Below are 70,287 nucleotides of genomic sequence, written 5' to 3' on the forward strand. Positions count from 1 at the left end.
CCAGCTCTGTCCCAGCCTTTGGCCAGCACTGTCCCAGCCCCTGGCCAGCACTGTCCCAGCCTTTGGCCAGCTCTGTCCCAGCCTTTGGCCAGCACTGTCCCAGCCCCTGGCCAGCTCTGTCCCTGCCCTTGGCCAGCTCTGTCCCAGCCCCTGGCCAGCACTGTCCCAGCCCTTGGCTCTGTCCCAGCCCTTGGCCAGCACTGTCCCAGCCCTTGGCCAGCTCTGTCCCAGCCCCTGGCCAGCACTGTCCCAGCCCCTGGTCAGCTCTGTCCCAGCCCCTGGCCAGCTCTGTCCTGTGGGGCTCCTGCTGTGGATTCCCGGGCTGGTGCTGCTGGGGGCCGAGAGAAACGGAGCCGAGAGTGCAGCTGCTACAATGATTTATTGTGGGTGCCGGGGGCAGGGTTCAGCTCAGGACACATGGCTCAGTACAGACACCGACGGACACAGCACTGGAGGCACTGACAGACAGCAAGGTTCAGACAGAGCCACTCTGCATTTCCAGCCTCTGAACCAGAGTACCAGCGTTTCCAGAACAATGAATCACTCAGCCTGTGTAGAAAATTAAATATAATTTATGCTTTGCTAATTGAAACCAAATACAAAATTCAATTTCCTGTGTATTCTAATGCTGACATTTGAATAGGTTTTTTTAAAAAAGTGTTATTAACCTGACTCTCATTTGGCAGGCCTCTCTCTGGCCAGATAGAAAACACCCCCCAACCAGCCCCAGCTGCAGTGGGGCATTCATGGGGGCATTTCCAAAGAAGAAAGCAAAACAACAGCACCCCAGCCCAACCCTCGTGCCCCAGGGTGCCTGGGTGTCCCTGCCCCTTGCTCTGCAGGGCTGGCAGCACCACAGCTGCCCCTGGGCACAGGGCTGGGGCTGAGGCTCCTGTCCCACCCTGCTGAGGGCTGAGCGTCCTTGCAGGGTCTCCTCTCCCACGGGCAGCCCCAGCTCCTGCTGAGCTGGCAATGGCATCTGGTATCAAAAATAAACTCTGAACATATGGCAGAAACAACGGGAGTGAGTGTAGGGGGCAGGCAGAGGGGCACAGAGTCCCAGACAGCCAGAGCCAGGAGCCAGACATGAGCCCTGGGCCAGCAGCCAGAGCTGAGCCCCTGGGCCAGGAGCCAGAGCTGAGCCCCTGGGCCAGGAGCCAGGACTGAGCCCCTGGGCCAGGAGCCAGGACTGAGCCCCTGGGCCAGGAGCCAGAGCTGAGCCCTGGGCCAGGAGCCAGAGCTGAGCCCCTGGGCCAGGAGCCAGACATGAGCCCTGGGCCAGGAGCCAGAGCTGAGCCCTGGGCCAGGAGCCAGGACTGAGCCCCTGGGCCAGGAGCCAGAGCTGAGCCCCTGGGCCAGGAGCCAGAGCTGAGCCCCTGGGCCAGGAGCCAGACATGAGCCCTGGGCCAGGAGCCAGGACTGAGCCCTTGGGCCAGGAGCCAGAGATGAGCCCCTGGGCCAGGAGCCAGAGCTGAGCCCTGGGCCAGGAGCCAGAGCTGAGCCCCTGGGCCAGGAGCCAGAGCTGAGCCCTGGGCCAGGAGCCAGAGCTGAGCCCCTGGGCCAGGAGCCAGAGCTGAGCCCTGGGCCAGGAGCCAGGACTGAGCCCCTGGGCCAGGAGCCAGAGCTGAGCCCTGGGCCAGGAGCCAGGACTGAGCCCCTGGGCCAGGAGCCAGAGCTGAGCCCCTGGGCCAGGAGCCAGGACTGAGCCCCTGGGCCAGGAGCCAGAGCTGAGCCCTGGGCCAGGAGCCAGGACTGAGCCCCTGGGCCAGGAGCCAGAGCTGAGCCCTGGGCCAGGAGCCAGGACTGAGCCCCTGGGCCAGCAGCCACAGCCAGCAGCCCCAGCTGCCAGCCCAGCACCACCCTGGGAGCAGCACTGGAGATGGGCAGAGCCCTCAGACATCCCCCTGGAGGGAACCCTGGGCCTGGAGCCCCTGCTTCTCCATCCAGCATCTTGCACCAAGTTATGCAACAACAGGTTTGGTGTAGGACCTGTGCTGACATTTTATTAACTTTGAAACACTCTAGGATCATCCTGGTATACTTCCAGTATTCCTGTAGTAATTTGGTGGGTTTGTGAGGACTGTGCAGTGGCAGGAGCTGTTTCAGATCTGCCCAGGCTGCTGAGATGCCCGAGGGACCTGGCAGTGCCCAGCAGTAAATGCTGCAGGTGGCCTCAGCTCTCCTCACCCATCCAAGGCTCCATTCCATGGCCTGTGAGCCACAGCAGGCCCTGGGGCCCCGGGCAGGCTCAGCTGGCCCCAGGCAATGCAGCAGTGATTGCACCCAGCTGGAGATGGGGAAAGCTCCTTGCCCCAGCCAGAGCCCAGCCCTGGTCCTGCAGCCCCACGGGAGGGGTCTCAGGGCTGCAGCCCAAGCTGGAGGCAGCCCAGCCCAGAGAGCTCAGCAGTGTCTGAGTGCCTGAGACATCTCCCTGTGAGGGACCCTTGCAGCAGCTCTGCATTTCACCTTGGCTGCCCCTGCCTGGGCTCCTGAGCAGGGGAGGTGGAACTGGGCAGCTGTGGGAAAGTGCTGCTCCTGTTTCTGCTGGGCCAGCAAACAGCTCCTGTGACACTGGGGGATCGAGTGAGGATATGGGTTTATTCTACAGCTCTTACAGGATTTGCAGATTTGGTCATTTCCAGCAGAAAGCCCAGGTTCTGTGCTTGGGCAGTGCTTGCCTGGAATGAACAGCTCCTTTGCAATTCTGGAGTGAGATGAAGGCTGTTCCCTGCTCTGCAGCCCAGCTGTCCCAGCCAGCAGCAGGGATTCATTTCAAGGTGCAAAGGAAAGGCAGGGCAGGGTCCCAGAGCCCTGCAGCCAGCCCTGGCTGCCACTGCTCCAAAGCAGGAGAAGCACAGCCCAGAGCTGCTGCAGGGCCACGGGCAGCTGTGCCAGGGCAGCCTGGCTGGCAGGGAGCCTGGCTCACTCCTGGGCAGCTGGAATGTTCCCTCAGCTTCCAGGGGCAGAGCTTCCAGCTCTGATCTCAGCAGAGAAGGAACAACTCTCTCCCAACAGTGGAGGTGCACCCATCACTCAGAGGAGAATTGAGGCCAGGTGGCACTTGGAAAATTCTAGTTTTAGTGCAAGAAGTAATTGAAAGGTTTGGTGCAAATGAAGTTCCTGTACGTAGTTCCTGTGCAGCATAACTGGCTTTATTCCTTCCACACACAAAGACCAGAGTGCCTGTGAGTGCACAGGGCCTGGATTGACCAGATCTGATGCTGCTGTTCGGGCAGAACTAAAGTGCAGGGCAGGAGAAATCCCATCTGTGGGCTTGTCCTGGTGCTGGGTTTTGGGAGCCCCAGCTCTCTGTGGCAGGTCTGGTGCTGCCTGCCTGGGGACACACAGTGACACCTGGACACCGAGTGCCCCAGGCCCTGCTCCCCCTGCTCCCCCTGACCCCGTGTCACCTGGGGACAGCCCGAGGTGACAGAGCAGCACAGCTCCAGACTGGACACGTGGGGCCACTTCTGCTGCAGCCCTGACAACACAAGAGCCACAACACACACAGCTGGCCCAGGAGAGTTTTGGGTCTCAAACGATGATGCACATCCCAAAAACAAAAAAGATTTTTTCCTGATTTCGTGGTTCTACTTATCGCTTTCTTCCTGCTCCCACTGGAAATCCTGGCCTGTCATTTGGTAAAACATGACATTGAAGGGTTTGTAAAACTTCCTCAGTCTGTGGATGACGTCTGGGTCTATTTTGGGGTGAGTTCGACCCTTGGACTTGCCCAGACAGCGGGGAGCACTGCTGTCCTCTGGCTTCTTTAGACAGGGAAACCCCTTGGTTTTATTAAAATAAAAATGCTTCTCTGTCACAATCCTCTTGAGGCCCAGGAAGTCCTGGACCTTGGCCATCTCCCCTGCAGGGTCTGTGATGAGCCTCTCCCCGCTGACAATCAGGATCTGGGACAGGGGGAAGTACTGCAGCCAGTTCTCCAGGTGCAGGGCGTACAGCCCGATGCGGATGGCGCTCCACGAGGCGTCGATCAGCCCCAGGGTCCGGTTCTTGAAGGCCAGCACCTCGAAGGTGGGGATCTCTGGCTTTTTGGAGAGGGTCTGGGTGTAGTCAGAGATGGCCCTGGTGACGGGGTCCCGCACCACCACGATCAGCTTGGTGTCCTTGGCCATGCTGTGGATGCGCCGCGGCGCCTCGGCTGTCACGAAGTAGCTGGGGGTCTTCTCCATGGTGATCTGCCCCTCCAGGGTCCTGGGCATCACATTCCTGCCAGAAACACAGGGGAGGTCAGAGGGGGCAGGCAGGGGGGGCACCTGTGCAGCTGTGGCTGGGACAGGCAGCAGGAGGGATGTGTCACCCCGTGTCACCTTGTGTCACCCCCTGACCCAAATCTTTCTGCCTTTGCTTTTCTGAGCCCCTGGCCACGGGCACCCGAACTGCAAAGCCAACCCTGGTGCCACACAGTGCAGCCAATTAGCCCTAGGTGCAGGCAGAGCTCAGCTAATTGGCAGGAAGCTGCACAGTACCTGCCTGCTCAGAGCCATCTGCTCGCTTGCTCAATTAAGCCCATTCACTCCCGAGCTCGGATTACACAGGACCTTTGTTATGATGACACGCTTTTAAATGTCTCCACTAATAAAACTTAATACTGAATAAGATCCCTTGCTTCTAGTACAATAATTAAATTTATTTACTATCTTGTGTGTGAGAAAGAATGACTTTTCTTTTATCTCTAATTCACATGCTCTGTCAATAATTAATTGCTGCTGGGTGTTGAGCTTCCTGTGCAAGCACTTTTATTAGCCAAAAGGAATTTGCCTACTGGATAAATTAGCACGTAGCAAGATGTTCCTGGATAGCATATTACTGTATTGTAAAATGAAACTGCAGTGAGATAGCAGTTATGTCTAAGAAAATGAAGAGGTAAATTCTTGTCCCAGCACCACCAGTTCAGGATTATCACAGCCAGCCAGAGGGTGATCACAGAACCCAGAATGAGCTGAAGGGACCCACGAGATGTCCCCTGCAGGAGCATCACAGCCTTGTTCACACCTGTGCTGCCAGGTGGCACCGGGGCTGGAGGCTGTGCCACCCCAGGGACCTGCCTGCTGTGCTGCCCACACTCACCTGCACCCACCTGGGCAGCCCCTGCCACACCTGGGCAGCCCCTGCCACAGTGCCAAGGACAGGAGAGGGTGGCTGTCCCAGAAAGGCCAAGCACAGGAGCAGGGTGGCTGTCCCAGGGAAGCCAAGGACAGGAGCAGGGTGGCTGCCCCAGAAAGGCCAAGCACAGGAGCAGGGTGGCTGCCCCAGGAAAGCCAAGGACAGGAGAGGGTGGCTGCCCAAGAAAGCCAAGGACAGGAGAGGGTGGCTGCCCCAGAAAGGCCAAGGACAGGAGTGGGGTGGCTGCCCCAGGGAAGCCAAGCACAGGAGCAGGGTGGCTGTCCCAGGGAAGCCAAGGACAGGAGAGGGTGGCTGCCCAAGAAAGCCAAGGACAGGAGAGGGTGGCTGCCCCAGAAAGGCCAAGGACAGGAGTGGGGTGGCTGCCCCAGGGAAGCCAAGCACAGGAGCAGGGTGGCTGTCCCAGGGAAGCCAAGGACAGGAGTGGGGTGGCTGCCCCAGAAAGGCCAAGGACAGGAGTGGGGTGGCTGCCCCAGGGAAGCCAAGCACAGGAGCAGGGTGGCTGTCCCAGGGAAGCCAAGCACAGGAGCAGGGTGGCTGTCCCAGGGAAGCCAAGGACAGGAGCAGGGTGGCTGCCCCAGGGAAGCCAAGGACAGGAGTAGGGTGGCTGTCCCAGGGAAGCACTCAGGGCACTGGGCAGATCCCTGGTCAGACATGGGGGATGGAGATGCCCACGGCCTTGCAGGATTATCCCTTTGTATTGCAGCTATTTTTAGTACAACCATATGGTGAGGAAATAACGTGAACAGGCCTGAACAGGCTCTGTGAGAGCACCTTGGGCAGCCACAGCACGGTGCTGCTGACTCAGACTGCTGGGCCCAGGAAGAGCCATTCTGGGATAACACAGCTGGAGCCTGGAGCAGCAGCAGGTGACAGGCACAGCCTGGTGGATGTGCTGCCAGTGTCACCTCGTGTCACTGCTAGAGACAGCTGCCCTCAGCACCCTGCCATTTGTGCATTCACTGCTGCTGCCATCCAGCCCACCAGCCTTGTTCTGCTTCTGGGGGCGGGAGGGGTCCCCTGCCAAGGCAGGAGTGAGCCTGGCTTGGTGCTGCCACAGGGCTGCCAGTGCCCTTCCTGTGGCTCAGTGTCTGTCTGAGCACCAGCAGTGTGGCTGCAGGGCCAGGCTCTGTGGGGAGCCCTCCATCCCTTGGATCAGCTCCTGCTGGAGCTGCTTCCCAATGACAAGGGAATGCAAGCCTATCTTCTGCCCAGAGCACTCTGGTGCTTCATCCATGCCTTGCATCAGCCACTTGAGTAGCAGTGACACAAAGGGAGCAAGGATTAGTCAGAACAATGCATCCTGAGGTAGTTATTCTTTAAAGAAAACCCTGAACAGATGTAGAGGAATGGGAGCACTTGGGGACTGCAGAAGCTGCAGAATTACAGACCAGCTTCCCTGGGGAACCCAGCAGCCAGATTTACCAGCCCTGTGGAAGGAAGCAGCTGTTGTGGCAGTGCACATCCCAGCACGAGCAGAGAGGAGCCTTTGGGTGCCCAGTGCTGCCCTGCAGGGCTGGAGGAGCAGAAGGTGCTGAGGCAGCGCTGCTCTGTGCCCTCCCTGCAGCCCAGGGACACCAGCTGGGAGGGGAGATGGGCAGAGAGCCACCTGCAGCAGGACAGGAGCCACCATGGTGTCCCCTCCCCGGGGCATTGGGCTTGGTTTGTACAAAGCAAACACACCTTCATGAAAGCAGCATGAGCAAACACCTTCATTGCTGCTGCCCCTTCAGAGGGTGTTAGCACAACACACAGGGGCCAAGGAACTGCAGAGCTAATAACCTGGAAGTGTTGCCACATTTAAGGACTGTGTTTAACTCCATGCACAATAAAGACAAATGGATGGAAGGGCTGGTCCTGAGGAGAGAAAATGGGGAAGCAGTGATCAGGGAAAAGAGGAGGAGAAGCTTTTGCTGAACAGTTTTAAGTGTAAAGCTGGAAGCCACAGTGTGTCCTCAAAACACCCTGGCCTTGCAGAGCCCAGAACAGCTGTGGCTCTGGGACATGCCCAGAGAAAGGCTTTATCCCAAACCCTGCTGTGCTCCCTGTGCTGCCCTGTGCAGGTGAGGAGGCTGGAGCTGCAGCCTGGGCCAGGAGCCTGCACAGGGACTGCTGCAGGCACAGAGAGCACACAGCACACAGCTCCTGCTGCTGCATAACAGGGTGTTAGAGCTGCAGCAAGGAGCCCCTGGCACAGCAGGAGTGCTGCTCAGAGCAGTTAACCTTCAGAGCTGCTGCCAGCTGAGTGCTCTGCCCTAATTGAGTGTGTGCTGATGGAATTCTAACAGTGCTGTGTGTGCAGGCATGGCCAGGCTCCTCACCCTGCTCCTGCAGAGCAGCCTGGGCTGGGCTGGACCCCCTGCAGCACACCTGGGCTTTGCTCCCCTGGAGTACACCTGGGCTGGACTCCCCTGCAGCACACCTGGGCTGGACTCCCCTGCAGCACACCTGGGCTTTGCTCCCCTGGAGTACACCTGGGCTTTGCTCCCCTGCAGCACACCTGGGCTTTGCTCCCCTGGAGTACACCTGGGCTTTGCTCCCCTGCAGCACACCTGGGCTTTGCTCACCTGGAGTACACCTGGGCTCTCCTGCACTGCTGGTGTCATTTTGGGCCAGCCTGGCTGCACAGCCATGGAGTGACTGCCCTGATGTGCTGCAATGGGACACGTCTGCTCCTGGCTCTGCTGCCCCCCTGCACCTCTTCTCTCCCCATCACTGCTCACCTGGGAAGGAGCAAGGGCAGCAGTGCAGAGCCAGGAACTCTGCTGGCACAGGCAGGAACAAACCCTGAGCTCCCTTATAGACAGGAATATCCCTGTGCTGTGGGGGCAGCATCACCGCCCTGGGCAGTGCCACAGCTGGGCTGTGCTGTGCCCCTGGGGCCAGGAGTGACCCTGCCTGTGCTACCAGCCACAGCTGGGCTGTGCCCCTGGGGCCAGGAGTGACCCTGCCTGTGCTACAGCCACAGCTGGGCTGTGCCCCTGCGGCCAGGAGTGACCCTGCCTGTGCTACAGCCACATCTGGGCTGTGCTGTGCCCTTGGGGCCAGGAGTGACCCTGCCTGTGCCACCAGCCACATCTGGGCTGTGCTGTGCCCCTGGGGCCAGGAGTGACCCTGCCTGTGCTACAGCCACATCTGGGCTGTGCTGTGCCCTTGGGGCCAGGAGTGACCCTGCCTGTGCCACCAGCCACATCTGGGCTGTGCTGTGCCCCTGGGGCCAGGAGTGACCCCATCCTGCAGGCACACGATCCGTGTACATCACTGAGCACTCCTGGCTCTGCTCTTTCTCTCCTGTGCTGTTCCCCAGTGCTGTGCCCGAGGATGAGGAGGGCTGGGCTGCTCTGTGCCCCCACCCTGAGCTCTGTGCCCTGTGCCACCGCGGGCAGCACAGCTGGAGCAGGGGCCAGCTCTAAGCCCTCATTGGGAAAATGTGCTGCAGTAATTGCTCTTAACTGCAGGCTTCAAACAAGCTCTTTATTTTCAAAGGATACATTTTATAAATTCGCGAATTTGCATGTTGCCAAAATCCCCTTGTGGTTTATTTAAATCCAGATTATCTTGTTTATTCCTTCAGTCACAGCTGTCATTTATCTCTGTGTAGGCAGCTTGTTCACGATGTTGCAGGTTTCCTGCAATCCCACTCAAAAGGAGTCTTTGTTAACTGTATTTTCATGTTCTCAAGAAGAGAAAAAAGTTCGTAGCAACTCCCAGGGCTTGGGGAATCGCAGAGGAGGACAAGGATTTGCACGGCTGCCATGGAAGGAGGAAATGGCCAGGTGCTGCAAGTGTCACCTGCCCCCAGAGCTCCTCTCTGCTGCTCCTCGGGGTGGAGCAAACAGCTGCTTTTGTCTTCTGAAAAGACAAACATGAATCCCTTTCCTTTTTATTATTAACACATTCTGGTATAATTGCTTGAGCTGTCAGCTGTGACCTGCCAGTAATTCAGCAGGCGTGGGACTTTGAAGGGGAGAGCGGCATTGCATCTGAGCCTGCAGTGAGCATTAAAAGCAGAACCCATTTGCTATAAGCCCCCGAGTCAAATCTCTTGTTGAATTTGTTCAAACATAAATTTACAGCTGAATTTACATAGGTTTAACGTTTTATAATCTTTTCGGTCTGTGAATCTATATTCAAGAGTGAGTGCATTAGCTCAGAAATATTGTGCTTAACGCTGAAAATAATTTTAATCTCTCCAAAGTCCAATCCTTTGCACATCACTAAACCTCAGAAGCCAATCCCTTCTAATAAGAGACACAAAACTTGCATCTGTCGCTGCCTAATAGATTCACACTGCTCTAATTCAAACAGCTCACATATGTCTGTTAAAAACCACTAAAGGCAAATGAGAAAGCCCTTCCAGAAAAGTGCCAGCTCAGACTGGGGCCAAAGGAACAGCAGCCATCCCCAGGAGACTCGCTGGAAGGGTTCAGTGTTAGGAACCTGGTGGCTGGGGGGAGGGGGTGAGCCACCCTGGGACTCGTGTTCTGTTTCTGCAGGGCTGGGAACCCCAAACGAGCGGCTGCCTGCACCGCAGGTTTCCCTCTCCGAGACAAGGAACTTCCCTTTCCCCAGTTCCCAAAGCCTGGGCTGCCAGGCCAGGTCCTTGCTCTGTGCAGCTGGAGCGGGATCCCAGGGCGGCAGGAGCGGGGACAGGCTCGGGAGCGCGTCAGGGCGTCCGTCTGTCCATGTGTCTGTCTGTCCTTCCATCGCTCAGCAGGGCCAGCCCTCCTGCCGGGAGCCGTCCGTCTGTCTGTGTGTCCGTCTGTCCATGTGTCCGTCCGTCCACCTGTCCTTCCATCAGTCAGCAGGGCCAGCCCTTCTGCCGGGGCTGCCTGGAGCCGTGTGTCTCTGTGTGTGTCCGTCTGTCCATGTGTCTGTCTGTCCTTCCATCGGTCAGCAGGGCCAGCCCTCCTGCCGGGGCTGCCCGGAGCCGTGTGTCTGTCTGTGTGTCCGTCTGTCCATGTGTCCGTCCGTCCATCTGTCCATCCGTGTGTTCGTCTGTTTATCCATGTATCCATCCATCCATCCATCCATCCATCCATCATCCATCCATCATCCATCTGTCCATCCATCCATCCATCCCTCCATCCATCCCTCCATCCATCCCTCCATCCATCACCCATCCATCCCTCCATCCATCCATTCATCCATCCATCCATCATCCATCCATCATCCATCCATCCATCCATCCATCCATCCATCACCCATCCATCCCTCCATCCATCCATCATCCATTCATCATCCATCCCTCCATCCATCCCTCATCCATCCATCCATCCATCCTCCATCCATCCATCCCTCCATCCCTCCATCCGCCCGCCCTGCCGGCGGATGCGGCGCTGCCGTTGCCATGCCGACGCAGGTGATGCCGCCGTTCCCCAGCTGGGAGCTGATCCGATCGCCGAGCGGGGCTCGGAGCTGCCATGGCAACCGCGATGCGGGATCGGGGCGGGAGCCAAGGCCTCGGAGCGGCGGGGCCACTGCGGCCACCCCGGTGGCCACCGCCCCGCCCGGGGGCACGGCTCGGGGCCGCGGCTGAACCTGGTGCCCCCCGCAGCACCTCCTGTCCGGGGCACAGCTCCTGTCCCCGTCCCTGTCCCCTGTCCCGGGCACAGCTCCTGTCCCCTGTCCCGGGCACAGCTCCTGTCCCCTGTCCCCTGTCCCTGTCCCGGGCACAGCTCCTGTCCCTGTCCCTGTCCCGGGCACAGCTTCTGTCCCTGTCCCCTGTCCTGCCCTGCCAGGGCTGGCTGCTGCTCCCGCAGCACCTCCTGTCCGGGGCACAGCTCCTGTCCCTGTCCCTGTCCCGAGCACAGCTCCTGTCCCTGTCCCCTGTCCCTGTCCCGAGCACAGCTCCTGTCCCTGTCCCTGTCCCCTGTCCCGAGCACAGCTCCTGTCCCCTGTCCCTGTCCCGGGCACAGCTCCTGTCCCTGTCCCTATCCCTGTCCCCTGTCCTGGGCACAGCTCCTGTCCCTGTCCCTGTCCCGGGCACAGCTCCTGTCCCTGTCCCCTGTCCCGAGCACAGCTCCTGTCCCCTGTCCCGGGCACAGCTCCTGTCCCTGTCCCCTGTCCTGGGCACAGCTCCTGTCCCTGTCCCTGTCCCCTGTCCCGAGCACAGCTCCTGTCCCCTGTCCCCTGTCCCGGGCACAGCTCCTGTCCCCTGTCCCGGGCACAGCTCCTGTCCCTGTCCCTGTCCCGAGCACAGCTCCTGTCCCCTGTCCCGAGCACAGCTCCTGTCCCCTGTCCCCTGTCCTGCCAGGGCTGGCGCTGCTCCCGCCGCAATCCAGGGCTCGGCCCCGCAGCCCGGGGGCTCAGGGACACTTCTCGCCACCCCCAGCCCAGGAAATGCCTTCGGAGCACCGTCTGTTTCTAATGTGATTTCTCACAATATCGCCCGGCCCAGAGCCCAACACGCACAATGAAAGGGCTTCTGTGTCTCCACAAAATGCAAAATCTTTAATGGCTCATTGGCATGTGCTTAGGTTTGCCTGGATAAGAAGTTACTCCTGAGAAGCCGCTATTGATTCTGTCAAGGATTCAAAGGTTTTATAGGCACTGCTCAAGATCTCTCTAGCGCTGGGGCTGCCTGATGGCTCTCACTGCCGCCAGAACTGCCCCAGCCCCCGGGCAGCATCTCGGGCTTTGCCAGGGTCGGCCACGCCGATGCCCAGGAGTGTGGCCCCCTCCAGAGAGCTGGGCAAGCTCCTCGGAACTCGCCCCAAGGGGAAGCAGCCCCTCTGTGCCTCCCCGGGGTCCTTGAGGAGATGGGGCAGACACGGGGCCAGGGAAAGGGACGGGGGCACTTTGGAGTCTCCTCTCCTCCCACCACTATGCAACAAAACCAGTGGGCAGGTGGCTGAGTAGCAGACAAAAATATAAATATGCTCTGATTTCACTGGGACCATCTGGCTCAGGCATGATAGGTGGGTAGGGATGCTATAATCATGGAGCAGAGTACTAAGCTGATCCATTAAAGTCTTTTAGCAGAAGCAACTATGGAACCTCTATTAATCTGGCAATGCTCTGTGAACAGACATCACAAGGTTAGATCCATCCAGCTGCAATTAAAAGCAGCCCTCAGTGATCAGGCTGGCAGGGAGAGCTGTGAGCACTGTGCTCCCCAAGGCCCTCGTCAGTACAGACTGTTGATACTTGCACAATGTAATCTGAAATTATCATCCTAATGCTGAATCTTGCTTTCTTCTGTTCTTTGCTCAAGAGGATCTCCTCAGGGACGTGGCTGCTGCCCTGTGCTGAAATCCCTTGTGCTGGTGCACAGCTCACACAAACTGGACAGCTCAGTCAGTGCTGAGGGGCTCCTGATGGGGAAGTGCCTGAGCTGCTTCCAGCAGCTCCTGCTGGGGACCCCTGGCCCTCCCCAGCTGTGGGATGGACTGGGACATCCTGGATCCTCCAGCTGGGGAGCTCCTGGCAAGGCTGGGAGCACAGGGCACACCTGGGGCAGGGCAGGGCACACCTGGGGCAGGGCAGGGCACACCTGTGTCAGCCCAGGGCACACCTGGGGCAGTGCAGGGCACACCTGGGGCAGCCCAGGGCACACCTGTGTCAGCCCAGGGCACACCTGTGCAGTGCAGGGCACACCTGTGCAGGGCAGGGCACACCTGTGGCAGTGCAGGGCACACCTGGGGCAGTGCAGGGCACACCTGTGCAGTGCAGGGCACACCTGTGTCAGCCCAGGGCACACCTGGGGCAGGGCAGGGCACACCTGTGTCAGCCCAGGGCACACCTGTGCAGTGCAGGGCACACCTGGGGCAGCCCAGAGCACACCTGTGGCAGCCCAGAGCACACCTGTGGTGGCCCAGGGCACACCTGTGGTGGCCCAGGGCACACCTGTGGCAGCACACACCTGCCCAGCTGGCACAAACAGCCCTCAGCAGCACTTGGCTTTGGCTGTGCAAAGGAACCTCAGCTCTGTGGATGGAGATGTGCACTCCCTGGAGAATTGTTTGACCAGGGATAAATTTGGCCCAGTCTCTCCAATTTTAGTGCAAGATTTATTGTTGGTCAGCAGTCAGCCATGGCACAGGTTGTAAAAAAGGCTGGAAATGTGTATTTCTAACCTCTCTGCTGTCAAAATTATTTTGACAAAATCTCACTACCATTCTCTACAGAAGCACCATGATCCCATTCACTGGGAATCTCTCAGTGTCACCGACCAGATTTAATTACTGTGTTAGTCACAGTTACAGCAGAGCCCTGGAATGAGGATGGCAGGGCTGCAGGGGCGAGTTCTGCCTCCGCTTACCGAGGATGTTCGAGTCCAGCTCGCCTGGCTCCCAGTCCAGATTTCCCTCCAACACAGGAGTTCAAGTCCTCTCGGGGCCAGTTCACTCATTTCCACTGTTTTCTGCCTGCCCCACGCCAGTGCTCAGCTCTGGGGCAGAGCTACACAAAACGCCAATGCACATGCAATGTGTGCAGACAGAAACCTCTGAAACGTGGGGAAACCCAGTGCACATCACACCCCTTCCCTTCCCTTCCCTTCCCTTCCCTTCCCTTCCCTTCCCTTCCCTTCCCTTCCCTTCCCTTCCCTTCCCTTCCCTTCCCTTCCCTTCCCTTCCCTTCCCTTCCCTTCCCTTCCCTTCCCTTCCCTTCCCTTCCCTTCCCTTCCCTTCCCGGGGGCTCAGCCCCAGCACGCAGCAGGACGAGCCCCCAGCCCCACCGAGCTCCTCCTGCCCCAGGCAGAGCAGCAGGAGCCCCGGACCCTGTGCAGGTGCTCCCACCCAGCCCTGCCCTGGCTGTTGCTAAGTGATGTCTGTGGAAGGTTCCAGACTGTCAATAAGAGATGCTGCTGGCACTGCAGGCTCTGGTTCCTGGAACTGCCAGTCGGATGTGGGAGAGCTCTGTGCAGCTCACACCCAACACTGATCAGGGTCAAACCCCTCCAGCTTCCCAAAGATGGGATGGGCCCTTCCCAAAGAAGGCCTGGGAAGTAAAATATTAAAATAGATGGTTTGGAGCTGCACATCCCGAGGAGCCCTCGTTCATCTTCGGGAACATTTAATTCTACCAGGAAAGCACCCTGGCAGTAATGGCTGCCTAAGTGAGAGCACCACAGCTGTATCATACTAAAAGCTTTTCAGGGAAAAGAGTAAATAAATTCCATTCTTCAGCTGTATCTGGGTCTTATCCTAAGCAGTGCCAGAGTAATAGGTAAGCCATCAACAGCTAAAAGGCTGGGAATTGTTATGGAGCAGCGACACTGAACGGGCTGAGAACTGCAGCAATCCCTCTGGGAGGGGGACTGTGCCCTCCAGCACAGGGACGGCACAGGGAGGCTGGGCAGGAAACCACGGCAGCCCCGGAGCCCCAGCACAGAAAGGGGGTGCCCTGGAGGTGACCCCGTGCTCCCCTCACCTGCAGACACCTGCAGACAGACACCTGCAGACACCTGCTGCCACAGGTGGGGCTGTGCAAGCCCGGGGGCTGCAGCAGCAGCTGCAGGGCACTGGGGAGGGACGGGCTCTCCGCAGCTCCCGGGGCAGCCAGGCCAGCTCCACACCCCTCCAGAGAGCCAGGGAGGCACGATCCTCCCAGCTGCAGCCCCTGAGGGCCAAGGCACAAACTGCCCTGTGCAGCTGCAGTGCACAGAGTCTGCAGCAGCAGAGCCCAGGGCTTCCTGCAGGGCCAAGGCACAGCAGTGCCAGCCCCTCTCTGCTCCCCCCACGCCTGGCAGGTCCTGCAGGGCCAAGGCACAGCAGTGCCAGCCCCTCTCTGCTCCTCTCAGTGCATGGCAGGTCCTGCAGGGCAGCAATGCACAGCAGTGCCAGCCCCTCTCTGCCCTCCCCATGCCTGGCAGGTCCTGCAGGGCCAAGGCACAGCAGTGCCAGCCCCTCTCTGCTCCTCTCAGTGCATGGCAGGTCCTGCAGGGCAGCAATGCACAGCAGTGCCAGCCCCTCTCTGCCCTCCCCATGCCTGGCAGGTCCTGCAGGGCAGCAATGCACAGCAGTGCCAGCCCCTCTCTGCTCTCCCCACGCCTGTGGGACCCACGGCAGCCCCAGCACAGGCAGGTCCTGCAGGGCCAAGGCACCTCCCAGAGCAGCTGCAGGGACCCCCCAGATCCCAGACCCGGCCATTCCACCCCAGGGCTGCCCCTCTGCCCTGCAGGGACTGGTGCCAGCCAGGCTGCCAGGGCACAGATATTTATTATTGCTTCTGCTGATTATGTTGGGGTTTAAGTTCATTTATTATGTATGCAAGAATGGTAATACACTGGCATCTGAATGTCTTTTAGGCATACAATATCCTTATTATTCAAAGTGGTTTTCCTCTGTAATTGAATGGTTTACCTTATTATTACACTATGTTAATGAGCCAGCATTTCCATTTTTCTATAGGATGCTTAATTGTAAGCAAAGTGCAATCAGAATCAGAGATGCCACCTGTAATTGACACACCATAATAACAGCCAGAACTGCAGGAACCAAGTACCAAAATAAAGAAGAGTGGGAAAAGCTGCCCTGAACCCCCAGGAAGCTGCTCTGGGCTGGGACAGAGCTCACCCAGGCAGGAGCCTCTCCCAAACTCTGACAGCTGGGCATTAACAGAGACAGAGTGCTATTGATATCAGTTTGTACATTAAACTGATATCAGCTATTGATATCAGTTTGTACATTTAATCAGGTTTTTGCAGTTTGCAGCGAGGTGGGAACTATATCCCTGTCCAAGGCATTTGGTTCAAAGCAGCTGAGACAGAGAATAATCAGGATTTATGATCCTCATTCTGACTCGGATCACACAGCCAGTGCAGACAAACAGGGTTTCCTGCCAGAGCCCAGAGCCAGCCCTGAGCCCTCACATGGGATTTAATGTCACCCCAGCCCAGTCAGTAACACAGCACTCAGCAGAACAAAAGGGAACTCGCCCTGCTGTGCCTCCCAGCACAGCCCAAGCAGGAGCAGCCTGGGCACCTCCAGCCTCCCTCAGCCACAGCAAACCTGCTGGGCTGCCACAGGTGACACACCTGCCTCAAGAGCCAGGCCAGAGCAAAGGGAGCCAGGCCAGAGCAAAGGGAGCCAGGGCCAGAGCAAAGGGAGCCAGGGACTGCCCAGGGACTGCCAGGGACTGCCAGGGACTGCCCAGGGACTGCCCAGGGATGGCTCAGCAGGGCCAGGGATGGCTCAGCAGGGCCAGGGACTGCCCAGGGCAGGGATGGCTCAGCAGGGCCAGGGACTGCCCAGGGCAGGGATGGCTCAGCAGGGCCATGCACATCCTGCAGGCAGCTCCACTGTCAGGGAGCCAGAGCTCTCCAAGAGCCCAGCTGGGAAGTGAATGTTTAGATAAAAATTCAATGATCCAAAACCAGCTCTAATAAAAGCAGCCAGGTGATGGGAGCAGAGCAGTGGTGAGGCAATTTTCAAGGCATTTTGAAGGCAGCCATGCTGTGTGCCACTGCTGGTCCTGGGGTGCCCTGCTGGGCTCCTGCCAGCACAGGAGGGATGTGAGCCCAGGCCAGGCACCACAACTGCACAGGAGGGTCCTGGCACATCCACAGGGCCCAGCAGGCTGGGAGCTCCCTCCCTGGGCAGGACAGCCCCAGTGTGCCAGCCATGAACCCCAAACCTCAGCCATGAGCCCCAAACCTTAGCCAGGAGCCCCAAATCTGAGCCATGAGCCCCAAACCTTAGCCATGAGCCCCAAATCACAGCCATGAGCCCCAAATCTGAGCCATGAACCCCAAACCTCAGCCAGGAGCCCCAAACCTCAGCCAGGAGCCGCAAATCTGAGCCATGAACCCCAAAGCACAGCCATGAACCCCAAATCTCAGCCACGAGCCCCAGCTCCCAGCCCCTCACTGGTCCTTGGCAGCACAGCCCAGCCCTGCCAGGCTTTGCTCAGCCCCCTTCCCCACCCACCAGGCAGGCTTAGCCTGGGCTCTCTGCTAATTCACACACCTGGTGCAACATCCCAGTGAGGCAAAACCAGCCCACTGCCACTCCAGTCAATAGAGTAAACAGTTCCTGGTTTGGATAAACAGAATTACTGGTGTTGAAGAGCTCTGGGCAGCACTGCACAGTCTGATTAGTGTAAATGCTAAACACAAACCAATTAACACTCTCTAAGTCTGCTTATCTATGTCACTTAGTGCTAAAATAAAGGCTAACACTAAATACACATATTGATCTAGCCATTAAATCTAACATCACTCAAAACAGTTCATTATATCACTGAGAAACAAATAAAGTCACCTGAATTTTCTGTATGATGAGCAATGAGCCAATTGCTGCATCCAGCACTAGGGAGTCACTGCTCACACTGAGAGCAGAGTGACACAGGCACAGGCAGAGGTGGCAGGGGACATCCCTGCAGCACTCAGGCATCACCTGGGCTGGTGCTGTGCCACCAGCCACAGACCCAGGTACAAACATCACCAGGACAGGATTGTGGCGAGTGCCAGCCACAGCACCCAGGTACAAACATCACCAGGACAGGATTGTGGCCAGTGCCACCCACAGCACCCAGGTACAAACATCACCAGGACAGGATTGTGGCGAGTGCCAGCCAGAGCATCCAGGTACAAACATCACCAGGACATGACTGTGACGAGTGCCACCCACAGACCCAGGTACAAACATCACCAGGACAGGATTGTGGCGAGTGCCAGCCAGAGCACCCAGGTACAAACATCACCAGGACAGGATTGTGGCGAGTGCCAGCCAGAGCACCCAGGTACAAACATCACCAGGACATGACTGTGACGAGTGCCACCCACAGACCCAGGTACAAACATCACCAGGACAGGATTGTGGCCAGTGCCACCCACAGTGCCCAGGTACAAACATCACCAGGACATGATTGTGGTCAGTGCCAGCCAGAGCACCCAGGTACAAACATCACCAGGACAGGATTGTGGTCAGTGCCAGCCACAGACCCAGGTACAAACATCACCAGGACAGGATTGCTGGTCAGTGCCACCCACAGTGCCCAGGTACAAACATCACCAGGACAGGATTGCTGGTCAGTGCCACCCACAGTGCCCAGGTACAAACATCACCAGGACAGGATTGTGGCCAGTGCCACCCACAGTGCCCAGGTACAAACATCACCAGGACATGATTGTGGTCAGTGCCAGCCAGAGCACCCAGGTACAAACATCACCAGGACAGGATTGTGGTCAGTGCCAGCCACAGACCCAGGTACAAACATCACCAGGACAGGATTGCTGGTCAGTGCCACCCACAGTGCCCAGGTACAAACATCACCAGGACAGGATTGCTGGTCAGTGCCACCCACAGTGCCCAGGTACAAACATCACCAGGATTTACTGTGGTCAGTGCCAGCCACGGACCCAGGCATCCCTCAGCTCTGCCAAGGGAGAGGAAAGTCTCACCAGAGCCCCAGCAGCTGCCAGGGCACTTACCCAGCACTGACAGAACACCCCCTTAGCCCCTAAGAAGCAGAGCTACTCCAGGTTTGATTTGGGCTTTAAGTGCTTCTCCACCTGGACATTGTTGAAGGCTGGTGTGTGGGAAGCTGGTGCCAGGAACAGCCTGTCTGGGGGGATCCTGCCCTAACAGCACCCGGGGCAGGCAGGGAAGGAGGTGTGGATGCCAGCAGGCAGTGGGAGATGTTTACACTCCTAATTACAAGGGCTAATTCTCTGCTTTGGCCAGGTATCCCTGCTGCAGCCAGGGTTAATGGGATGTGAGAGAGCACAGCTGCACAGCACCAAGTGAGGGGGACAGGCAAGAGGCAGCAGCATTAATCAGCAAGGAGCCATGGAGAAGGGTGGCATCAAGCTGTTTGGAGGCATGGAGTAAAAATAAATCTCCCTGAGTTTAATATTCTGCCAGTCAGCTCCTTTTTGTAGGTGGAATCTATTAAAAATTATCTTTCTGCTAAAATGCTAAAGTGTTTCTGACATTTAACAGCTTGCTTGGAGCAAAAAGGTGCAATAAATACATAGGAGAGCTAATTGGCAGCAGAACATCCAGCAGCACTGCTGTGTCAGCCCTGACACCTGCAGCACCCCAGCATCCCCTGGGCGTGGGGCCCTGCTCACCTGCCCTGCTCTCACCTGTCCTGCTCACCTGTCCTGCTCACCTGCCCTGCTCACCTGTCCTGTCACCTGTCCTGCTCACCTGCCCTGCTCTCACCTGCCCTGCTCACCTGTCCTGTCCTGCTCACCTGCCCTGCTCTCACCTGCCTGCTCACCTGTCCTGCTCACCTGTCCTGCTCACCTGCCTGCTCACCTGTCCTGTCACCTGTCCTGCTCACCTGCCTGCTCACCTGTCCTGTCACCTGTCCTGCTCACCTGCCCTGCTCTCACCTGTCCTGCTCACCTGCCCTGCTCTCACCTGCCTGCTCACCTGCCTGCTCACCTGTCCTGCCCTGCTCACCTGTCCTGCTCTCACCTGCCCTGCTCACCTGTCCTGCTCACCTGCCCTGCTCACCTGCCCTGCTCTCACCTGCCCTGCTCCCACCTGTCCTGCTCACCTGTCCTGCTCTCACCTGCCTGCTCACCTGCCCTGCCCTGCTCACCTGTCCTGCTCCCACCTGCCCTGCTCACCTGCCTGCCCACCTGCCCTGCTCCCACCTGCCCTGCTCACCTGCCCTGCTCACCTGTCCTGCTCACCTGTCCTGTTCCCACCTGTCCTGCTCACCTGTCCTGCTCACCTGCCCTGCTCACCTGTCCTGCTCACCTGTCCTGTTCCCACCTGCCCTGCCCTGCTCACCTGCTCTGCTCACCTGCCCTGCTCTCACCTGCCTGCTCACCTGTCCTGTCCTGCTCACCTGCCCTGCCCTGTCCTGTTCTCACCTGCCCTGCTCTCACCTGCCTGCTCACCTGTCCTGTCCTGCTCACCTGCCCTGCTCCCACCTGTCCTGCTCACCTGTCCTGTTCCCACCTGCCCTGCTCATCTGCCCTGTCCTGCTCACCTTGCCTGCTCACCTGGCCAGCTCCCACCTGTCCTGCTCACCTGCCTGCTCACCTGTCCTGCCCTGCCCACCTGTCCTGCTCACCTGTCCTGCTCACCTGCCCTGCTCACACCTGCCTGCTCACCTGCCCTGCTCACCTGTCCTGCCCTGCCCACCTGTCCTGCTCACCTGTCCTGCTCTCACCTGCCCTGTCCTGCTCACCTGTCCTGCTCACCTGGCCAGCTGGGAGCTCCCACATCACCCTCACTGCTCACAGTGCTGCTCCTGCCCAGCTCTCCCCTTCCAGGCACTTGGTTGCTGCAGGATGCAGAAGGAGCTGCTTGGCAATGTGGTCTCAATAAAAATTAATGCTTTAACAAGGAGCCAAATAGCTACAGCTAACGTTCTGCTGAATGAGATCTAAATTCTATTCATAAGCATCAGTGTCAGGACTAAAATAACAGTTTTATGGACACTGTGAGCATAAACAGCTCTGCTGATTCAAAAACAGAAACTGCACTTCTGAATGAAGCAACGTGTTCATTTGGAACAAAAGCAGCGCTCCCAACACATGCCTCAGATAAGAGAGAAGCCAGAGAGTTCTGCTGGTGAGGCTGCACGCACAGGGAAGGGAGGGAGGGAGCAGGGGCTGGGCTGGGCTGGGCAAAAGGAGCAGGGCAGCCCCGGGACGGGCTGGAGCTGGCTGGGATGTGCCTGCACCTCATCTGTGAATGGGTGAGAAGGGAGAGTGCCACACCTGCAGAGCCTGCTGAGCCCCAGAAACGGGGGTGGAGGGAGCCAGAAAACGGGAACAGGCAGGAGCATGAAACACCCCGAGACAGGATCCTTGTCCAGGCTCTGGGGTGACACCTGCCTGGGGTGGCACCAGCCCTGTCCCCTCCCCAGGGGTGACACCAGCCCTGGGGTGACATGAGCCCTGTCCCCTGCCTGGGGTGACACCAGCCCTGGGGTGGCACCAGCCCAGTGCCCTGTCTGCAGCCCCAATACCCTGTGAGCTCAGGGCTGTGGCAGCCCCAATACCCTGTGAGCTCAGGTTTGTGACAGCCCCAATAACCCTGTGAGCTCAGGTTTGTGACAGCCCCAATAACCCTGTGAGCTCAGGTTTGTGACAGCCCCAATAACCCTGTGAGCTCAGGGCTGTGGCAGCCCCAATAACCCTGTGAGCTCAGGTTTGTGGCAGCCCCAATACCCTGTGAGCTCAGGGCTGTGGCAGCCCCAATAACCCTGTGAGCTCAGGTTAGTGACAGCCCCAATACCCTGTGAGCTCAGGGCTGTGGCAGCCCCAATACCCTGTGAGCTCAGGTACTGTGGGGAGTCTGTCTGGGAGAGCCCAGCTTTGCTCCTGCAGTGCTTCCCATAACTGGGGCAATATATCTGTGGCCACAAATGAAAAATCAATATTTATTTAACAGACACACTACCCTTTGGAGGCCCTTAATTGTACATTAATCATCATTAGCTGGCAGTAATTGGACAGGCTGGAGGCTGTGATTGCAGCAGTGCAGGCAGCAGTGCAGGCAGCACTCCTGCCCCAGCTCTCAGATCCACGGGTGCGAGCTGCCCCAGGGCTCTGTGCCAGGGGATGCAGGGACACGAGGACATGCAGGGCTCTGGCAGGAGTGCTCTGGGCAGCACTGCTTTCCAGACACATGCAGGGCCCTGGAGACACTGAGTGCTCTCAGTCTGGGGCTTTGGGCAGCTCTGCTCTGGTTCTGGTGTCACAGTGATTAAGGAACAAAATCCAACACGGTCCTTGGTGGGAGCTCAGCCCTGGTGCCAGGGGCTGTGTGGGGAGAGCTGGCAGAAGGAAATGCAAATTCTCCTTCTGGAAGGACGACAGTGGCACCAGAACTGACTTTATTAAAATGCAGAATTATTTCAGGGCCCTTTGTTGAGCTGAGAGCCCCGAGGTAATTTATGCAGAGGATGGAGCAGCCGGGCTGAGCTGGGCTGCCTGGAGCTGCCAGCAGCTCTTGGCTGCCGTCCTGTGAGAAGGTTCCAGCTCTGGAGGAGCTCTGCCAGCCCACAGCCTCACTGCTTGTTCTGCTGGAGAACTTCTCCTGTCCCCACAGCTCCTGTGTGCAGCTGCCACGGAGGGAGGCCTCAGGCACTAATTAAGTTCTTGCTGCTGGAGCCAGCTGTCCCTGCCCAGGGACATCCCCCTGCCCGGGACAGGGCTGGGCTGCTGCAGCCCTGGGCACCCCTGGGAGCCCTGGGCACCCCCTGCCCCCCGGCTGCCCTGGGGACAAGGCAGGACCATCCCCACCCCGACCCTGGCCAAGGAGCCTTGAGGGGAGGGGGAGCCCTGCTCTGCCACCCTGGCTGTGACCTGGGGCCACCAAACGTCACCTCTGCCCTGCCCCAGGCACCTCGGGCCGGGCAGGTCAGGGACTGGGCACCCCACAAACTCTTTCTGGATTTGGAAACTGAGCTTCTGCAAATTCTGATCAAAACTTGGGGCTTAGCTGGCACTTCCACAGCTTTGGCCTCTGTATCAAAGGGATGCAGGCAGGATTTGGCAGGAGAAATTCCAGAGCCTGGCACAGAGGTGACAATTAGTTTCTTAGGAATAAATGCTTGAAGGGTGAAGTTCAGAACTGCAGCGTGGCTGGAGCTGTCCTGGTCCCATCACAGCTGTGGGTCCTGCACAGTGCAGGGACAGCATCAGCAGGAGCAGGAGGGTGGCAAAGGGGCCCCACGGTCCCCAGGATGTCACCTGCCCATCTGCACAGCCTGGGAGAGGGTCCAGCCAGCAGCAGTGCTGGGCTGCAGCTCCTGAGGCCCTGCAGCTGTGGAGGGAAGCAGCCCAGCAGGGCACGGGGCAGGCAGGACCTGTGCTGGGGTGAGGGACCAGCAGCAGCCACTCAGCTGCCCAAACACCCCTGCACAGAGCCTGGAGCTGGTACAGGAGCTCCAGTGCAATGAACCTCTGCAGCAGGACCTGTGCTCCTGTCCTGGGGAGTCTAAACCATGCCCAAGGTCAGGCTGGATTCAATCCCTGACCCCGCTGCTGCCCAGCAAGCCTCATCCAGGCTGATTTGGTTTCCATCTGCGTGCTAATGCTGGGCTTCAACCAGCAGGGAAACCTTCCAGCACTGCCTGCAAGGCAAGGTCTGCAGGGGAGGCCAGCAGGGGGAAAGCCCTGGCAGCCCCCCTGCCCCTCTCCCACGCCACACTCACCAGGTTTGTGTCCCAGGGACAGGGACAGGCTGGGCCACTCACCCCGTGCCTGCACCAGCTGAGCACTGCTGGGCTGTGCAGGACAGTGTGACTGGGCTTGACACAAAGCCTGGCTCCACTGGGCTTGACACAAAGCCTGGCTCTACTGAGCCTGACACAAAGCCTGGCTCAACTGAGCTTGACACAAAGCCTGGCTCCACTGAGCTTGACACAAAGCCTGGCTCCACCGTGTTCGACACCAAGCCTGGCTCCACTGAGCTTGACACCAAGCCTGGCTCCACTGAGCCGGGTCTAGCACCTGGAGCAGCTGCTGTGCCCAGGCAGAGCAGAGGGCCAGGGAAGGAGCTGAGGAATAACTCCAGGAGTGCTGCTGTGTGCAGGTGGGTGCAGGATTCTGCCCAGCAGAAGATCCCTGTGCCTGTGTGACTCCTGAGCCCCACCTGCCCCACACAGGAGCTGGAGCTGGCACAGCCCCGGGCTGGCAGCAGGGATGGAGCAGGGGGGATGACAGCCCCAGCCTCCCCCTGGGGGAGAGCTATTCTTAGGCAGGGATTTGGAGGCAGTTCAGAGGAGCCTGCCTTGTCACAGTTCCACATTCCTGTCTCTGCAGTGGCACAGTGACAGAAGCCTTCCCGTATGGCAGCGTGGGAGGGAAAGTTCCGCTGGCACTGCCGGGGGTGCCAGGCTGGGCACCTGCCACACAGGGACTGGCACCAGAGCTGAACAGGGCTGGAACGGGGACAGAGGGATGGAACGGGGGACACACAGCCCCAAACAGGGGACACAGCCCCAAAACAGGGGACACAGCCCCAAACAGGGGACACAGAGCTGGAACAGGGCTGGAACACGGACACACAGCCCCAAACAGGGGACACAGAGCTGGAACAGGGCTGGGAACGGGGACAGAGGGATGGAACAGGGGACACACAGCCCCAAAACAGGGGACACAGCCCCAAACAGGGGACACAGCCCCAAAACAGGGGACACAGCCCCAAACAGGGGACACAGAGCTGGAACAGGGCTGGAACATGGACACACAGCCCCAAAACAGGGGACACAGAGCTGAACAGGGCTGGAACATGGACACACAGCCCCAAAACAGGGCACCCAGAGCTGGAACAGGGCTGGAACACGGACACACAGCCCCAAAACAGGGGACACAGAGCTGAACAGGGCTGGGAACGGGGACATAGAGGGATGGAACAGGGGACACAGAGCTGGAACAGGGCAGTACTGGAACAAGGCACACAGAGCCCCAACCAGCATACACAGCCCAGTGCCACTGTCCCACTGTCCCACTGTCCCACTGTCCCACTGTCCCTGTCACTGCAGGACACACCACAGCACAGCCCCAGCTCCTGCCCTGGCTCCTGCTGCCAGGGAAAGCATTGACAGCTCTGGCTCCAGCAGCAATCACTGCAGCTCCACGGACTTTCCTGGAGGAAATGTTTCTGCTCTGCACCTGAAAGTCTCCTGCAGTTTCCAGGAGCAGGTGAGCAGGTGCTGCAGGTGTTTCAGGTGAGCAGGTGCTGCAGGTGTTTCAGGTGCTGCAGGTGCTGCAGGTGAGCAGGTGAGCAGGGCTGGCTCAGCCCCAGCGCAGCTCAGGGCTGCATTCTTCCCTGCTGTGACCCCTCCCGCCGCTGGGGCCCGGCCCCAAATGCTTCTGAGCTGGAACATCCCCCTGGGGCTGGCTCGGGCCGGGCTGGCTCGGGGGACACACCCGGATCGGCGCTGCCCGGCAGGCGATGCACTCGGGGTGACCCCGATGTCCGGGGCAGCAACACCGCTGACCGGGGACTGGGAGGGAGGGAGGGGAGGGGAGGGGAGAGCATCCTCCTGGGCCCAGAGAGAAGGGATGGGAGAGCATCCTCCGGGGCCCAGAGAGAAGGGATGGGAGAGCATCCTCCTGGGCCCAGAGAGAAGGGATGGGAGAGCATCCTCCTGGGCCCAGAGAGAAGGGATGGGAGAGCATCCTCCGGAGCCCAGAGAGATGGGATGGGAGAGCATCCTCCGGAGCCCAGAGAGCTCCCACTCAGAGAGGAGAGAGGGGAGAGCATCCTCCAGAGCCCAAAAAACCCAGCAATGGCAGTGTGACAGTCACTGCTGTCACAATCACTGCTCCGTGCCCCAGGTCACTGCCAGGAGGGTGTCACCAGCACGGGTGTGTGCTGTGCACCAGCCTCCTCCAGCCTCCTCCAGCCTCCTCCAGCCTCCCAGGGAAATGCTCCCCTGCCTCAGCAATACCCAGCCAGCCCCAGCTGCTGCTCCTGTGTGAGTCTCTCTCACAGGACACCCGGCAGCTCTGCCCTGCCCGGCTGTGCTGAGCACAGGGCACAGTGAAGCACCCACCACTCACAGGTAACTCCGTGTTTCTGTGCTACCGGGGCAGCCACAAGCACCCAGCTGTGGGCAGAGGCAGCTGCCCTGGCTGCAGGTGCTGCTGCTCAGCCTGAATGCCCCGGGCTGCCCACAGCTGCATCCCAGCTGCATCCCAGCTGCATCCCAGCTGCACGGGCTGCCTGGCACTGCCACCTCCCTGTCCCCTGGGGCTGCCCCACACTCAGCTTTGCTGTGCCTTGAAGGGACAGCCACACTTGTGTGCAGGCAGCAGGAAACTCCCCTGCTGGACAGAGCCCTGGGCAGCACATTGCATCTGCTCTGACCCCTGAACAGCCCCAGCCACGGGGATGCATTTCCAGCCAAAAGCTTCTCTGGCTGAGCAGAGCTTGGGGACCTCAGTGATGGATGGAGGTGGTGGCTGCCCTCAGCAACCTCGGGCTGCTGTGGAGAGACATCTCCTTCCTGTCAGGGCAGAAAAAGCTATAATCCACTCTAAGTGATGCTGTGATTTTCTTATCCATCACAGTGGCAGCTTGTTAATTCCCAGGCAGGCCCAGTGCTGCTCAGGCAGAGAAGTGGGGCAGTGCAGCACAGCTGCTGAGTGCCTGCTGGGCTGGAGCCACAGCAGGATGAGCCCTTCCAGGCTGTGCAGCCCTGGCCCTGTGCACTCCCAGGGCAGATGGAGACCCAGGTGGGTTTTGAGAGTGGAAGAGAAGATTTGGGGAGTTGTCACGGCAACAGCATCGCTGACTGTCAGGGTATGCCAGAGTGGCATTGCCTCTAAATCCAAAACCTCCTTCAAACCAGCTCCAGAGCCTGCCACACTGCCTTGGGAAACGTGTCATGTGCTCCTGTCAGTCCATAAAGCCTTCTTCAAATGGAGGGTGGCTGTTCCTGCCTGAACAGCATCATTCAGTGCAGCCCCTGTGTGACACAGTGGGTGACACAGTCTGTGCCACAGCCCCTGTGTGACACAAACTCTGTGTGCTACAGTGTGTGACACAGTGTGTGTGACGCAGCCCCTGTGTGACACAGTGTGTGACACAGTGTGTGACACAGTGTGTGCCACAGTGTGTGACACAGTGTGTGTGTGACACAGTGTGTGCCACAGTGTGTGACACAGTGTGTGTGTGACACAAACTCTGTGTGCTACAGTGTGTGACACAGTGTGTGTGTGACGCAGCCTCTGTGTGACACAGTGTGTGCCACAGTGTGTGACACAGTGTGTGACACAAACCCTGTGTGACACAAACCCTGTGTGACACAAACCCTGTGTGCCTCAGCCCTGCTGCACTCCCAGCCCTGCTGCACGCTCAGCCCGTGTGACACAGTGTGTGTGACACAGTGTGTGTGACACAGTGTGTGACACAGTGTGTGACACAAACCCTGTGTGACACAAACCCTGTGTGCCTCAGCCCTGCTGCACTCCCAGCCCTGCTGCACGCTCAGACTCCCAGCTGGGCACAGCACCCACCCCTGGGGGGCTGTGAGCACTGAACCTGCTGGGGAGGGTCTGCCCTGCCCTGGTGCTCACCACAGCTCCCACACACCCTCCACATTTACAGACACAAATACCAGCACATCACAAGGATACCAGCACATCACTGGCACTGCCAGTCAGACTGTGAGCAGCCTTGCAGCAGCCCCAGCTCCCACACAGACATGTTAATGTGGCACTGTCATGTGCCCAGCTGTGCTGAGCCAGCAGTGCCAGCTGAACCTGCTGCCCAGGGCTGTGACATGGCCACTGCTGCCCAGGGGCTGCCCAAGGGCTGTGGCACAGCCACCAGCTCCCAACTCATCCCACTGGGCAGACCCCCAGAGCTGTGAGCTCAGCTGCCAGGCTGGGCACTCCCAGCCAAGGCTCAGCTCAGATCATGTCAGCAGGAGGCAGTGAGGGAAGTTCCTGGGGCTCTGGTCCAGCCCAGCAGAACAGGCAGTAACTTCTCAGCATCAATTAGCTCCTGTCAATCATGCTGAAGTCAGGTAATAACCTTGTCAGTTCAGAGCTCCCACGCTCTGGAGAAGGCAAACCTTCCTGCAGTGCCCAGCTGACCCCACTGCTCTGGGCTCTGCCCAGCCCAGCCCAGCACACACAGCACTGGGGCAGGCTGGGCACAGCCTCTGGCTCCCAATCCCTTTTCTCCTGCTCCTCTCCGGGTGCTGCTCCAGGAGGGATGTGCTGGTGCCCCCAGGTGCCAGCAGGACGCTGTGAGCTCCCTTGGGTGCCTGGCTGCTGCCTGCAGAGCCAGCTCAGCTGCAGGAGCTGCACCTCCACACACAGACACCCTCCCCATGGGCCGTGCTGGGCCTTGACTGTGGCCAAGCAGCATCTCACAGGTGTGTCAGGATAGGAAACCTCCATTAACAATGAAGCCAAATAAAAAGGTTCCATTGTAATCCCATTAATGCATCTCCACACAGGTCAGTATCTCCTGAAGAACACTTCCCATTAAGGAAATCAATTTAGTATTCACCCTTCTTCCTGTGGTGCATATTGAAGTGGGATTTGACAATGATGGAAAACAGATTTGTGTTAAATACTGCCAATAATGTCTCATAGCTCAAGGTTACAGCTTCTGGTGAGCGACAGACGCTCGTAATCCAAGGCATGGAAACGCTGCCCTGCACTAGCAATTATCTGCACATGTTTATTTTACACTTCCCCTGCAGCTGCTGCAGCCTGTCTGTGGTTCCTGCTCTGTCTGAGGGTCTGAGCACAGCTGGTTCTGGCTCTGGCTCTGGCTCTGTCTCTGCTCTGGCTCTGGTTCTGGCTCTGGCTCTGGCTCTGTCCCTGGCTCTGGCTCTGGCTCTGGCTCTGGCTCTGCGCTGGCTCTGGCTCTGGCTCTGGCTCGGCTCTGGCTCTGGCTCTGGCTCTGGCTCTGGCTCTGGCTCTGGCTCTGGCTCTGCTCTGGCTCTGGCTCTGTCCCGGGTTCTGGCTCTGGCTCTGCTCTGGCTCTGCTCTGGCTCTGGCTCTGCTCTGGCTCTGCTCTGGCTCTGGCTCTGGCTCTGGCTCTGGCTCTGGCGATGCTCTGGCTCTGGCTCTGGTTCTGGCTCTGGCTCTGCTCTGGCTCTGGCTTTTGCTCTGGCTCTGGCTCTGGTTCTGGCTCTGGCTCTGCTCTGGCTCTGGCTCTGGCTCTGGCTCTGTCCCTGGCTCTGTCCCTGGCTCTGCTCTGTCCCTGGCTCTGTCCCTGGCTCTGGCTCTGGCTCTGTCCCTGGCTCTGCTCTGGCTCCTGGCTCTGGCTCTGGTTCTGCTCTGGCTCTGTATATGCTCTGGTCTCTGGCTCTGCTCTGGCTCTGTCCCTGGCTCTGTCCCTGGCTCTGGCTCTGTCCCTGGCTCTGGCTCTGCTCAGGCTCTGGTGTCTCTGTCCCTGGCTCTGTCCCTGGCTCTGGCTCTGGCTCTGTCCCTGGCTCTGCTCTGGCTCTGGCTCTGTCCCTGGCTCTGGTTCTGGTTCTGGTTCTGGTTCTGGCTCTGGCTCTGGCTCTGGCTCTGTCCCTGGCTCTGGCTCTGTCCCTGTCCCTGGCTGTGGCTCTGTCCCTGGCTCTGCTCTGGTTCTGCTCTGGCTCTGGCTCTGCTCTGGCTCCTGGCTCTGTCCCTGGCTCTGCTCTGCTCTGGCTCTGGCTCTGCCCTGGCTCTGCTCTGGCTCTGCTCTGTCCCTGGCTCTGGCTCCAGCCTCAGCCCAGCCTGCAGTCCCAGAGCCAAGGTGCAGTTCCAGCATCCTGCCTGCCCGGGGTCTCAGACCTGCAGGGGCTCCAGACAGGCTCACTGCACACAGGGAATTTGCTGATCCTCTTCTTTTGACAAGCTGTGGTTTTCAAATTCACCAGTGTAGTGGGGAATTTTGAGCGAGTGTTTTCCTTGCTCAGGTTGCTCAGGAGCCCAGAGCAAAGCAACTGCTTTGTGTCCTGAATCCCACTGATGCTTTTTCCTCTTTGATAAACAGAAATGAAGCCAAACATTAATGGACCCTTTCCTTCCACTCAGGAAGGCTGGGGAGCCTTACAGGGGGTCAGCAGACCTTTTGGAGCCTCTTTTTACTGTGATGCTGCTGAAGTCTGAGCTCCTGAAGCTGCTGCATGGGGAGATGCCTGGGCAGCAGCAGAGCCCCCAGCCCCCAGGCTCAGCTCTGCCCAGCTGGGAGCCCAGCTCCAGCACAGCCCCAGGAAAGCTGGGAGCACTGGGAACTGCACACCAGGCTGGATTTCAGCTCCTGCTCGGGGATGCAGAGCTCTGTGTGTCTGTGCAGGAGGAGATGCCACGTGCTGGGGAGAAAAACAGATGATGGGGAGCAGAGAGAACTGAGGGGTGTAGGGACAGGCAGGGAGTGCCCAATGCACACAGCTGGGCAGGGGGCTGAGGAACCCACTGGGCATCTCCCCCGGGGTTCCACCCTGATTTGCAAATCATAAAAACCAGTGCAGAAACCCTGTCCTGCTTTAGGATTGCATGGTGGGTGCAGCATTCCCTGGCACAGAAAGCTGGGCCAGCCCAGGGACCATCACTGCAGCTCACTCAGAACACAGAAACGTTTACTGGCCCTGCAGAACCCAGGGCAGCAGAGAATGTTCTTCATCTCTTCATTAAGCAATTAGATCTACAGACATCTCTCTTTTATTGAGTGTCCCCACTTCAATGGCAATGACCTGCAAATATTCTAGTGGCATAAACAGAGTTATTAATCAGGTGCTGTAAAGGCAAGAAATTAGCATAAGGCAAACACAGACTGAATACTGGAGAAAGTTTTCTGGAAGCAAACAGTGCTAATCAGGGAATTGCCATCCTGGGGAAAGGAGAGAGACTGCACAGCATGAGATGGGTCAGAGGTCCCTGGCACAGGTCCCAGAGGGAATGCACAGCTGCTGGCTGGTGAGACGAGCAGCATGACCCAGGGTGTGCCTTCTCCCCCTGACATGAATCACCAGTGATCCTAATGATGGTTCAGTGCTGTGGGAAAAGCTGCCTTCACCCCACAGAGTGACCCTGCACAGGCTGCCCCTTGCCCCAGGAGAGCTCTCCCTGCTGCCTTTCCTCACAACAGCCCTGGGGACTCTGCACTGTGGTGCCTGCACCAACAGCTCTCTGCTGTGCAAAGGAGTTACCCAGCCCAGGATGCACTCAGCAGCTCCAGCTGCTCCTCCAAGCTCTGCAGGGCCGTGCCCCACCTGCCTGCTGAGCACAGTGAGGCCTGGCTGCTCTCACACAGCAGGGGCTGGCACAGCTGGTGCAGCTGCAGGGAGGGCAAGGTCACCGTGCCTGGCAGGGCACACATCAGCTGCTCGGTGCCCTGCTGCAAACAGATGTCTGTGTGCAGCACAGCAGCCACCAGAGAGCCAAAGCAGCTTGTTCTGCCTCTCCATGAAGATGTCATATTTGTTCCCAGAAGTTAATCCTTAAAGATTTTTACAGCGATCAATAAGCGGTGGCTGTGTGCAGAGCAGGCTGAGCAGGGGCTGGGGACAGCCCCAGGGCACAGAGAAACATCCCTGAGCCTGTGACTGTCCCAGAGTGGGGCTGGGGACAGCCCCAGGGCACAGAGAAACTGCTGAGCCTGTGACTGTCCCAGAGTGGGGCTGGGGACAGCCCCAGGGCACAGAGAAACATCCCTGAGCCTGTGACTGTCCCAGAGTGGGGCTGGGGACAGCTCCAGGACAGCCACAAACAGTCCTGAGCCTGGCTCAGGTGTGTCCTGCCACCCTCACAGAGCATCCCAGTCCCACAGTGACACCTGGCCCAGGTGTGTCCTGCCACCCTCACAGGGCTCTCCTGCCCTCCCTGCCCAGCCAGGCTGCCTGGGAGCCTGGGCTGCCTCAGCATCACTTCTTGCAGCACACAGGGCTCCAGGGAAGGCAGGGCAGGAGGGCCACAGGAAAACACCCAGTCCCAGCAAACCCCTTCCCCCACCTGAGGAAAATGTCCATGTTCCTGAGCCTTGTCAGTGCCCTCAAGCTGCTGTGGGAGGGCTGCAATTCCAGCAGCAGCAGCACCAAAGGCAGGTCTGGGGGCTGTGGGGGAACCAGCTGTGGTTTCTCAGGCTGCCTTGCTCTGAGCCTGGATTTGAGCTGAGCCCAGCCCTGAGCCCAGCCCTGAGCCCAGGCTGGCAGGGGTCACAGGTCCCTCCCAACAGGGCACAGGCAGGGTCAGTGCTGGCACTGCCCAGCAGGGTGGCAGTGGGCTCAGGGAGCTGCCACAGGGACATGGCACAACCAGCCCAGGGCTGGCAGCTGTCTGGGCAAACAGCAGGGACAATACACCCCAAGGACAGCAGGGCAGTTCACAGCCAGAGCTGCTCTGCAGCAGGTGTGCCACAGGCAGGGGCAGCCACAGGACCTGCAGGGGCAGCTGTGGGGGAGAGCCTGAGGTGCCCAGGTGGGATTTACCTGTCCCCCAGAGTGCCATCCTGTGCCCAGGTAGGATTTACCTGACCCCCAGATTATCCTCCTGTGCCCAGGTGGGATTTACCTGTCCCCCAGAGTGCCATCCTGTGCCCAGGTAGGATCTCCATGCCCCTGGGTGTTCAGGGTTACCACCCTGTACCCAGGTAGGTTTCCTGCCCCTGCAGCCCCAGCACTACCCCCTGTGCCCAGGTAGGATGTACCTGTCCCCCAGGTTACCACCCTGTGCCCAGGCAGGATTTACCTGTGCCCCAGATTATCCCCCTGTGCCCAGGTAGGTTTCCTGCCCCTGCAGCCCCAGCACCCCCGTGCCAGGAGCAGCACCAGCCCCCAGGCAGGGCCCATTCCAGCACTGCCATCAGTGTCTGTCTGAGCTGGGCTGGCTCCCCCCACGACTCATCTCAGCTCTTCCCAGATGGCTTTTATCTCTAAACCACTGTACAGCAATACAAAGAGACAACAATAATTTAAGATCCTCTTTGACTGCAGGCTAATACCAATTCACCCTGCTTGCTGAGGGATGGCACTTCCCCTTTTTTATGCAGCTCTGTGATTTTTCTAGCCTATGCAGATAATCTCAAGCTCCTCATAAACACAGCCATAAACTCTCCTCCCTCTGCCCCCTTGGAGTGCATAAAACCAGTGGGATAACCAGCACATCCTGGTGGGGAGCCAGCAGCTGGGGCAGGCTCAGGGCTGGGCAGAGCTGCTGGGGCTGCAGGGCTGGCACAGCACCCACCTGTAAATTGAGATTATCCACATCACAGGGCCTGGGCAGGGGAAGGGCCAGCACAGGGCAGGGAGCTGGATCCCTGCAAATTGAGATTATCCACATCACAGGGTTTGGGAAGGGAAGGGCCAGCACAGGGCAGGGAGCTGGATCCCTGTAAATTGAGATTATCCACATCACAGGGCCTGGGAAGGGTCCCTGGGCAGGGGAAGGGCCAGCACAGGGCAGGGAGCTGGATCCCTGTAAATTGAGATTATCCACATCACAGGGTTTGGGAAGGGAAGGGCCAGCACAGGGCAGGGAGCTGGATCCCTGTAAATTGAGATTATCCACATCACAGGGCTTGGGAAGGGTCCCTGGGCAGGGGAAGGACCAGCACAGCACATTTAGATTATTCACATCACAGGGCTGGGTCTGGCCAGGGCGTGCTGGGGATGGCACTGGGGCACAGGGCTGGAATCAGTCCTGACCCTCCCAGAGCCTGCCCAGCCACACAAACACCTCTGGGGCTGTCTGCAAGGAATTCCTGCTCACAGACAGCCAGGAAGGGTTCTCTTCCCCTGAGAAGATGTCAAATGTAAAATGCTCTTCCTGTGTGGATGGAAGACCAGTGTCCCATGATCTCTCAGTAAATTATTTGGCACCTGTGGAAATGCAGCCTTCCCATTCCTAACTCAGCCCTATTAGTTTTGGGCTTTGTACATGGTAGGCTTGAATTAATTAAGCCTTCACATTCTGAGTCATTTTCCAGCCTGTTCACCAGCACAGCTAAGAGAAGGTGTTCTGTCAACAATGGAACTTTTCCCCCAAACACTTTAAAATCCAAAGGTTCATCAACATCAACTTTAGTTTGCAAACTGTTTAGGTTTTGACTTGGCAGCTTTTTTTTTTGTGGCAAAAGGAATGATGAAGGAACAGTCCCAGGCATGTCTGCTGCAGCCTGTGGGAGAGCACGGGGGGCTGGCACAGAGCTCTGATCCTCAGCCAGTTCCTCCAGCACCAGATTACGGATGCTTCCTGCTCCTGCTGCAGAGCAGACAGAAGCTGCACGTTCTCTGGGAGCCACAAGGACACACGGGGAGGGTGGCTGGGCAGAGCAGCCTGTGCTGCTGCCCCTGGCTCTGCCCAGCCCCTGCTGCCCCACGGCCCAGCCCAGCGTGGGACAGAGCCACGGACACTGGGGACCTGCCCAAGGCTCCCCTGAAAGGGAGAATTATCTGGGAGCCCCTTTTGTGCCAGCAGAGCCCCCAGCCCCTGTGCTGGCTGCTCCTGTGGCACCAGGACCACCTGCAGGAGCATCTCCACTGCTGGGAGGGGCTGGCACACCTGGCCCCCAGGTGCCCTGCCAGGTCTGACAGGCAGGCTGGGGCTCTGTGGCTCTGGCCAGCCCTGCCCTGGGGCTGGTGCTGCCTGTGCAGCCCCACAGAGCTGTGCAGCTCCCAGAGAGCACCAGCAGTGAGCTCTGCAGGAGCCCCTCAGCCAGGTGCCCCCGTCCTGCAGGTGACAAATCTCTGCCTGGGCTGCACAGCGTGTCTGGCTGAGCTGAGACTTCACCAGAGCCACAGCCCCAAGAGTTATCACCAGTTCCATCAGATTAATGATTGCAGAACCACCAGCAGCATCACAGATGAGGCACCAACCTTTGCATTCCCATACAGTGGCACCAGTTGCATGGGTTTGCTTAAATCAGGACAAAAGACCAACTGGAGACTGACACAGGGAGGTGTGATTTCTTGCTGGCTCCAGCAGTGGGAAGACAGATTTATGATGCTTGAAAAGCACCAGGTGGACTGGGAGACAGAAATCTTGGTCTGTGCATAATGGCACACAGCACTTTAACCCCAGTGACACACAGGATTGTAACTCCAGTGACACACAGGATTGTAACCCCAGTGACACACAGGATTGTAACCCCAGTGACACACAGCACTTTAACCCCAGTGACACACAGGATTGTAACCCCAGTGACACAGGATTGTAACCCCAGTGACACACAGGATTGTAACCCCAGTGACACACAGGATTGTAACCCCAGTGACACACAGCACTTTAACCCAGAGACACAAGATTTTAACCCCAGTGACACACAGGATTGTAACCCCTGCTTGCTAGAAACTTTCTCCTCCCACACCAGGCTGTGGTAGAACCCCCATTAGTGCAGTGGGGTAAGGAAAAGGAACTAGAAAACATCATTCACTGCCTCAGCTGTCATCTGTGCTGTAACAGTCATGGGCAGAGCACATGGTGGGCCTGCTGAGATAAAAGGAAGCTGAGAGATTATTTGTACCACTAATACATCCCGTGATAAATGATGTGTGAAGCTCTGCTGCAGGTCTAGAGGGCTGAGAGGCTGCAATGGCAGCTGAGGGAATGGCAGCTGGGGAGGAGCTGAGAGCAAATCTGGGAGGCTGGGGAGGGTCAGGAGCAGCCTGGGGCATCTCTCCCAGCTCCAGGTTCCCAGGGGCAGGACAGGGCTCTGAGACTGCAGATCTGATGGGGGGCTGGGGCTCCACATCCACACTGAACTGGAACTGGAGCTCTGTGGGGCTGAAACACTGGGGCAGCCACACTGAACTGGAACTGGAGATCTGTGGGGCTGAAACACTGGGGCAGCCACGTCCAGTCCTGGTGGCCAAATACACTCCCAGGGGGATTCCTTGCTTTACCTCTTCTAATGCTTCTCCTCTGCTGTGACCAGTGCAATAAAACAATTTTTCAGCCTGAGAAAGGTGCTCTGTCCCCAGCCTGAGGCTGCTGAGGGCTGTGCCCTGGGGCAGGGGCTGGCTGAGCTGGGCTCTGTGCCTCTGGCACAAACCCTGTTGGAGCTCCCATGGCACAGACCCCAAAGCTGCACACCCACATCTGTCCTCCCTGCTCATCCCTGCTGAGTGCATCCTGGGGGCAGGTCTGTGACTGGGGCACTCAGCCCCCCTTCCCCACAGGACTGATGCCATGACTATCTCAGAAATGCCACACAAATGGGAAAATAAAATGCAGATGAATTTTCAGGAGCAGAAAGACTGAATAAAATAAAAAAAAAAAACCAAGGCATCACACTATGCAGTTTATACACAAGAAAGATATATCTTGACAAGAACAAATATTTTATGAGGAGCAAATAATTCAGTAGTAACAGATCTGCACATTTAAAAATGTGGAATTAGGAAGAAAGTCCTGATTTCCCCTACTTCTCATCCGAGCCCCTGGCACACACAGGGTCCTCACCCTCCCTCAGGGCTGCCCCACACCCCAACACCCTCCTCCCCCCTGACCTTCTCCTTCCCAAATGCTGGAATGGGCCTGGGGCTGCAGCTCTGCCATATGGAGGGGGAGCACCTCCTCCCAAAATCTGATGGACAAGGCTGGGGGGGAGTTTGGGTGCAGAGGAGCCCATCCCACCCATCCCACTCATCCCATCCCATCCCACTCATCCCATCCCATCCCATCCCATCCTCATCCCATCCCATCCCATCCCACCCATCCCATCCCATCCCATCCCATCCCATCCCATCCCATCCCATCCCACTGATCCCATCCCACTCATCCCATCCCATCCCATCCCATCCCATCCCATCCCATCCCATCCCATCCCATCCCATCCCATCCCATCCCACCCATCCCATCCCACTCATCCCATCCCATCCCATCCCACTCATCCCATCCCATCCCATCCCATCCCATCCCATCCCATCCCATCCCATCCCATCCCATCCCATCCCATCCCATCCCATCCCATCCCACCCATCCCATCCCCAATCCCACACCCCACTCACCCAATCCCACCCACCCCAGCCCACACCCCACCAGGGCTGCCCCAGCCCCACTCCCTGTGCCAGGGCTGTTCTCCCCAGCCTTCAATTCACATTCACTGTTCATGGAGACACTGAGAGCAGCCCAGGGGAGGGGGGCTGGGACCCCCAGGTGCCACCAGGGTGTCTCTGCCCCCCTGCCTGTGCCAGAGATTCTCCCCATTTCTTTGTGGATGTACCATTATTTCCACCATCTGTCAGTGCTCCCCATCTCCCCTGCACAGCCTCAGATCTGCACAGTCCAGCCCATTTAACTGGTGCTGGAGTGCTCCTACCTGGGGTGAGGCTCTAAGCCTTATCTGCATTTAGGAATCGTGCTAAGCCAGCAGATCTCCTGGTATTTGCTCTTTGAAAGCTGCTCTGAGGAGCTCTGCCAGGAGGGCCACATCAAGGGAAAGCCCCACAGCTCCAGCCCACAGATAAGCTCTGCACCATACAAGACATTTTGATATTTTATGCCAGCATTTGGCATTGCTCCAGAAGAGCTCTGAGTTATCTTAAGCTTCATAAATGCAGAGCTAAAGCATTAGCAGGGGAATTGCTCCTGAGTCAAGGGTTAGAGGAACAGCAAAATGGGTTCTTAGGGGTGCTCTCCCCCTGGCTTTGGGGATAAGTCTGTATTTACCCACCCCCAACACCCTGGGCAAACTGAGATGCTTCCCAATGCTGAGCTGAAGGGCTTTACTAAACCACTCCAGCACAACCATCCTCCTGGCTCCTAAGCACATAAAAGCAGCAAAAAGCAAAAATGCATCCTAAACTGTGGTGATTAATTAGGATGATGGATGAGGACAGAAATCTGCTTGCAGTGCCTCCTTGGCACAGACGCAGGAGCTGCTGTGAGTGCAGGAGCCTGGGGAGCTCAGAGCACAGGGTGACATCCTGCACCCAAAGAATGGCAGGACAGAACCACCAAAACCAGCCAGAGGCTCTGCCCACAGGGCATGGACAGGGCAATCAGCCCATCCCTGCCCACCTGGGCTGCCCATCCTGCAGGAGAGCTCAGAGCACAGGGTGACATCCTGCACCCAAAGAATGGCAGCACAGGACAGGACCACCAAAACCAGCCAGAGGCTCTGCCCACAGGGCAACCAGCCCATCCCTGCCCACCTGGGCTGCCCATCCTGCAGGGGAGGATGGAGGCAGCTGAGCAGCTGAAATAGCCAGTCCTGAAATAACCCTGCAGGAGAGGATGGAGAGCTGCTCAAAGGCTTGAGCCAGCCCAGAGCTGGATCCCAGGAAAGGTGCTGCAGCAAAGGGGACCCTGCCTCTGATCAGGGAGCTCAGTCAAGGAGCACTGGAACAGCAACAGCAGAGAGCTGGGAAACAGAAAACAGGAAAGAGCAAACGGCTTCTGAACAGTGGAAATGTTCCTGGAGGAGGATGGGGCCTGCAGAGGGAGGATTAGCCAGCTATAAATACAAGCAGTGCTGAGTTAAAAGGCTAATTAGAATAGCAAAAAGAAATACAGCAGTACATTTCAGAGATGATTCTGACTAACAAAGAGTTTTTCAAATCTGTTTGCAGAAGTGAATATGAAAGAGAAAATTGGATTCCTATGAAACGGTTTCAAAAATTGGAGGAGGAAAAAGGTAATGGCAGATCTCTTCAACAGCCAGGCAGGCTCTGACATCTTCATCTGCTGCAAAGGCAGAGGAAGGAGACAGGTCTCAGCTTCCATGTCTCAGGAGGGAAAAGGAGCTGGTGACAGAGAAAGGTGTGTGCAGAGATGGGGCACAGACATTGTCCCTGAGGCAGCCTGGACAGGACTGCCCAGCCCAGCTGATCCAGGCTGAGCTCAGGGCTGCAGCTGAGCCTCCCCAGGGCTGGGAGCTGTGCCCTGTGACAGACCCTGGTGACCCTGGCTCCAGCCCTGGGGCTGCAGGGCAGAGCCCCTGAGCAGCCCTGGGGGCCACTGAGCCCCAGGACTAATCACCTGCACGTGCCAGGGACTTCAGCTTCCTCAAGAGCTGGAACAGAATGTCCTCAAGTCCCTAACCCAGTAAATGTGTGCAGACACGCAGAGACACACACAGGGATGTAGAAATTGGTAAACAGAGCCTGAGCCCCCCTCATCCTGCAGGCTGGGCTGAGCCAGCTGTGCTCACCCTGCAGAGCTGGGGCTGCACTGTTCCCTCCCCTCTGGGGCACAGCAACACCCAGAGCTCAGGGAGCCCGTGCCACACTCCTGCTGGCCAGCACAGCCTGACAAAAGGAGACTGTCCCCAGGGCAGGGGCCAGTGTGGGTGCACAGCCTCACCTGGGCTGTGCCGTGGGGTGGCACCAGCAGGAGAGGGACTGGCACCACCAGAGCTCCTGGTGAGGTAAAGAGCTGAGGATAAATGGGATGATTTTATTCTTCATGTGTCCATGACAGCACTGCTGGCTGCTGTGGCCAGAGCCACAGGTCACAATGACATCAGGCCATTAATAGGACAAAGAGTGACAAGTGGGATGACTCAAGGAGCAGGGATGGGGCAGGGGTGCTGAGGAGGAGCAGACAGAGGTGCTGCTGTCTCCTCCCTGGCAGACAGCACCAGCAGGTCCCTGTGAACCTGTCTGAGGCACTGGGCACACAGGGACAGCACAGGGTGGGCTGGCTGATAATTCCCTGAAATTCACCTAATGCATCTCCTAGTAAATCCAAACAGCAGCTACAATACCTTTGCTCTTCCCCAAGGTGCCTGAGTGGGTTTATGGGCACTAATTAACTCCAACTCTCACAGCTGCCTGTGAGGCAGGTACCATTAGTGGAGCAGAGGGAATCCACAGCCCCAGGTGCCAGAGCTGGCTGTGTGCAGGGTCCCTCAGGACCCACCCCCTCCCCAGGGTGCAGTTACAGCCCAGCAGATCCCACTCTAACCAACCACCCATCTCCCTGTGACTCACACCCCTATCTATTGTGGCTTCTGGAACAAAGGCAGAGCCAGGAGAGCTGTGCTAAGAACAGCAGCAGCCCCTGGTGCTGGCCAGAGCCAGAGGAGCCCCTCTGTCCTCGGGCCATGTCATGGCATGGCAGGGACATGGGATGGGACATGGCAGGGACATGGCACGAGGGTTCCAGACACCCTGTGGGCCTGGCTCTGTGTCCCTGTCCCCTCTGAGATGTACCAGACCCCGTTCAGCACAGTGCCTGCACTCCAGAGTGCTCCCTGCAGTGTGCAGCAAGGGAGGAGAGCAGAAAATCCACAGACAGACACCTAAATAAAATATTGTAAAGTGAATTTCCCAGGAGGTGTCAGCAGCTCTTTAATACTGTGCTGCTTTTCCTGGCTGATCATGTTGTCACTCCAGCTGGTGGGAGAGATTGCCAGCTGCCTATGGGAGAGGATGACAGGAATGTCTCCTCTTGCCTGAGACCTGCCCTGCCTCATCCTCCTGCCCTGCCTCATCCTCCTGCCCTGCCTCATCCTCCTGCCATTCCTCACCCTCCTGCCATTCCTCATCCTCCTGCCCTTCCTCACCCTCCTGCCCTTCCTCATCCTCCTGCCCTGCCTCATCCTCCTGCCCTTCCTCACCCTCCTGCCCTTCCTCATCCTCCTGCCCTGCCTCATCCTCCTGCCCTTCCTCACCCTCCTGCCCTTCCTCATCCTCCTGCCCTGCCTCATCCTCCTGCACCACTCCTGACTTCACAGCAAACGGCTCCTTGCAGCTGGAGGGTCAGCAGGGACAGGAGGGTCAGCAGGGACAGGAGGGTCAGCAGACAGGAGGGTCAGCAGCACAGGAGGGTCAGCAGGACAGGAGGGTCAGCAGCACAGGAGGGTCAGCAGGACAGGAGGGTCAGCAGGGACAGGAGCCAGTGTGGGTCCCTGTGGAGCCATGGGGGACGGAGTGGCAGGTCCAGGGTTGTGCTCAGGAATGAGGAGCTTTGCTGGTCTCACAGGTGTGTGACAGAATGGAGCCTTTTGGACGTGCTCAGCCCTGCCCCACTGCCCCAGCCCTGGAGACCCTGCTGTGCCTCCAGCAGCCACTGGGATGCAAAGCCCTAGAGCTTTATCCTGTTCCAGCCCCCACGGGGTGCCTGGCTGCCCCTGTCCTCAGGCTGGGGGTGTTTGAGTTGGGGAACCCCTGTAGGAATTGGGGAGCAGTAGGAATCCCTGTAGGAATCCCTGGGGAGCATTAGGAATCCCTGTAGGAATTGGGGAGCAGAAGGAATCCCTGTAGGAATTGGGGAGCAGTAAGAATCCCTGTAGGAATCCCTGCAGGAATCCCTGTAGGAATCCCTGTAGGAATTGGGGAGCAGAAGGAATCCCTGCAGGAATCCCTGTAGGAATCCCTGTAGGAATTGGGGAGCAGTAAGAATCCCTGCAGGAATCCCTGTAGGAATCCCTGTAGGAATCCCTGTAGGAATTGGGGAGCAGAAGGAATCCCTGCAGGAATTGGGGAGCAGTAAGAATCCCTGTAGGAATCCCTGTAGGAATCCCTGTAGGAATCCCTGTAGGAATTGGGGAGCAGAAGGAATCCCTGCAGGAATCCCTGTAGGAATCCCTGTAGGAATTGGGGAGCAGTAAGAATCCCTGCAGGAATCCCTGTAGGAATCCCTGTAGGGACTGGGGAGCAGTCCTGCCCTGTGTCCCTGAGCCCCTGTCCCTGTGGATGGCAGGTCCTGCTGGCCCTGGGCTCGTGCCCTGGCCTCTGCTGTGCTCCAGGCACTGCCACCCCAGAGCAGAGCTGTGCAGTGGGCACAGCTGGAACGTCCCTGCAGCAGCAGGGTCACTTCACTGGGCACAGCTCTGTGCCCCTGGCAATGCCAGTGCAGCTGAGCTGCAGAACTCACCAGCTGCCACTTGCAGCTCCTGTGAACGCGACAGAAAGAGTTATTTCCCCCAGTTACAACTTAAATGCCAAATAAATGCCTGTGCACTGTGGTGCCTGCAGTGTCACTGGAGCTGCTGTGCCCTCTGAGGTGACACCACCCCTGCAGGAGCAGTGGCTGCACTGGTGCCCAGCCATCCTGCCCCGCCTGGCACAGCCTGGCACAGCTGCCCTGCCCAGCCCACAGCCCAGCCCCAGAGCAGCTCTGTGCCCCAGGGCTGCCCCACAGCTCCAGCCCAGGGCCCCATCCAGCTGTCAGTGCCGGGCTGGCACTGCTGTCCAGCTCAGCTCCAGCCCCAGGGGCAGCACTGGAGCCTGCCAGGGGTCCCTGGGCACTGTCACTGTACCCCAGGGCACCTGGCCATGGGGGCTGGCCCTGGCTGAGCTGCACACCCTTGTGCTGCCACTGCTGGGGGCAGCCACTGGGGACAGGCACAGGCTCTTGGCTTTAGCCTTGTGTGTACAGGAGGGTCTCAAACAGTGACACTTGCTAACTACAGTTTAGAAAACAACAAAAGGAAATTCTAGAGAAAAGCTCAGCGTTTGGTCTCACCCCCACCCCCGTTCTTTTTCCTTATTCAAAAGAAATAATCTTTCAAGCATTTAAAAACTCCCCAGTGCTGCTGTTACAAAATGCAGTGTAACCTTGAATTATATGTAGCAGGGCTGGCTTTCATTATTTATTAGCAAGATCAATTAGAATATTCTGTTTGCAGAAGAATATAATCCAATATGTACTTCAAGCACTAACAGCTAAATATATGCTTATTTAAAAATCAATCTAAAAGTCCAGGTTTCCTTTGTAAATCCTTTCTACAGATTAAAAAAGCAGCTTTGAGTGTTACCACCTGCTGAATGCTGTAGTCTCAAGGAGACAGTCACACATGCTAAAACATTTCAAATGGGAATTGATTGTAAGAGACAAACAGTGGCTGAGCCCCAGCACGGGGCTGGCAGGCTGCAGGAAGCTGAGCAGCTCGTGGGGCAGCAGAAGGGGAGCCAGCCCTGGGCAGTGCCAGCAGTGCTGGGCAGTGCAGCCAGCCCTGGGCAGTGCCAGCAGTGCCAGCAGTGACTCACTGCTCACAGACCCAGCTCAGAGCTGTGCTCAGTGCCTTCCCCAGGCTGGGCAGTGCCAGGCAGTGCCAGCAGTGACTCACTGCTCACAGATCCAGCTCAGAGCTGTGCTCAGTGCCTTCCCCAGGCTGGGCAGTGCCAGACAGTGCCAGCAGTGAGTCACTGCTCACAGATCCAGCTCAGAGCTGTTCCCAGCCCCGTCCCCAGGCTGACACGGAGCCAGGCACCGCCTGCCAGCCCGGCAGAGCCGCAGTGTCCTCGCCTCTCCCCGAATCACAGCCTGCTGAGATTAATTGGCATGTATAATTTATTGACCTCAGGCACGACCTTGGTTTCCTCCCTCTGTGCCGTGGCCGTGGAGCAGCAGCTCTGGCAGGCCAGGGGAGCTCCAGCAGCATGGGCTGGGCACAGGGGGCTGCCCCACAGCCCTGCCCTGGCACTGCCCCACAGCCCTGCACTGCCCTGGCACTGCCCTGCACTGCCCCACAGCCCTGCCCTGGCACTGCCCTGCACAGCCCTGCACTGCCCTGGCACTGCCCTGCACTGCCCCACAGCCCTGCCCTGGCACTGCCCTGCACTGCCCCACAGCCCTGCACTGCCCCACAGCCCTGCACTGCACAGCCCTGCACTGCCCTGGCACTGCCCTGCACTGCCCCACAGCCCTGCCCTGGCACTGCCCCACAGCCCTACCCCGGCACTGGCACTGCCCTGCACTGCCCCACTGCCCTGCCCTGACACTGCCCTGCACTGCCCCAGCCTGGCCCTGCCCCAGCCCCTCTGTTTCTGCCCATCCCCACCCTGCAGAGCCCTTTCCTGCTTTCATCTCCCCCCTGCTGCCAGCCAGGCACAGCTGCTCAGCCAGCTCCCCGCTTCTCCTTCTTCCTTAAGCCCTTTCTCTTTCGTCTTCCATTTTTAAATCTTATCTCCAGGTAAAGAGGGTATTTGATGGGATCAAAAAGTGACCTTTAACAAGGGTAGCAGAGCTTCAAACAACATCCCTGCGAGTTCACACACACTCAAGTGTTAAAGGGAACAGCTCTCTGATCTCCTGTTCCTCAGTGGAAAAGTCGTTTCACAAAGATTTCTGCCAAAAGCTGGTGCAGCAGACTGAGGAAACTTTCTTAAAACCCAGCACCTAGAACTTGGCACAGGCTGTCCTTAGCTTCTGACAAACCAATCCTTCAAAATTTCTCGGTCTCAGTCTTTGCCAAGCGTTCTCAGCCACAGCACCCAGCACCTGGGTGCGAGGAGGGTTGAACTGGGTGATCTTCAGCATCCTTTCCAACCCAAACCCTCCTGCAAGTCTCTGGAGTGTTCGTTTCTCCGCTCAGGTTCCGTCTCTTGCCAGTTTCCCGGGTCTGACAGATCCCCAGCTATCCCCATCCCGACCTCTGCAGCTGATAAAATCCCTGAAATGCCTCAGCTGAAGCACTCCAGGCGTGCAGGGAGGTCGGGCAGGAGCAGTCAGAGGGGTCAGGCAGTGATTAGTGTGCTGAGCACACAGCCAGGCAGGGCTCTGTGCACAGACCCCCGAGGCTGCCAAGGGCCCCCAACCCGTGTCCTGGTGCTGTCCTTGCTGCTGGTGGCACGTCCCCTGGGGAAAGAGCCCGTTTGATCTACAGCTGGGGGTCATGGCTGGGACCGAGCCCTGCCGACCTCCCTGAGCACCTTGGATAAATCCCAGTGGGAGAAGAGCAGCCAGGGCTGAGGGTGATGAGAGCACAGAGCAGTTTGCCCCCAGATCCCACTGTGCCGTGACCCGAGGGTCCCCCGGGCCTGGCAGAGCAGAAGGGAGCAGAGGGGCCACAGCCCTCCTTGTGCCAGAGCAGGACAGTGCCACGCTCCCCAGGGCTGCACTGGCACTGACGTGGCCCCCACGGCAGCAGGAGGGCAGGGGGCACACGAGGGGTCCCCCCCTGCAGCAGAGCCCGCACAGGGGCAGAGAGCCCGGAGAGAGGGGCCAGACGGGAGGGTAGCAGTGACAGCAGCGATCAGCATTGCCAGGGCACAGCACGAGGAGAGGCTGGCACAGCCCGGGACAGTGCCAGTGGGAACGGGGCACGGGGACCCTGTGTGTGCACCCCAGTGCCAGTGCTGGACATGGGAATGGAGCACGGGGATCTTGTGTGCCTTCACACGGGCACACCTGGGCACACCCTGGCACACTCTGGTGACCCTGTGTGCCAGTCCAGCACAGCCACCACCACCACGGCTCTGCTGGCCAAGAGCTTGTCCCCTCCCTGTCCCCTCCATGTCCCCTCGCTGTCCCTTCGCTGTCCCCTCCATGTCCTCTCGCTGTCCCCTCCCTGTCCCCTCCCTGTCCCATCGCTGTCCCCTCCCTGTCCCTTCCCTGTCCCCTCCATGTCCTCTCGCTGTCCCCTCCATGTCCTCTCCCTGTCCCTTCCCTGTCCCCTCCCTGTCCCCTCCCTGTCCCCTCGCTGTCCCCCTGCCCTCTGCCGAGGGCGCAGCTCCGGGAGCTGCAGGTGGGACAGACGGAGCAGCGCTCCAGCCCCAGCTGCACGCACACACACACACACACACACAGACACACACACAGACACACACACACAGACACACACACACAGACACACACAGACAGACAGACAGACACACACACACAGACACACACACACACACACACACACACACATCCCCACCGGGATGCAGCCAGCCCCGCCGGCCAGCAGCCAAGGGGTTAAAGTGCCTCGCTGCTGCTCCCGAGCAGCTTCACTTTGTGCAGCCGGAATTCCCCAGGAGCCGCGGCTTCCACCGGCGGCTCTGCTGTAGAACCTTGTCATTATAGATTGCAAGTTCCTTAAAGGTCAGATAACACAACACAATTGAATCATATTAGTGAGCATGGCGAGCTGATATTTTCCGAGGAAAGCCCATAAAGCAGATTGTTTGTGCAGAGAAGCACGCTGTTTAGGCAGAGCCGCTGTGATCGCACAAACACGCGGAGGAGAAGCGCTCCGGCCGCGGCTCCGGGCAGGGCAGGCGGGGCTCACCGGACCAGCCCGCAGCACACCCCAAAAACAGGGAATAAACAACCTCCCGGTGTATTGCTGAGAGACAATGCTCGATGCTTCCCTTAATGTCTGCATGCAGGCAGCGGTTAATCCAAGACAGTGCTATTAAAGAAATGCAGAATTGATTGTGAGGATGATTGAAGATTTCTGAAGAGCACAATTTCCAAGGCCATGATGACCCCACTTTTTTTTTTTTTTTTCTAATTTGCCTGTAATCTGTTTGGACAAATCCTTTTATCACATTTATTTCCTTTCCAAGTTCCAACAGTGTGATTAATTACAGAACATTGCAGTGCTACTTACCCTACTGAATGCTCATGCTCTTATTTTGCTTCCTTTTAAAATGGATTTCCACCCCTAATAGACACTTTTCCTTGTTCCACTCCCTTACTCTGTCCCTCTGAACGTGGCACTGGAGCCCCCCACCCTGCCCCAGTCTGCAGTTCCACCTGGAGCCAGCACCAGTGACCACTGCTTTCTGCTGCAGGGGCTGTGTCCAAAAATCTGGTGCTTGTCAGACCCTAAGGTCTGCAGCCCCTTCACCAGCCTGGAAATTCTCATTTGGTTCTACACTTAACTTCAGAATGAAAAAGCAACTGGAATCAGCACAACTGCTTTAACCTTCCCCGGTCACAGAAAGAGGAGGAGAAGTCATTAAAAAATAATTTTGAATACACAAAGCCACATCTCCTCTCACTGACCTTCAACACCTGCCTCGCTGTGCGGGCAGCAGAGCAGGAGCAGCCCTGGCTCCCACCCCACCTGTGCCTGCTCTCCCCTGCTGCCTTCCCCCTCGTCCCACACAGCGAAACACAGGCAGAAAAACAATTAGATTGAAATCTTGTTTCCTCTTCTATCTTGCCTTTTTCCTGTCTCTCCTTAGCTGCTCCTCGGTGCAGGATAGGGTTTAGAGTGGTGTGAAAGGATGATTTATGGTCTGGCACTACACACTGCCAGGGCACTGCAGGAGCAGCCAGGATGTTCTGGCATTCTGCAATTCCTGGTGCCCACTGCCCACAGCACCACTGCTGTGCTGCCCTCCCAGTGCCTCTGTGCTTCCCTGGGCTCGGCAAAAGGCACCAACAGCCTGGACTGTCGCAATCCAATAGCCACGAGCACAGGCTGTGTGAGAACAGCCCAGCACAGCACAGCCCAGCACAGCACGGGACAGCCCAGCACAGCCCAGCACAGCCCAGCACAGCACAGCACAGGCTGTGTGAGAACAGCCCAGCCCCACAGCCCAGCACAGCCCAGCACGGCACAGCACAGCACAGCACAGGCTGTGTGAAAACAGCCCAGCACAGCCCAGCACAGCCCAGCACAGCACAGTCTGTGTGAGCACAGCCCATTCCCCCAGCCCAGCCCAGCCCAGCACAGCCCAGCACAGGCTGTGTGAGAACAGCCCAGCCCAGCACAGCCCAGCACAGGCTGTGTGAGAACAGCCCATTCCCCCAGCCCAGCACAGCCAGGGCACAGCTCAGCAGTGTCCCCAGTGCCCAAGTGCTGCCCAAAGCCCCTGGGACTGCTCAGCTTCCCCTGGTGGCTCTGACCGTGGCTCTGTCAGGGCAGCTCTGCGCCACCAGTGCCCTTCATTAATTGCTAATGCTGCCCAAGAACATCCCGTGTCCTCCAGGGCTTGGCAGCCCCTCCGAGCTGGGGCACAGAGCACACTGCCTGCCTGCCTGCCACATGGAACCAGAAGCCAAATGAAATAATGAAAGAAACTCATTTTAATGCCACAGAGGGAATTGTTTTATTGCTAAAGCAGCAAATAGAGCTAATTGAATCCACTGAAAAAAAAAAAAAAAAAAGAGCAAAGGAATGGAAAGGGTAGGTGTGGAGCACAGACAAAAAGGGCAAGCTGGAGCCTGAATATTCATGGACCTAGAAACTGCAAATCCTTGAATGCAAAATATCTTCATAACTGCTCATACTGGCAATGGCAGTGCATGCACAGCTCAGAGACAGCCTTGGAATGTTTGCATTTACAAGATTTTTTTCAGTAATACTATGGAACAAATTCTCTGGTTCATTAAGCTGCTTTGCACCTCCCTGGTAAAGGAGAAGAGGCTGGGAGTGAGCAGCAGGGCTGGCACAGGTTCCCAGGGTGCTGAGGTGGCAGAGCCCATCCTGGCACAGCTGGGTGTCCCCAGAGCCAGGCTGTGCCATGGGGGCCACCAAGGCAGCTCTGAGCTCAGCCCTGCCCTGGGCTGAGCAAGGGACTGTGTGGCTGGGCTACTTCACCCCAAGCCACTTCCAGTTCCACCTGCCACAAGCTTTTAAACTCAGTTTCCAGTGAATTTCAATTTTCAGAGGCAACATGTATATTAACATGGGGGTTACATTTTAATTAAGGCAGCACTCATGTTCCTCATTACAATACTAAGTCATCCAGCAAGGAACACCGAGGGTATAAATCCAGTTAATGAAGAAGGAGATGTGTAACCTGCACTGTGTGCTCCAGCACAGAGGCACCAGTACGAGACAACTCTAGTACGAAATGCAAGGTGGGAAAGCTGGATTAGAAATGCAGTTTATACCAGCAAGGGCCACACAGTGTTCATCTGCACCCCAAGGGCATCCAAAACACCCCAGTCCCACCTCAGCGTGTTCTCCCCAGCCCGAGGAGAGTCCAGGGCTGCCAGGGCTGCTGGGTGTGCTGGGCACAGTGCCCAGTCCCTGCTGGAGCTGGCAGCACCCTGGGAGGGGACGGCTGCACTGGAGAATTCCCAGCCCAGCAGCAGTGGCAGTGTCCCCAGCCCAGCAGCAGTGTCCCCAGCCCTGCAGCAGTGTCCCCAGCCCAGCAGCACTGGCAGTGTCCCCAGCCCAGCAGCAGTGTCCCAGCCCAGCAGCAGTGTCCCCAGCCCTGCAGCAGTGGCAGTGTCCCCAGCAGCAGTGGCAGTGTCCCCAGCCCAGCAGCAGTGTCCCAGCCCAGCAGCAGTGTCCCCAGCCCTGCAGCAGTGGCAGTGTCCCCAGCAGCAGTGGCAGTGTCCCCAGCCCTGCAGCAGTGGCAGTGTCCCCAGCCCTGCAGCAGTGTCCCCAGCCCAGCAGCAGTGGCAGTGTCCCAGCCCTGCAGCAGTGGCAGTGTCCCCAGCCCTGCAGCAGTGTCCCCAGCCCTGCAGCAGTGTCCCCAGCCCTGCAGCAGTGGCAGTGTCCCCAGCCCAGCAGCAGTGTCCCAGCCCAGCAGCAGTGGCAGTGTCCCCAGCCCTGCAGCAGTGGCAGTGTCCCCAGCCCAGCAGCAGTGTCCCAGCCCAGCAGCAGTGTCCCCAGCCCTGCAGCAGTGTCCCCAGCCCTGGGGTGCCTGGGGCTCAGCCCCCACAGCTCAGGGGAGGCAGACACAGGTGAAATCCAGCACCCCAAATCCTCACCCTGGGGGCACAGCTGGGAGCCTCAGCTCCCCTCTGCCTGCACAGCCCAGGGGTTAGAGCAGGTAATGGGGCCATGGGGCAGCTGCACTGGCAGGGCAGGGACAGGGACAGGGAGGGAGCTGGGCTGGGCAGGGACAGACCCAGCTCAGTGCCAGGGACAGGGAGGGAGCTGGGCTGGGCTGCAGGGACAGACCCAGCTCAGTGCCAGGGACAGACCCAGCTCAGTGCCAGGGACAGGGAGGGAGCTGGGCTGGGCTGCAGGGACAGACCCAGCTCAGTGCCAGGGACAGGGAGGGAGCTGGGCTGGGCTGCAGGGACAGACCCAGCTCAGTGCCAGGGACAGACCCAGCTCAGTGCCAGGCCCTGGATGGAGGCTCTGCAGCCATCACCCACTGCCTGCAGCCTGAAACACTCTACAGAACAAACTCCTCACAGCCTGCCACGGCACAGCAGTTCCTCACCACTGCAGAAAAGAGCTGAGGAGCTCCTGGGGAGGTTTCCAAAGGAACCACCTGCAGCAGAGACGTGGATCAGCTCCCACTGAGACCCCACATCCCCAGAGGAGAGTGCTTCAGTGTTACGTGGGAACAGAGCAATAATAAAACACCTTGCTGTAACTTTAGCAGCAGTGGCTCTTGCAGAAAAGCCTGTAATGATCTAATAACACATTTCCCTTGCTGCCACTCCAGCCTTGTGAAATCCAGGGTAGTTTAAGCCATAAATCCATCCCAGCTCTTCCTTTGTCATTAATTGTTAGGCTATTTGTATCACACATCTCACATACCAAATAGACTCCAATTTCATGGTGGGCTAGACTGCAGAAATGCTTCTTTTAATATTTTTTAATTTTAAAGTGCTACCAAACTTTAATATTTTCTAATGGAGTGTGTATTTTACTCACAGCTAATAGTATCACTACAATTTAGGAGCAATAAAAGTCAAGCTCCTGTCTGTACAATAAGCTTGCAGCTCTCTTTCCAAAGTTCAATCAGTTAACCTAGGAGAGCAATAACTCCCCTACAATGAGTAACGGTGCAGAATAATATTTAGATAGAGATAAACCCTTTTTGCATAGGAAACTGCATTATGATTTGCTGGGTCTATGAAATTCTCAGCAAGATGCTTCAGTTTCCCAATGAAGTTGTTGCCTCAGGCACTTCTGCACCCAGTTTCGATGCTCTGGGTGGGTTCTAGATGACTCTGAGCTGAGTGAGGAATCATTCCAGACATGTTACCATTCCAGATCCTGGTGTGGGCAGCACACCCAGCCCAGAGCTGCTGCAGCCCCTTCCCCTCCCTGGCAGAGCAGATTCAATTATGAGTGTCCATCAAGAGCAAAGACAGAAAGGGCAGAACTGGGGCTGAAGGAAAGTTGTTTGCAGATGTGCATGAACACTAACACCAAATCCATCACTGTACCCATCTCAGTGCAAGATGAAAGGAAATGCTCTGAAACAGGAGAGTGTGGATCTGGGCAGTCAGAGCAGCTCTGCCCGGATCCAAAATGATTACTGCCAATAAAGAGGGGCCAAGTCCGCTCCAGCCTGGCTCTGAAGGGAATGGAAATCAGATTTTGGCTTGAAATGTGTTACTGCAATCTCTGTAGTACAAAATAAAGTCTGGCAGATGGAGTTATTTTTACCCAAAGCTAGTTGTGTTTAGTAGGTCAGTGGCTATAACTGATCCACCTCTGCTATTTCCCCTTCCCCCAGGTCCCCTGCCTCAGTTTCTCCAGGCACTGACAAGATTGGAGCAGACAACTCCAGGATATTTTGGGAGGATCCTACTTAGCTGTAAAAATCAATTGTGAATTTTGCATCCACCCCCAGCATTTGGCCTGTTTATATTGCCAAATATATTCTGTAAAGAAGAACTGTACTTCACAGGAGAGCTTGTCAAGGTAAATACCTTCATTTACATAAAATGTGACTAGCAATTGAAATGTTAAAGCCATAAAGAGCAAGTTTATGATCCATCCTTGATGCCTGGATGTATAATATGACAAGGGGGGAAATACTGTGCCTTGCAAAATTTAATTTAAATTGGTGTGTTGATTCTGGGGAGGGAAATGGGAGACTGAAAATAAAGGTTGGAGGGGTTTTCTGAGGGCTGTTTTTTGGCTTTTTTCTTCTTCCTTTTCATAAGTATGGATTTTTTCCCCAGCCTTCTACAGTCAGGTTTTCTGTTTCAGCTTGGAAACTGCAGCTCCCTGAATAACAAAGGAGGAGCAGGGTCTGGGCAGCAGCCTGGCCATGCCCAGGGAGAGGAGCTGCTCTTGGCAGGGCAGGGCCAGTCCTGCTCAGCCATCCCCCTTTGATCTCAACAGGAATTGTAACCTCCTGCAATTCTGGGGTTTCCTTTAAACATTTTCAAATACAGGGGAAACCAATTTAAACCTCATACAACCCTAAATCATACTTATTTAAAAGTGGATTAAAAGGCTAAAATGAGCTGCTGCTCACATGCACACAGCAGAGAAATGACAATATCCACCCTGGATGCTCTGGAAGGTTTGATGGAGCAGGTTCCTCACCCAGACTCCATACAAATGTCTCAGCCATTCATTCATGCTCATACCCTTGTACCCTTTGCAATTCATTGAAACCACTTCAAGCAAAAATCATTTGAAAGAAATTACCTCTGTGTAGGACACTGAGCAGTGAGGAATGTCCCACGTGAACCAGCCCAGCCCCCAAAGCAATAAAACTTCTGCTGAAGTGTGTGAAATAATGACTCAGAGAAAAGGAGTCCCCATGACAAGAAGAGGTAAAGGAAACCCATGAACAGAAAAAGACTCTGACCTTTGTCGATACAAGGTGTCACAAATTTGTGTTGGAATTTTGGCTTTGAAAATCTGCAGCCTTTGCCCAAAGTCCCTCTGAGAAGCTGCTGCTCCTGCTCTGCCAGGCTGAGCTGGGTCTGGCCCAGAGCAGGGTGAGCCTTGCTGAGCCAGGAGCATCATCCAGCCAGAGAGCACCACCACCCAACACTTCCCCTTCTGCTTCTCCTGCCTCTCCCCAGGCTGGTTTCTGAGTTTTCTGACACTCTCAGGGCACTCACAGAGAGGAATGAGCTCACAAACTGACATCACAGATAAACTGTTAGCAGCAAAGCAGCAGAGTGTTTACAAAGTGGGATATTGAGCACCATCCTAGAGAAAGGACCTTGAGAGTGCAGTGCAAGACTTCAGTGATTCCGGGGCTGGTGACGTGTGCTGGGCTCCTGTGTGCTCCAAGGTATGTTCCAACGTCCCCAAGGGTGTCCCCGAGGGTGTCCCCGAGGGTGTCCCCGGTGTGCTGAGCCCTGTGCCCACAGCCCTCCCAAGGGAGCTGCCCCTGTTCCTGGGGTCAGGGCAGGAGCCAGCAGGGCACGGCAGGGGGACCTGCCTGGTCACTCTGGTCACTCTGGTCACCCTGGTCTGAGGGACGGGGCTGGACACGTCCCTGCCCAGGCTGCCAAGGGCTGGACACATCCCTGCTGCCTCCCCCCTTCCTCTGAGCACTCTGTGCCCCAGGCAGCACAAAGCCCTTTCTCTGGAGGCACAGGCAGCACAAGCCCTGCAGGAACGAGTGCAGAGCCTCCTGCCAGCCCTGGCACTGCTCTCACCCTCTGTGCAGGGGCTGAGAGCAGCTGCCATCCCCATGGCTACAGCTGAGCAGCACTGGATAACAATCACCAGGTGATAACACACTGCAAACAGGCACAATTCATTCCCTCAGCCATTCCTGGGCTAAAGCAGAGGGAAAGGAGGGAGAGAGCTGCTGCCCTGGAAGGGGCTGGGGGTCCTGGCCCAGCACACAGGGCAGGGCAGAGCCAGGAGATGCCCAGCTCTGGCACACAGCAGACAATGCAGCCTGCTGCTGGAGGGGCTCCCACCAGTCCCCAGGAGGGTGAACATGGGGCAGAGCAGCTCAAAGCCTGACCCAGAGCCCAGCCAGGTGCCAGCACAGCTCTGCAGCCACAGAGGAGAGGCAGCTGAGTCACCACATTTCAGCAAAAGCCAACTCACAGCAGGGCCCAGAAACAAATCAATACACTCTCCCTAAGTTCCCAGAAGGGCAGTGGGTACAACACTCTGGAAAGGCCTTTTGCAGAGGAACACAGCAGCTCACGGGCTCTGCAGCAGTGCCCGTGGGCAAGGGCAGACCCCACCCCATCCACCACAGCATCCCACCTGCAGCCCCACCAGCACAGGCTCAGCACTGATGGAAGGGTTTGAGTTCCTGAGTGCCCTGGGCCAGTCACAACAGCACAAGCATGATCCAGCAGCACAACTACAGATCACAGCTGTACAGCTCACACAGCCAGGTACAGCTCACACGGCCAGGTACAGCCCACACGGCCAGGTACAGCCCACACACACACAGCCAGGTACAGCTCACACACACACAGCCAGGTACAGCTCACACACATGGCCAGGTACAGCTCACACACACACAGCCAGGTACAGCTCACACACATGGCCAGGTACAGCTCACACACACACAGCCAGGTACAGCTCACACACACACAGCCAGGTACAGCTCACACACACACAGCCAGGTACAGCTCACACACACACAGCCAGGTACAGCTCACACACACACGGCCAGGTACAGCTCACACACACACGGCCAGGTACAGCCCACACACACGGCCAGGTACAGCCCACACACACGGCCAGGTACAGCTCACACGGCCAGGTACAGATCCCAGGGCCAGGTACAGCTCACACACACGGCCAGGTACAGCCCCCAGCCAGGTACAGCCCACACACACACGGCCAGGTACAGCACACACACACGGCCAGGTACGGCTCACACACACTGACAGGTACAGATCCCAGGGCCAGGTACAGCTCACACACACACGGCCAGGTACAGCGCACACACACACGGCCAGGTACAGCCCACACACACACGGCCAGGTACAGCTCACACACACACGGCCAGGTACAGCTCACACACACACGGCCAGGTACAGCCCACACACACATTGACAGGTACAGCTCACACACACACGGCCAGGTACAGCCCCCAGCCAGGTACAGCTCACACACACGGCCAGGTACAGCCCACACACACTGACAGGTACAGCTCCAGGGCAGGTGTTTGTGCCCCACAGCTGTTTGGGGATGCTGAAGAAGTCCCCCCACATCCCTGGACAGGTTCCTGCCTGCAGCCCTGCACAGAGCCGGCTGCTCCAGGGCTGGATCGTCCCTGGGCACGCAGGGCTGGCCAGGCCAGCTCAGGAAGGAAGGTGAGATGCTCCATGAGCAGAGCCCAGGCAGGAATGACAGGACAGCCACCTCCCCACAGCCTGAGCACCCACGGGACGTGACAGCAGTGCCTGCTCAGAGCCAGGGAGCTGCTGCCTCGTGTTTATCGTGGGAGAAGAGCTCCCTGGCACGGCATTGCTCGTTCCTGTACGAGGGCAGCAGCCCAGCAAACAGCACACAGCCTGGCTGCCCGGGACAGCCCTCCAGAACCCCAGCCTGCAGTGCCCAGGCCCTGCACTGCCTGCCATGGGGCTGCTCCTGCAGCCACTGGCACAGCTGCACCCCAACACAGCTCAGCTGGAGCCAGGGCAGGGAGTGGGTCTGATCACACCCACTGCTGCAGCCTCTCCATCGGGGCTCCACTGGGCAGGAAGCAGGAGCAAAGCAACGTGCAGGGACACACAGGATTTAATCAATCACCAAACTCAGAACCCAGCTGCAGCTCACCACTATCAGGTGTTCCCTTTGTGTGCTGGCAGTCATATTCGTGTTAAAACTGCAAGTTTGTTTTCAAAACACTGTCACAAATGCCCAGTTTTTCTGCTAAAGGCAGGATGTCAGACCAGCCCAGAAAGCGTAAGGTGACAGAACTGGACCCCCTCACCGTGCTGAGCCTGCAGGCAGCTGGGGATGGGGCTGGCAGCACTGGGCTGCTCCCCTCAGCTCAGGAAACCTCAGGGGTGCCCAGGGGATGAGGTCTCCTGTGCTGGGCATTTGCAGCAGCAGAAAGACACAGCTAAAGCCCCCCATGCCAGGGCTCAGGGCTCTCTCTGCCTTCACACCTGCAACACTTCTCTTCCAAAGGCCCAGAGCAGCCACCAGCAGCACCTGAGCATCCCCAAGGACTGGCACCTGCCAGTGCACCCAGTGCACCACTCAGCACCAGGGCAGGCCAGTGTGGCTGCTGCACAGTGCCAAGCAGCATCCCCTCCTTCTCCAGTCACACACAGCCACTGGGACCAGTGACTCCTGCCCTGCAGACCCCAGCCCACCTCCCTGGGTGTCTCCTCTCTGACACCAAGCCCTGGCACTGCAAGGGGACAAACCTGCCCAGGTGTTGGACACTGCAGGCAGCTGCAGTTCCATTCTCCACAACATCCCCACACAGCCCTTGATCCGAGCCAGGCTGGGAACTCAGCGTGTCCCAAACGCTGCGCCTGTGCTTGTCATGAGCACTTATGGATGTGATCTCCATTCCCTGGCCTCAGAGGCCACTCTGCCATTCTGCCACCCTTTCTGAGCCCTGAGGAAGGCTCTCAGTGCTTTTCCAATGCAGGGCAGCTCAGGGCAGAGCTGCTGGCATGGGACATACCCACTGAGGCATGAGCATCACCCTGGACAGACAGAACACCTGCAGCCCAGCCTGGCTGCAGGGGACACTGGAGATCAATCTGGGCATGGGACAGAGCAGGGGAACACTTGGACACTGGCTAAAAATCAGCAGCAGCTCCTGCAGGAGAGCTGGCACATCCTGGGGAAGGAAGGAACAAGTTAAAGACAACAGCTTACAGAGGAACAGCAGAGGAAGATTGGATGTCGTGTAAGGAGAGCTGTGCCATGAAACCTGTCCTTCAGCCAGCCCAGCCTTAGGTCAGGGTCATAAACTACAACCACACAAACTGTTCTGGCAGCAGAGCAGAAACCAACCAAAACTAACCTTGGCCCAGTTTGCACCAGTTCGTGTGTGGGAACATCTCTGTTTGCAACTGCCACATGAACTGAGCTAAAGACACCAGAGCCAGAGTGCAAACCCCCAGCTTTCCCCACAGGTTCCACCAAAAACAGGCCAGCAGTGTGGAGCTGCCCTGGCACCCTGCCCAGCAGAGCTGGTGTCCCCTGTGTGCCACACTGGGGCCCAGCAGCTCCAGGCTCTGAGAGGGTCCTGGCCCAGACCTCGGAGCATTTAGGGGGCTCCTCAATCTCAGGCAGCAGAGACAGGTAATGTGGCATGGAGCACACACAAAGAAATGGCAGTGCCCTGGTGCTGGCTCCATTTTACAGCTGGAGAAGGCATTTCCCTTTCCTCCAGCTCTTCCAGGCTGGGAGATAATCTTGTGACTGAACAAGCAAAGCAAGGAACCCTGAAGGTCTGCCATTCCCTTCTTCCACTAGTAAGAAAAAACCTGAGCATGCTAAAAGCTCACAGTGTGTAATGCAGAAGTCGCCATAAGGAGATGCTGTAAAAACTCCAATAGTTGCTTCTTTGCTAAAAGAACATTGACATTTCTGTGGATGGGAAATCCCCAGTTACTGTGCCTGGGACAGGGCTGGGAGCTGCCAGCCTCGCTGGTGCTCTCAGGTGACCCCCCAGCAGGTCGGGAAGAACCAGCTGTGGGATGGACAGCGACCCTTCCCCGCTCTGCTCTGGGACTGTGTTTGTATGGTTGTGCATTTGTGTGTCTGCATGTGTGTCTGTGTGTCTGTATGTGTGTCTGTGTGTCTGCCTGGCACCAGCACAGCACAGGGAAGCTGTGGCTGCTGCTGAGGCACAGGTCACCCTGCATCCTGCCCTGCAGGGCTCTGGAGGAGGGGACAGCAGCACGAGTTTGGGCTGGGCAGGTGTGGAGGGCAGGGCTGCAGTGGCACAGGGCACCTGAGGCACTTCTTTACCTGTGCCAGGGCATCCACCCCACGGCCTGCTCTGCCCAGGGTGCCCCAACACACCAGGGGTGCCCCAGCCTTCCCCCAGCTCTCCCACCCGAGCACAGGGCTGGAAATGAGCAGCACACCCAGAGAGCTCTGCAGGGAAATACCAGGAAACAGCAAACTGCACCCTGCAAAGGAAAACCTGAGTGTGCCTCTCACTCCACGAGAGGAGCTACACCCACTCACTAGCCCCTTTCTAGCAGCAGAACTTTAAAGATGAAAAAGCAGCTGTTCATCATATTCAGTGCTTGATCTTCTTCTGCCTGTTTTGAATTAAGCCAAACTTTTTTTATATGGCACTTTCTATCCTCGTCCAGCCAGTTTTCTAAACTTATATTTCAAGGTAAGCCTTTTCTCCAGAAAAATTCAGTACAATAAAATACTGTGATTGAAATTATATCTATAAACACAATAACCATAGCCAGTCCTTTAATTCTTTCCCCCATCAGAGCAGGACACCAAAACCACTCAGGGACAACCTCACTTTCTCAGTGCTGGTGTCCAGTTTCTCAAAATGCCTGCAGAAAATCCCACAGCATTTCACCAAAGCCAAGCAGATACCATGCCAAATGTTATGAAGACTTTACTTCCACAATGCCCACAGAAGACTGCCTGGAGATTCTCACATTTAAATACCCCTGACATGAAGACCATGCATTTTATTTTAATAAAGAGTGATCAAATAATCTTGGCAATAACTAGCCTTCTGCCTCTCATTTTTAGCTTCATTTTCAGAGCAAATAGCAGCTGCCATACTAACCACAACAAGAACTTCACCAGCTCAGCCACAGACCACTTTTATACCACGAACCAGCATGGTTTGCTTTGAACAGAGCTACCAGGAATTTTTAAGTTCTACTGATGTGCTGAATTCTGCTCAGAATTTTTTTAAGAAACACTGAGCCATCACAATCCATTGATTTCCTAAACCTGTCAAGACATTTAACACTTCCTTACTGCAGTCCGGTGTTTTCTAATAACCAGGACATTTAGCATAAAATTCCTTTAAAACGTTAGCCAACATCAGACAGCAGTGTTTAGAGACTTCTTCACAAACAGAATTAGATCTTGTCAATGGAAAAAAAACTTCCTAACATGGAACTTGTTGAATAAAGAGCAAACCCTATTTGTGAAGCAAAGCCTGTGCCCGCATGAAGGCAGCATCCTTCAGCCCCAGCAATACCTGGAATAATTACGATCTTATTTCAGTAATTAATAATTACCAACCAATTCAGGGGTGTTTTACACCACGTACAGCTGAACTGCCGCGGTCTGCTCACAGCCTCCGAGCAGCCGAGGGGATGGCATTGGCGATTTCCAGCTTTCCCCCGAACACGCGTTCGCAGCCGCGGCGCTGCCAGGCGCGGCCCCGGCCCCGAGCGGGGCTCCGGAGCTGCGGCTCCCGGGGTGGCGGGGACCCCCGGGGTGGCGGGGACCCCCGGGGTGGCGGGGACCCCCGGAGCTCCCCCGGCCCCAAACCGCCCCGGTTCCTCCCTCCCCGCAGCGCGGAGCGCAGCCCCCGCCCTCACCTGTACCACTCCAGCCCCTTCTCGTAGTTCCTGTCGAAGAAGTGGGGCTCGGTGCCCACGGCGCGCACGTCGGGGTGCGCCCGGATGGCCTCGAGCAGCGCCCGGGTGCCCCCCTTCTTGACGCCGATGATGAGCGCCTGCGGCAGCCGCTGCTCCCCGTAGTCCGGCGTGGTGCTGCCGCGGCCGCCGGCCCGGCTCAGCTCCTCGTCCGTGGTGCTCGACTCCTGCTGGTCCCGCTCCAGGGCTGCGCTCTGCGCCGCGATCGCCTCCCCGGGGGCCAGCCGTGCCCGCAGCCAGGCGGCCGCCGCCGCCTCCCGGCTGCCGTTCGGAGCGGCCGAGGGCCCGGGGGCCGGGGGGCTGCCGGGGGGGCTGCCGGGGGGGCCGGGGCTGGCCGGGGCTCGGGGAATGCCCGGGGGGCCGGCGGAGCGCGGGGCCGCCGTGGCCGGCGCGGCGGAGCCGGGCAGCGCGGCCGGGGAGCGCAGCGCGGCCGGAGCCGTGCCCCCCATCAGGCTGTAGCACAGGTAGGTGAGGCACAGCGACAGGCTGCACATGCAGAGCAGCTTCCGCGCCGGCGGCCCCTTAGCGCCGCGCCCGCCCGGCGGCCCCGGCGGGGCGGGGGGGGACATGGCTGCTCCCCGCTGCTCGCCCCGGGCACCGGGCGCACATGGTGTCTGTCTGTCCGCCGCCGCCCGGCCGCCCCGGCCGCACGGGGCGCCGCCGCCGCCCGCCCCAGCGCCGCCGCCGCCGCCGGGGGGGGGCCCCGCATGGCACGGGCACCGCCGGCCCCCGCCGGGCACCGGGGTCGGGCTCCCCGCGCCGCCGCCGCCCCGCTCCTGCCGCGAAACTTTGTGCCGGGCGGGAGGCGGGAGCGCGTTCCCGGCGTGGGGAGGGGAGGGCCCGGCCCCGGCCCGCCCCCAGAGCGGGAGCGCGCGGGGCCGCGCCGAACCGAACCGAGCCGGGCCGGGCGGGACCGCGGGCACAGAGCGGGGACACCCGGACCGGGCTGAGCCAGGGACAGCGAGAGCACAGAGACACCTGATCCTGGCAGAGACACCCCCAGGCTGAGCGGAGCCAGGGACAGCGAGAGCACAGAGACACCCGGGCTGAGCAGAGCCAGGGACAGCGAGAGCGCAGAGACCCGGGCTGAGCAGAGCCAGGGACAGCGACAGCACAGAGACACCCGGGCTGAGCAGCACCAGGGACAGGGAGAACACAGAGACACCCGGGCTGAGCAGAGCCAGGGACAGGGAGAGCACAGAGACACCCGGGCTGAGCAGCACCAGGGACAGGGAGAGCGCAGAGACACCCGGGCTGAGCAGAGCCAGGGACAGGGAGAGCGCAGAGACACCCGGGCTGAGCAGAGCCAGGGAGAACACAGAGACACCCGGGCTGAGCAGCACTAGGGACAGGGAGAGCACAGAGACACCCCCGGGCTGAGCAGCGCCAGGGACAGCGAGAGCACAGAGACACCCGGGCTGAGCAGCGCCAGGGACAGGGAGAACACAGAGACACCCGGGCTGAACGGAGCCAGGGACAGCGCCGGGCACTCCCGGCTCGCCGGCACAGCCACAGCAGCCACAGCCGCGGCTGCCCCACGCCCCGCTGCCCCCTCCGCTGCCGCCCCCGTGTCAGCTCTCGGCACAGGGCTCAGACACAGGGCCGGTGCCAGCTGTACCCTTCCAATCCTCCTCCTGCAGAGGTGACCGCGCCGCAGCTCCTCGGCCCCTTGTTCTGCCCGGCTCCCCTCCACCTCCCCCGGTTTCCGCTCGGTCCCCAGCCCACGGCTCCTGCACAGAGCCTCCAGCTGCTGAGGGGCAGCTCCTCTGGGACAGCCGGGCCCATGGCTCTGGCCCTGTGGGGACCTGGAGAGTTTCTTAGGACAGCCTGCTTTCTCCTGGGATCCTGAGGAGAGGTGGCAGACCGTGGGCAGGGACAGGCAGGATCTCAACTTGGACCGTGGAGGGTTCATAGTTTGGGTGCCAGGAGCTGCGCTGGGAGATGAGGCCAATTCCACCCTCATGTAAGCGTGATGCTCTTCCAGGAACGGTGTCCCCAGCCTGGCAGAGCGGGCTGGGGCTGACACCCTCCCTCCTCACAGTTTTCTGGAGCAGCCGTCACCCCTTTCCAGCTCCACGTTCTGTCACTTCCCACCTCCAGCTCTCAGGTTTGGCTTCAGGATGTATTTTGTGAGGGGAAGGAACATGTTATTGTCTCTCAGTTTTCTCCTCTACCTTGCCTGGGTCTCCAGGGGTCTCTGCAGTGATGGGTGTTGCCCTGGGATGTTGGGGCAGGTCACAGCCCGTGGCTGCCCCACAGAGCAGAGCTGGCAGTGCCCTGTGCAGAGGTGAATGGAGAACGTGGCCATTTGCTAAAACCCTCACAGGTGAGCGAGCAGCAATCTGACCGTGTGACCCTGCACTGCCAGCACTGCCTGAGGGAGCAGGTCACAGAAAGAGCCAGCAGCCAGTGGCACAAGCTGCAGAGCAGCTCTGTGCTCACACATGTGGCCACAGCTGCACTTCTGGGCCAGCAGTGGGGAAATGCAGGCTGTCTCCAGCCCGTGCACCTGTGCATGCTGTGTAACTCATCCTGCCTGTGAGCACAAGAGCCTGGAGGCAGTGGCACTGCTGGGCTGAGATGTTCTGGGTGAGGCTGGATGGGAGAGAGCTGGCAGAGCTTCTCGTGCTCCCCCAGCTGATGAGCCATGGCCCAGGTTTTCCAGGGGAAGCCCAGGGATTGCCCAGCTTTTCCAGGGGAAGCCCATCTCCAACCTTGCTGTTGCATAGGGAATGTGGAATCATGGAATGCTTTGAATTGTAAGAGATTCTTCAAGGTCATAGAGTCCAACCCTTGCCATGGGCAGGGACACCTTCCACCCTCCCAGGCTGCTCCAAGCCCTGTCCAGCCTGGCCTGGAACACTTCCAGGGATCCAGGGGCAGCCCCAGCTTCTCCAGGGCCTCCCCACCCTCACAGGGAAGGATTTCTTCCCAATATCTTCTGTAAGTGTGAAGCCATTCCCCCTTGTCCTGTCACTGCTTTCTGTGACCTCCCTTTTCAGCTGGCATACCTGTAGGAGCCTTTCTTGTTATTCTGTGTGTCCCTTGCCAAGCTCAGCTCCAGCCTTGGCCTTCCTGCTTCCATCCCTGCACAACCAGGCAGTTTCCCCATACTTTTCCCATGAAACCTGCTCCTGCTTCCACTGCCTGTGCATTTCTTCCTCCCCTCGGGTTTGACCAGCAGGTATCACCTCAGCCATGTCAGACTTCTGCCTTCCTCGCCTGGTTTCTTGTGCCTGGGGGTCACGAGCTCTTGTGCTCCATGGAAAGCATCCTTACAGACCTGCCAGCTCTGCTCTGCTCCTTGTCCCTCAAGGCAGTTTCCCAGGGGTCACATGGACTAACTCCTTCAAGAGCTGGCAGTTTGCTTTCCTAAAATTCAGAGCCCTGACTGTACTCTTCACCTGACCTCAGTCCCTCAGGACTGCCAGAGCAACCTGCCTTTGGAGTCCCAGCTACACTTGGTCTCCTTGCAAAAGCAACATTTGGAAATAAAAATAAATGCCAGTATTAGGTAGCTACCCAGTGCTGATAAATGTATTCATAAAAAAAAGAGGGAAAGCACCAATGTTTCCCATAATGAACAAAAGCTCAATGCTGCTCTCAGCTGGACATGTGCTCTCTCTGTGCAGCTCCAGTTCCAATGGAGATAATTCCTTCATAATATATTTTTTATGGCACACATGAGACCTCTGAAATGCAGTGTCTGGTGTCCTGTAAATCATTTGCTGTAACTTGTGGATTCCCTTTCAGCTGCATTACAGCAGTGTGACAGTTTGGGGCTGAGTGGAGCTGACAGAGGCTCAGGGCGCTGCTCTCACGTGTCCCAGGCAGTGCTGAGCTGCCCCAGGAGCAGCCCCTGGCCTCAGGCATCCCCTCAGGTCCTGTCCTGGGCAGCCCCAGCCCACAGGAAGGCTGCTGCAAATTTGGCAATCAGGCTTGATCCTTAAATGAGAGTCACAGTAGGTGCAGTGTGGGACACTCCTGGGAAGCCCTGGCAGGGCAGGTTTGCTCACACACACACAGCCTCTGGGGTAATTGTTCTGGTAGCTATGGATTTACCTTGAGACAGATGAATCCTTCTGATGCATGGAGATATGTTTATTCCAGACTGGAGAATCACAGAGAGCCCACTGGCCACAAGCCTGCTCTCAAAAAAACCCTAACCCAACCCAAGCCAAAACCCAAATAGTTTTCAGTTTCAAAAATAAGAACTAGACTCTATTTAATGAAGTCTTTGGTCTTTGTGACACTGAGAACACAGCCCAGCTGCAGTGCTTAGCAGAATGCCCAGCCTGACATCCCTGTGGCCCAGCTCCTGTGACATGCTGCACAGCAGACTAACAGGATTTACAGCAAACCACACACAATGCAGAGACAATTTCTGCTTGGCCACCAGCTTCCAGCCCAGAGGAAATTTTATAACTGGAATGTAAAGCCCTCTAAAACAAATGGCTCAGCCTTCACTGCCTGCTGCTGGGCTCTGGCCCCTGACTCATCCCAGAGTGTGTATTTCTGTGTGTGGATGTCAAACGCATCCACGAGCAGATCTGAGTGTTATCCAACGCTGCTGCTGCTGCTCAGCCATGGGTGCAGTAGGAGCTGATGGACTGGAACACTTTATTTGACAGTTCTGCTCTTAAAGGCTGCTGTGTTTACCCAGCATACCTGCCTCTCCACAGACAGCAATTAGCAGGGCAGCACTTCCCAGGCAGGCAGCATGGCCAGCTAGCAAGGACAGCTGGGAGCTGCATCACCAAGTTCATGCCCCACATTTTGGTGGGGATCAAGATCAGCTGGTTTTGACAAAGGGGAAGGAATTCTGTAGTGGGTAACCATGGAGTAACCTTGAATGCAGTTTTTTCTAAGTTCCCATCACTTGGAGTGACTTGTGGCTGTCCCACCTGGGCAACAGGCCTGTGTTTCACTCATCTCCACAGGTGCAGCAGTGCTGAGATTTGTCCCAGAATCTTGGTTATGGGGACATGTGCCAGTAAGTCATGGCAGGGAGCTGAGAGCCCTTCCCTGCACCAGCTGCCAGGTCTGTGACTGCCCATGCTGGTGGCCAGACTCCAGTTAGAGCTGTGTTTCACTCACCATGGACTGGAACCTTCCAGTTAGAGCTGTGTTTCACTCACCATGGACTGGAACCTTCCAGTTAGAGCTGTGTTTCACTCATGATACACTGGGAACCTTCCAGTTAGAGCTGTGTTTCACTCATCATCGACTGGAACCTTCCAGTTAGAGCTGTGTTTCACTCATCATGGACTGGAACCTTCCAGTTAGAGCTGTGTTTCACTCATGATACACTGGGAACCTTCCAGTTAGAGCTGTGTTTCACTCACCATACACTGGGTACCTTCCAGTTAGAGCTGTGTTTCACTATCATACACTGGGAACCTTCCAGTTAGAGCTGTGTTTCATTCATGATACACTGGGAACCTTCCAGTTAGAGCTGTGTTTCACTCACCATGGACTGGAACCTTCCAGTTAGAGCTGTGTTTCACTTCATCTGAGAGGGACCTGGGCATCTTTGGCCAGGTGAGAGGGGAGCTGCAGAGTGTGTTCCTGCTCTCTAAACACACAAGCAGATGAGCATCAAGAAAGGAGGAAAATGGCCTCAGATAATAGGCTGTGCTGGCACAAAAACAAAGAGGTATGACTTGGCACAAATAACTTTTGGCTGGAAATCAGATGGTTTCTAACAGTGGGAGAAATGTTGTTCTGGAACAGATTCCTGAGAGGAGCATCAGGGGCAAGGTATGCAATTAGTTTTAAGATTGAGTTTGAAATGGACTTTATAATATCATTGCCAGCAATTGCAGGGAAATGGGATTGGATGGCCCAAGCTGTCCCTTCCAGCTCCCTGCTCCTGCTGTCATTCACAAGCACTGATCAGAGCAGGAGCCCTCTAACAGGAGAGGGCTCCAATCTATCAAAGGCTTAACAAGATCCATTGAGGAGAATCTGGAATTAGACTCATTTGAGTGCAATGAAAAGGGTGTATTTTAACAAGGACAGTAATTTCCTTTTGTAATAATTTGTGAAGGAATATCACAGGACACTTCTCTTGCAAGGCTCTGCACTGCAACTGGAATTCTTTGAAAAGAACTGGGCCCAGCTGTGAGGCAGGATGAGTCTCTGCCCTGAGAATCTCCACATGCCAATACCCCAATTATTGCTTCAGCTAAGGACAAAGTTCTGGAGATTATCACCTAAATTCCCTGACTTTTACAAACAGTGGGGATATATTTTTCAGGAAACTTCAGAGGCTAACCTCCCATAATTCCTCCTCATTATTTACTTGTCAACAGAAGCAATGAAACACCTTGAAAAGAAGTGGATTAATGCACACAGTGCTCTACATCCTTCAGGGAATGAATAAAGTTTGTAAATATATACTGAATAGCAAAAAAAAAACAATAAACCTGCAATGACATTTAAACTCCAGTCAAAGAAGGCATTCAGGATGTTTTGCAGTGGCATTCCACTCTGTCAAAACATTTTCCCATTCATGGAAATAGCTTCAGGTTTAGAATCATTGGTAATTCTGATGGTTGTTAGTAGCAGCTCCTGTGATCTAAACTGCACAGTCTGGGAACCTACATTCCTTTCCCTGACCTAAAATTACAAAGGTGGAAGAAAGCATGACTGGACAAGCTGCTCAGGCACCAAAGCCACTGTTTCACTGATGCAGGTCAGCTCATCATACCTGAGCACCAGCCAATGTGCTTCTCTTCTCCCTTTGCTTCTCCCTTTCCTTCTCCCGTTCCTTCTCCCTTTTCCCTTCCCTTCTCCCTTTTCCCTTACCTTCTCCCTTTCCTTTTCCCTTCCCTTCACCCTTCCCTTCTCCCTTCCCATCTCCCTGACATTTCCTCCTTGGGCCCTGGAGCAGACAGTCCCAGCTGCCCTTTGCTGGGACCAGCAGTGCCCAGTGGCAGTTCTGTAAATCATCTGTTCCCTGCCATCCCTCCCCTTCCCTACCCTTCCTTCTCCCTCCTCACCTGCCACTCAGCCAAGCCCTGCTGATTTCAGTAATGTAATCCCTGCTTATTAGATAGATCCTCCACCTCCCTCATAATTTCTGTAGCTCTTCTGTGAGCTGCCTAATTTATCACTCTGCCTGGTAACAAGGTACCCAGTGTGCCACCACTAAGATTTATTCTTCAGAAACACCCATGCCACCTCCTTGGCAGGGCCCTGCTCTCTTGGCTCCTGAGGGACTCCTTCTTTCAGGATTTTGAATTATTTCCCTCGGGATTCAGTCTGGAAGCATTCCCTGGAGATGACAGTTCCCATCCCAGTCCTGCTCTGGAGGAGAGACCATTGAGGGGATGATGAGAAGGACCAGGAAAAAAAAAAGTGTGCTTGCCACAGATAGTCATGTCTATAAATCCTGCAACCTGAGCTCCTGCCCTGCTGTGAGAACATGAGTTCAGTCTGTGATCCTGTCCAGTTCCAGGCAGAACCAACTCATTAAAAGACATTTGGCTTCACCTGGGAGCAGAAGCCCCTCTCTGTGTGCAAGGGCAGCTGGTGCCAGTGGTGTCAGGCCTGTGTCAGCTGCAGCTGCAGCCCCCAGACCCAGGGGCAGCCCCTGTTCCTCTGCCAGCCCCTCCCAGGGCCCTGGGACCCGCCAGGGCTGCCAGCACAGGGGATGCTGATGCTGCTGGAACAAACTCCAGCTTCACCTGAGCACAGTTTCTAAAGCCTGCCACAAAGGTCAGATAGTCCTTCCCAGACCATGAGCCTTTCTTAGAGAAGAATCAACTACAGGTCTCATTATGGAAAACAGTCAAAATAATACAGTGATGCTCCCTCAGAGGGAAAATAGATAGTGTGAGTTATTCCATCTTCCCATTCTGCCATATCAGTTTAGAAAAGAGAGGCTATTTACAGAGAGCATTTTGCTTCCAGTACTTCTGAAGTAAGTGAATTCTGAATTAGTTTAAGTGCAGGATAAATCAGTGAAATAGGAACATCTTTACACTCCAATAAGATGCTATTACTCATAAGCATATTGCACTCTAGCTTGTGGGCTAAAACTACCAGTGCATGACAGGACAGCAAGGGCATGAAATACAGGGGATCCATGAAAATTAGCACAGCACCTTTGGCGTGAAGAGGTAATTTGGGATATTGATTGGTAATGATGGCAGCCAGGGCAGGATGCTCTGACCTGATCCTGTAGTCCCAGGTGCTCCAGACAGCCATGAAAACCCCAAAACCCCTTCCAAAAGCAATCTGTATTTCTTCAGTTCTCAGATCAGAGGCTGAAGCAAGAACATGGAATTAAATGTTGTGCAGCTGTTCAGGACACGGAGCCCATGACTCGTTTGGCACAGGAAGGAGCCCAGGCAGAGCAGAGCCCAGGGAGGAGCAGAGCCCAGGGAGGAGCAGAGCCCAGGGAGGAGCAGAGCCCAGGGAGGAGCAGAGCCCAGGGAGAGCAGAGCCCAGGGAGGAGCAGAGCCCAGGGAGGAGCAGAGCCCAGGGAGGAGCAGAGCCCAGGCAGAGCAGAGCCCAGGGAGGAGCAGAGCCCAGGCAGAGCAGAGCCCAGGCAGAGCAGAGCCCAGGGAGGAGCAGAGCCCAGGCAGAGCAGAGCCCAGTGAGTGACCCAGCACAGCTGGCACTGACAGAGCCCTGCAGGGAGGGTGACCCAGCACAGCTGGCAGTGACAGGGCCTGCAGGGAGGGTGACCCAGCACAGCTGGCAGTGACAGAGCCCTGCAGGGAGTGACCCAGCACAGCTGGAGCACAGTGCACAGTGTGGCAGCTGCACAGAGAGAAGCCAAGGAGCTGAGGCTGCTGAAGAGGAAGATGGAGCATGAGAACAGGATGTTTGAAGAAAGAAAATATTTTCATTTTTACATCTGTGACCTCCCTGGTTGGGGGTAGCTGCAGCTGGCCAGAAGGAAATGCAGAGGCAGCCCTGGGCCCTGCTCCCTGCTGCACAGGTTGTGGAAGAACTGGGCCAGCCCCACTCCTGGCAGCACAGATGGAGCTCGGGTGTTTCCATTCTGTGGGACACAAATAGGATGTGCAGCAGGAAGACGAAGCTGGAGGGCTCCAGGGATAATGGGACATGATGGATTGTGCTTCATGGATTGATCAGCTATTGAGCAAGACCTTCAGCACAGGCAGTCACCTGCAGCCCTCTGGGTATCTCCAGGGAAAAAACCTCCTTGGCTGCAAGTCCAGACAAGAGCTGGGCAGAGAACAATGCTGAGTCTTCATCATCCACAGTCCCAGCTGGCTCCAAGCATGACAGTATGAGGATGAGGAGCAGGAAGAGCTTTGCAATTTCCACCATTTCTCTGCCCTTCTCCTGGCAGTGGGGAAGGAGCCTGGAGCTCCTGAGGCAGCTGCAAGCTCTGGGTCAGTGACCATCACAGTGCTGAGCTGCACTGTGCTGAGATTCCCCACAGGCCCCAGGGCCAGGTGAGCTCCCCTGGGCTGGTGCTGGGCCCTGTGCCTGCAGCTGTGCAGCAGAGGTGGCACCATCCCTGCTGGGAAATGGAGCTCAGCCCCGTGCTGGATGCAGAGAGGCACCCAGAGTCTCTCCCTGATCCCTTGACATCTTTCACCCTACTTCTCACAAGCTGCTTGGATTTTGTGTCAAGAGGGTGATTCTGCAAATTACATCGGTTCTTGTCTCCTCTTGGTTGGCATGGCAACCTGGAGGATGGATGGCACAGCCTTGCTGAGCTCTCAGTGATGCAGACACATCCAGCTCCTGCGTGCCTGTGCTGCCCCTGATCAAGGCAGAGGAGCCAGATCCCAAACACAGCAGCTCTGGGGAATGCAGGGTCCAGCTCCCCGGGGCTCCTGGGCTCTGGTCCCCACTGTGGAAGGGCTGAGCTTGGCTCAGGTGAGGCAGGAGCAAACTCAGGTGCAGGAATGGGAGCCCAGGCCAGCAGCACTGCACATCCCAGCTCCTGCAGCTCCCAGTCCTGGGCAGGGATCCACTATTCCTGCTGTCTCAATAAATAAATTAAAGCATTTTCCAGCTCAGCAACCAGAGCCTTTGCTGGACTTGCATTTGTGTGTGATTAATGAGACAGTTGGTCATTTACACATCTCCAGAGGTCCCTTGTCTTTGCTGAGTAATTCTGAAGTTGTGGCTGTTTGCACAGAAGAGAATCACGTCACCTTGCCAAGAGCACAGCTGGAGTGATCCACGTGGAAATGGATCCTTAAGGACTGAGCAATGGCACTGCCTGGAGCTCCAGTGAGTGCTCACCCTTTCCTGGAAAGCAGCTTCTGCAGGCTGCAATCTTGGGGAGACTGGGGCCATTCCTGCCTCAAGGATCTCAAATTTCTGAGCCTGAATTCACCTTGCTTGGGACAGACACCAGCAAAATAAATCCAAGGGGACTGGGATCACAAAATCCTTGTGATGTGGGTTCCTCCAGCTGGGGATTGATTTCCAGGAGCAGACTGGCTGTCAGACCATTCGTGATAAATCTGTTTGCAAAATTATTATGTTAAAAGGTTTTAATTATTAGGGACATGTTAGGAAGACAGCTGGGATTTGCCTTCTGTTGTTCCCATCAGGTCTGATTGGTCCTTGGTTTTCTCACATCCCATCATAAATCTGGAATAATCCTCCAGGCAGGAATCAGGCAGCTGTGCCCTCTGGTGCCAGCAGGCTCTGAGCCCCTGTGCCACTGCTCTCACCCTGTTTCTGTCCCCAGGGCTGAGGGGAGCTGTGCTGGGGACCCCCTGGACCCCTGGCCAGCAGAGAGGGGTGTGGGCCACTGCTGTGCCCCCAGGGCCAGCACAGCCCGTGTGCCCCAGTGCTCCTGTGCCAGGGCTGTGTGCCAGGGCTGTCCCTGCCTGCCTGGGCAGCAGGAAATCCATCTCTGCTTACGGCTGTGCTGCTCAGGCCTGATTTACTGTCATTGGCAGGCAGCAACCTCTGCCATTTCTATCTGGTGCCAAGGCTCAATTTACAGAATACTTTCTGCTTCAGCTCACCCCAGCCTCTATCTCCACCTTCCACATTAATGCAGGATATGTGTGGAATTCATCTTGGAATTTATTTAAAAACCATCAGCCATCCTGGCTTTAATACCTTCCCTCATCAAGGCAGCACAAAGCTCGATTTAAATGAAAATTGGGGAATTCTGGATTGGCACCCAAGCCAGCCCCCATCTGGTGCTGCTGTACTGGCAGTGTCCCTTTGGCACAACCACAGCCAGGCACATGGGGAGCCACAGCCACTGACTGGGACAGAAGAACACACCTGGGACAGTCAGAGCTGTGCCAGGAGCTGCCCCAAGTTTCATCAGGACTTCAGGAGAGTCTGAGCAAAGGCAGCACGTCCTGTGCCAGGGCCCCTGCACAGCTGCTGCCCTGGAGCTGGGAAGATGCTGCCCTGCCTTTGGCCTCCATCCAGCAGCAGCAATCGGTGAGGGCTGCTGCCTTCCTTGAAAGAGTGTGGAAAATGGGCTTACAGCTAAAAAAGGAATTAAAATACAGAAGCAATAGGCCAGCAGTGAGTAGTAATCCCTGCAGAATAAGCAGAGCTAAAGAGCTGAAAGCAAAAAAAGAGCATAAATATAAAATCTGCAATTGTTGTGCAGCTTTGCTTGCTGGGAGCTGTTCCAGCAGCTGCACAGAGCCCCTGGCTGGGGCAGATCCTGCACCCAGAGCCCCGGGCTCAGGGGCCAGCACAGGGGCCAGGGGCTCTGGCCATGCCTGCCAGGGATGCTCTGGGTGATGGGGGGCCCTGGGCGGCCCCAGAGCATCCCACAGGGGAAACTCAACTGGCTGGGGATGTGCAGGTTCCAGATGCTCCAGATGCTGCCCAGCAGCCAGGGCAGGGCTGGGGCCTCGTGTGCTCACTGCTGCAGGGAGGGGCTTCTGCTCCAAGTCAGGAACAAGTGACAGGGATTGCAGAAAAACCCCACTTCCCACATTTGGCAGCAATTTATATTCTTTTGGAGAGCCAAATATTGCTCCTTTGAGGAAGGGACAAAAGAAATATCATTGACAAGTTTTCCAGCTTCATTATAATATTCT

General features: G+C 57.2%; 1 protein-coding gene across 1 annotated transcript; it reads right to left on the reverse strand.

The window, feature by feature from the left end:
* Window positions 1-360: 360 nt before the first annotated feature.
* Window positions 361-58,893, reverse strand: HS3ST4 (heparan sulfate-glucosamine 3-sulfotransferase 4). The gene is made up of 2 exons (XM_056503232.1): window positions 58,208-58,893; window positions 361-4,227 (listed from the first exon to the last, which is right to left on the reverse strand). The coding sequence occupies exons 1-2, from the start codon at window positions 58,831-58,833 to the stop codon at window positions 3,591-3,593; spliced, it is 1,263 nt and encodes a 420-aa protein (XP_056359207.1). The 5' UTR covers window positions 58,834-58,893; the 3' UTR covers window positions 361-3,590.
* Window positions 58,894-70,287: the final 11,394 nt, after the last annotated feature.

This window comes from Oenanthe melanoleuca, chromosome 14, assembly GCF_029582105.1.
Source record: "Oenanthe melanoleuca isolate GR-GAL-2019-014 chromosome 14, OMel1.0, whole genome shotgun sequence".
Lineage (NCBI taxonomy): Eukaryota > Metazoa > Chordata > Aves > Passeriformes > Muscicapidae > Oenanthe > Oenanthe melanoleuca.

Bases quoted from the DNA above. Each gene is read 5' to 3' on its own strand.
- HS3ST4 (XM_056503232.1), bottom strand. From the start codon at position 58,833: ATGTCCCCCCCCGCCCCGCCGGGGCCGCCGGGCGGGCGCGGCGCTAAG. The intron at 4,228-58,207 runs GTGAGGGCGGGG...TGTTTCTGGCAG, and splicing joins AAGGGGCTGGAGTGGTACAG to GAATGTGATGCCCAGGACCC.